Raw genomic sequence first — 72,089 nt, 5'->3', positions numbered from 1 at the left:
ACTAATACAACTTCTGCAAAGGGTAGCTATGGAATAAAAATACCTTCTCACACATGAAAATAATATTTTAATCTGATTTGGACTGGATTGTTACCACAAAATCAAAAGCAAGGGAGGTAAGTGAAATTTTGAGAACCTCAGGGGATGTCAGTGAAAGTGTCAGAAACCTCAGGGGAGGTTTCTGAAATTATCCCTATTTTTTAATAATGGTTTTCATGTAATAAAGATTGGAGAAGTGGACAGCATTTGACTCACTCTTGTAAGCCTCCTCAGTTACATTTTCTAGTTGTGTTTTTTGTTTGTTCATACCTGTTGTACGGTCGAAGAGAGAAACTAGCTTTGGACTGATTTGTTACATGATAAGCCTTAATCAGGAGCATAGATTGTTGGTGGGGATTTTAACGTCATTTCTAGTGCATATGAAAAGCATGGTGGTCGACCTTTCAGTCCAACAGAGGAGATTAGGAGGACAGTCTTTTCTTTCTTTTTATTTTTTTTTTAGGATGAGGACAGTCTTTTCAATGGATAGTGGAAGTGCAGCTGGTCCTGATGGCTATACTGAGGCATTTTTTTACTTTTGCATGGTCAATAGTAGGGGAGGATTTATTGAAGGCGGTGCGGAGTTCTTTTGTGGAGCAGAGTTACCGAAGAGCATTACGTCTGCACTTATTGTCTTAACTCCAAAGGTGGAGCAACCTCAAGATTCTTTTCACAATTCAGTCCTATAAGCCTATGTAACTTTGTTAATAAAATTTTTTCCAAAATTCTAGCTGATCATTTGGCAAAATTCCTCCCAAAGCTAATCTCTTCACAACAAAGTGGCTTTGTTAGGGGAAGGGTCATATTTGATAATTTTCTCTTAGCTCAAGAATTTATTGCTCAAGTTCGAAGGAGGGGTAATGTTGCTTTGATATGGAGAAAGCATATGATCGGGTTTCTTGGTTGTTTTTTATATAGGTTTTAAGGGCATTTGGTTTTGGGGAAAGATGGATTGACATGGTATGGTGGCTGGTGTCTAATTCTTGGTCATCGGTGGTTATTAATGGTAGTTCTGTTGGTTTCTTCAAGTCTTCTAGAGGACTTAGATAAGTGGATCCTCTATCACCTTCGCTTTTCATCATCGAAGCTGAAGTTTTGTCACGGTCTTTAAGCAAGTTGCTAGAGAATCTGAGCTTCAAATTTCAAAGTTCCTAGAGGATATCCATCAATATCTCATTTGAGTTATCAATGATGTCATTATATTCTTGCATACTGATCAGGCTACGTTGAGGCTGGTAATAGAGACCTTTCACAACTATGAGAATGTTTCTGGACAGAAACTTAATGTCAATAAAAGTTATTTCTTAATTCATGATAAGGCTCCTTCATGCTTCTCTTCAAACGTGGAGTGTATTTCTGGTTTTTCACGTAAATTATTTCTAGTAAAATATCTAGGCTGTCCCTTATTTCCTGGTAGGCGGAAAAAGATATTTTTTTAATGAGCTGGTGCAATCTGTAGTGAATAGGGTGGCTTCTTGGAAAAAATCGTCTTCTTTCTCCTAGACGAAAATTGGTGCTTATAAAGCATGTGTTGTCTTCTATTCTGATGCACGTTTTGGCTGCATCTTCTTCACCTAAGGTTGTATTGTCCTCAATTGAAAAGGTGTTTGCTCAGTTTCTGTGGGGGGGAGAATGATTTTGGAAATCGCTGTCATTGGATTAAGTGGGAAAGCTTATGTTTGCCTTGGGAGGAAGAAGATTTGGGAATTCGTTTTTTGCGCGATGTTTATGAGGCTTTTTCTTTTAAACATTGGTGGAAATTTTGTTCAAGCAAAACTCTTTGGGCTCAATTTCTGAGAGCTAAACATTGTGCTAATAGTCATCCCTGTATGGTTGGAGTGCCTAGGTTTAGCTCATATGGTTGGAAGAGGATGCTCGCTATTCGAGATTTGGCTGCGAGGAATGTATGTTGGGTGCTCCGTTCCAGGAATTGTAATTTCTGGTTTGATAATTGGCTTGGTACAGGTCCATTATGTCAGCGGTTGGAGAGTGTATCAGACCACACGGTTAATGATTTTGTAAGGAATGGTAACTGGGATTTCCAGCTACTGTGTTAATGGATTCCAAATGAGGTTTGCAGGGAAGTAATGGAAGTTGTTCCTCCATCTTCTGTAGTGTCTTCAGAACAGGATCTACCAATTTGGAAGCCTTTCTCTTCGAGAGAATTTGAGATAGCTTCTGTATATGGGATTATTCATTAGCACCGAGCTGTCATTTGTGTACAAGAATATTTGGCATTCGGCTTTGCCTTTGAAGATTTCTTGTTTGATGTTGAGATTGTTGAGGGATAGATTGCCTTTGGCTTCTTCGATTAGACGGTTTGCTGTTCAAGGGCCTTCGAAATTTTTTTTTATGTGCACTCAAATGAAGAATTTTTGGATCACAATTTTTCGGATGGTGAATTTGCTGGGATTTTATATGCTGGTGTTGGGATTCGGTCTAGATTATCTAGTTGGTGGTTTTTAAGGCAGTGTCATGCAAGGGTTGATTTTGTTAATAATGTTTTTTCGTGTTTAATTTGCTGGCATTTGTGGAAGGCACGTAACTAGCATTTTTTGAAGGGAAAGTAATTAGTGTGTCGGTTTTGTGTGATAGGATTTTTGGTGATCTTTTGGGATTTTTTCAGCCAGGTTCAAGGTGGATGTTTCAGCTAGTATTGATTGGTATTCTTGTTATACAAATCTTGGTTCTTGGCAGGGGGTTTTTTCCTTTCAGATCGTGAAATGGTTGCGGCCTTCGCAAGGTCTATTTAAACTGAATATGGATGGGTGCTCTCTGGGGAATCCGAGGTTGGGGGGAGGTGGGGGTGTTTTGCGGAATGATGCAGCAGATACGATGTTTGCTTTCTCGATTCCTTTTGGTTGTGTGTCAAACATTCAAGCTGAAGTTAAGGCTTTGTTAGTGGGTGTGCAGTAGTGTCTTGCGAAGGGTTTCACTCAGTTACGTATTGAGATTGATTCTTTTGTTTTGGTTAGCATTCTTTTGGGAAAAAGATCAATTCCCCATGAAGCATCCGCAGAGAGGTTGAAGAATTGCTTAAACTGAAGCATCATTTTGTTGTAGTGTCGCATATTTATAGGGAAGGCAATCAGGTAGCAGATTTCCTGTCGAAGTTGGGTCCTAAATTATCAGAGATCAAGATTTTCTCATCCTCTGCTGCTCTTCCTTGTATGATTCGGGGATCTTGGTTGTTACACAAGTTAGGAATGTCTTTCATTAGGAGGCGTTGTCAAAAATAGTTCTAAATTGTTGTAGGTCCAATTTTCCTTTCATTCATTCTGTCTTGTTTTCCATGTAATGTTGGGGGTTTGGGCCTATATCCCACTCCTTTGTACTTGATTTAATTTATTAATAAAATTTTAGGGTTGCCGGAAAAAAAGTACTGTTTTATTTTTGCTATGATATTTTGATTGTTTCGACACATTATCATTGATTTATTGGATTTTTTATGCAGTTAATGTTGCAAAAGTTATTATTGATTGGATTTTAAATAGAACAAACTTGAAAGTTTAAGGTATAACGTGTCGAAAATTGAGAGTTTAGGGTGCAAAGTGTCTAAAATTAAAATTTAGGGTGCAAAAGTGCAAAGTGGAGTTTATTAGTTATGAGATTGTTGATTGCACTTGTTTTCTCCCCATTTTCTCGGGTTACATATATAACCAGTAGCTAGAATTCAGTTAATAGAGTTCAACTCCCTATGTCTTCAAAATTTTGCTATAACGGACACACAACAATTATATTCATCTCCTTTTTTTTTTTTTCTAAAATGGGAGATTTTTCTTTTTTCTTTTTTTTTATTCCGATGCTTACAAGTAGATTATTGTTTAGAACTCTTGCTAATGTGTTATATTGATACGCACATTATACTGATATGTTAACTCTTGTAATTATTTATGTGTTTGTAAGTACAATATTTATATCTATATATAAAGGGAAAGGTGAGGTTTGGAGTAATCATTTTTTGTCACTTTATATACTTTCAACTTTACCATTATAAAAATTACTTATTACTTTACTACCTAAACATCAATTTCTAAAATAACTGTAACTATTTTTTATAACTATAACTATATAAACATATTTTGACAAAATAATTGCCTCTCAGTATTGTAACTACCGAAATAACCATCATTTGATGGAAAAAACGTTAAAATAACATAGTTTGCTAAAGTGATGAAAAATTTATGTAAAATTAATTGGTAAAAAAACAAAATTTGAATTAGCACTAGTTGCTTATTATTACTATTAGGTGTGTGCCTTTAGCGCTAGTTGTTATTATTACCATTAGTGCGCAAATTACTTTAAGAAGCTAGTTACAGATGATCTCCCACCCCCCCCCCCCCCCCCCCCCAAACACAACAAAAACCAATCCTAGCTTCGAAAAAAAAATGATATTTTCATACGCCATCTTTTTCGGGGAATACTGCTCACAGCAGGTTAAGACAACTTATCAAAAAATTTTCCACCTTCTTTGTTTCGTTTTAGGATTACAAAAATTTTCAGCTTGTGAATTAATGATGATATCGATTGGATTTAATCCTAACATAAAATCATAACATAAATGTACCAGTAATCCAACTGGAATCGCAAACATTAATATATAGTAACTTGTGAAGAGAGAAAAAAAAAAACAAAAAATGGTTAGATCATAGATGTGCACTTAAAATAGAGTGCAAACATGGAAGGCGGGAACATGGTACTCAAAGAATAAGAATTAAAGAAACAAAGAAAGTACTTAACAAAAAAGAATTCAAAAAATGTTAATAATATTCTTACATATATATATTTCAGAATATTATTGTATTCTAAATACTTAACTCCCATACCATTTTTTAAAATGTTTCTATACTATAATGTGATAATACTCATCAAAGTAATTTGCAATGCAGATAAAGGAACGGTAGATTTTGTTTGATATATTTATTAAACTTTTAGAATGATTAGGCACCTCCAATTACATATTTGTTTTCAAATAAAATATAAAAAAATGTAGCAATTTGCCATTATCTCATGAGTGATTTTTCAGTTCCCAGTGAAGTTAATAAATATAACAATATAACAATTAGAAAATCAGACTAGATGAAGTTACTACATATGGATAACCTAAATCCTTTAATTTCATTAACAATGCTAAAATTTATTATGAGAGAGAGAGAGAGAGAGAGAGAGAGAGAGAGAGAGAGAGAGAGAGAAACCAAGAGTAAAATTAGCTGAAAGAAAGTCAAATACTGAAATAAGTAAAATCAAAGTATTTATTTATCTATTGATTTTCTTCAATTAGGCATGTCACCTAGAAAAAGAAAATAATTGATTTTACACACACACACACACACACACATATATAATATAGGAAAAATAACCATTTTAGTCCTTGAACTTTTTACTTATGTCAATTTAGTCCCTTAACTTTGTTTTAGCCTAATATAGTCCTTTAACTTAAATTTTGTATCAATTAAATCCTTTTACGGTGGCAACTCCAATTAAAACAATTCTGGTCCAAAGATCTGAGGGTAGTATAGGAAGTACAAGTGAAGCCCAATATTAAAATGAAGAAAAATAGTTTTTCAGAACTTTCGGGAAGAAAGTAAATTTACTATTGAATTAGGGAGATAAGTAAAAAGTTCTTGCAAAAACAAAACCCAACAACAATTGGGTCATCTTCTTCATAAACTCACAAAAAACTCTAACGGATGAACTAGAAACACCACCCATTTATACTCTTCATCAACTCCTATTAATCATCCATCATTCGAAAACAATTACACATTTTCTTTCCGTTTCTAAATTTAATGAAGTCTTACATACTCTCTAGCTCTACTACCGTTGTCGGGCTTATATTGCTGTAAAGGTTTACCACCACCTCCTCCACCACAGCCGCTCACCTTCACCACCTCCACCTCCAGTGTGGCTGCATGATTTGGAACTATTCGACCCATCATTGAAGCCGTTGGAGATGTTGCAAGTTCTATAACCATCCCTTGTTACTGCAAGTTCTATTACATTTTCATTAAAGTAACTTGATTAAAATAAAAATGTATTGGATAAAGGAAAAATAATAGGGGAAAAGAAAAACTATTTAAATAAGGGAGAAAGATTCTAGTAAGAAATGAAAGTGACGTACAACAATGATCTGGAATCGGGATTGGAAGAATTTTGGGTTCTTCCAGTGACATAATCCCTGTTGTCATTGCATTTGGCTTCATATGAGTAGAGTTACTCCTTGGAGTTTGGAAACTTCATTGTGGGGATTGGCACTGGTGGTAGGAGTGTCCTAGTATTAGTGCTTCGAGAGGACCATGATGTACTAGGAGTTACAGAAAAGGGTGCCATTATATGCAAATTCAATGGAGCTAATGTCACCACAATTGCAGCAGGAATTGTGGTAGCGAGGCAGCAGAGACCGAGGAAGAACTATAGGTGGTTTGAATAGTGAAATAGGGGCTTGCATTGAAGGTTTTGGAGCAGGGATGTGCAAGAGGTGCTAGTCAAGCGGAAATGGGTGCATAATTGGATGCTTCTTTGGACTGGTACTTAATATTAAATCTTCCTTCCTAATTAAATTAAGGGAAAATCGTTCAAAACGTCCCTCATATTTTGTAAAATGACTTTTTTCGTCCCTCACTTTTAAAAATGTACTTTTACGTCCCTTACAAATTCACATTAATCAAATTTGGTCCTTATCTAGGTTTCTGACTAATTTTTTGTCGGAATCCACCACGTGCCTTGCACGTGACCATTTTTGAAGGGCAAAATTGTCACATCAAAATTTACATCATCCAATCCATAGTCTCTCACATTTCACAAAATGAATGTTTTTGTCCCTCACATTTCACAAAATGAATTGTTTCGTCCCTCACATTTCACAAAATGAATTTTTTCTTTCCTCATATTTTACAAAATAAATCTTTTCATCCCTCATTATTCACGTGTATGAATAACTTTTTTTTAAACTAATGTATATATCAATTTGATCTCACATAAATAATACGAATAGCATGTAATATATTTCTATTTGATTTCTCTTGAACTGTTCATATGAAATTAAAATAGATATATACAGGGGTTTAAAAAAAATTATTAGTTTTTCACTCATGTTCATTTCTTTTACTTGAAAATTGAAAAAAAAAGAAGACATTTAATTCTAAACATTATCAAGTGTTTATATCGAATTAAATTTAGACAGAAAAGATAAATAAAGGAAAAGTATGACCAAAAGAAGTAAGTAATTGACACTTTCAAATTTTAAAATAAACATAAGGCAAGAAATTCAACTGTTGCTTTTAAAAGTAGCGAATAAAAATTTCAAATTTAAACTGCAATTTGTAGCATGACTATAGAATTCGAATTAACACCTATTGATTAGATACTCTTATTAAACAACTCAATAAATGAATTATTACTAAAATAGAAAAGACTACAGATATTGAATAGATTCACATGGTGAAATCACACACACACACATATATATATATATAGGTTTAAAACAAAATTATTAGATTTAAACCCATGTATATATCGATCTGTTTAGGTGATATCAAATAGAGATATATTGCATATTATGTGTACTATTTAGATGAAATCAAATAGATATATACATAAATTAAAAAAAATATTCGTACACATGGTCAATGAGAGATAAAAAAATTTATTTTGTGAAATGTGAGGGATGAAAAAATTTATTTTGTGAAATGTAAGGGATGAAACAATTCATTTTGTGAAATGTAAGGGACTATAGATGGATTATGTAAATTTTGATTTGACAATTTTGCCCCTAATAAATAATCACATGCAAGGCATGTGATAAATTCCGGCCAAAAACTAGTCGGAAACATAGATAGGGACAAAATTTGACTAATGTAAATTTGTAAGGGACGTAAAAGTACACTTTTAAAAATAAGGGATGAAAAAAGTTATTTTACAAAATGTGAGGGATGTTTCGAATGATTTTCCCTTAAATTAAAAACCAGTTTTTCTCCTCTAACTGGCCAAATCTTTATTTTCTTCATTTCAGTATTGGCCTTGACTCGTAGTCCCAATATTACCCTTGAGTGGATGGTGACTTTTGTGCCAAAAATGTTTTAATTAGTAGTGCCACCGTAAAAGGATTTAATTGGATACAAAATTTAAGTTAAAGGAATAAATTAGGCTGAAACAAAATTAAGGGACTAAATTGACATAAGTAAAAAGTTGAAGGACTAAAATGACCATTTTCTCATATATATATATGTATGTATAACTTATTGATTCTCTTCAACTAGGTATATCACCTAAAAAAAGAAAATAATTGATTTTACACACACACCAATATATTTCAGAGTCGTTTGTGAGAACCCTAAAATTGTCACATTTTCTTAGCCTTTTGTTTATTCTCACTTTCCCTTGTTAAGTGAAAATGTGTTAACCATTTGTTTTCAACAAAGGAAGGTTTTGATATTACGTGTATTTGGGTGAACGATATGTATTGGAAGTACGGTTGAGCGCGGCAATTGAACTAGGATTATTTTATTTCTTTGCCTACATTTTATACTTTCATATTAAAATTTCTATGCATTTTTACAAGCAAGTACAGTTTTAAATTCATTTTTCTAGTATGAGTTAGTGTACGTTAAATTTGGAATGCATTATCGATGTGGGACCCACTAGTGCGATAAATGTGATTTAAGTGTGCGATTAGAAGTGATGATAATAAGTTAGGAAATTATAAGATAAAACCCTAGTATACGCGATTTAAGAAAAAACGGGTTGAACCGACGGGTACCGTTTGTTACCGGGTAAACACACCATTTGACCCATACTTTATTACCTTAATCTTCTCATTTTATTTCAGCTAATTAACTCTCAAAATATCTCATACATCAGCCACAATATTTGACCAAGAAAACAAGAGAAAAGAAAAAAAAATTGACTTCCAATCACAAGGTGACACTTGTCACATTTGACCCAAATCAATTCCTATCCTTTTAACCTTCTTGAAGCTTCAATTGCACTTTATTTCAGCCTCCATTTTTGCCATATGAACCGTGAGAAAGAGAGGGAAAAGCCAAGAGAAATAACCATAATCCATCTTGAGTTTGATCCACTTAAGTGAGAAAACAAGTAATCTAAACCGATTAATCAATAGTTTGAGAGCTTGGGAAGCTTAAGGAACCAAAAATTTGAAGGAGTAGTGGAGGATCACTCTTGCAAGACCTTGTCTTGAGGTATAATGGCTGATCACCCTTTCTTTTCCATTAATCATGATTGAGTTGGGTATTAATGTTAGAATTGTGCTTGTGATGCTTGTTTGAAATGGTTTTGATGATTGGAGGGATGAATTTTGAGTTAGGGTTTTGATTTATTCACTTATAATTCTTGTTGGTTAGGTGTTATATGGTGTATATATATTGTATATAATCTTGTAAAGGAGAAAGTAGTGGTGGTTTTAAGGTAAAAATGTGAATTATAGCTTGATTTAGCAAAATCCCAGATTTCTGGAAATTGAAGCTTCAGTTCTTCCCGGTTCTAGTTCCCTATGTTAGAGGCCGAATTAAGCTTAGCATAAAACATGAACATTGTAGAGAATGATGTTTTATAGTTGCCTGCAAAATTTCAGCTCAATCGGAGCAACGTAGCCTGAGAAACAACCGAAATACCCCTGACTACCATAGGTTTAGTCCAATGGACAGTTTTGACATTTCATCAATCTGATCGTGTCTTTTTACCTTGATACATACTTAACTAGCATTTAGCCAAAACACAAAAGTTGTAGTGATATGTCTTAGCTTTCCAACACCCCTGGAATCACCTCGTTTGGACTTTGGTAGCCTGAGTTATGGTTGTTTACGCATAGTGCGGTTAACTAGCCCGAATGTGAGATTCTGGTTCTGTTATTTGAGATTTTGACTTAGATACACTACAAACTGGACTGAGTGGTCTTCATCAAAGTTGGAGGCCTTTGTCTTAGTTTCGAAACGGTATAAATTTTACCCCAATCCGATAAGCGTAGCTTTGGTTGTGTCCGTTACGCAAAAGAACATCAAATCTGTCTTTTGTTTCTTGACTCAACCTTCATTTCCGCACATGCTCCTAACTTGATTTTGTACTTGTATGAATTTGGGTTTGATTGAGGAAAAGAATGAAGCTATAAATGGCTGGAAAATAGGTAAATACAAAGGGCGTGCTGCCCAAATTTACGCTCGAAAACTAGGTCGATATACTTGCGACTTGAGTAAGGCTTGAGAGCGAATACCACGTGAACCATCTAGGGTATTTACGTTTTTTTTGCCATTTCGACTCAAATAGCGATTTTTAAAGTTTTACAAGTGAGTCTAAGTTTTACAAATATTTTACTTATGTCCTTTGGTTTCAATATACTCTTTTCACTACCAAAACCATATTTATACTTTGTATTAGTACGTATTCGACTTTTCTTTGACTCACTTACATCTTTGATGGTTGAAACATAATGTGTTCGTTTGATTATGTTAGGATACGTTGGTGATTGAGGGTTTATCCGGAAGGAAACTTTGGACGTTATTTTGCTTAAATAGGTGAGTGTTCTTTGTTGCTATATTTTCCTTGACTTCATGGCTTGTTGTTATTGTTTGGTAATGTGTTAATTGCTCTTAATGATTGCGAAAACGAGTTTTCTAGGCGAGTGTGTACTTTATCGCACTCGACCTAAATGATTGTGAAATTTTCAATGATTGAACGATTATATGCGCATGTATGTAAGTCTTTTGGCTGAACTGGGCCCTACCCTTTGTTACCGATCGACTCGGGCCAGAAGCGGACTCGGTCGGGCGATATGGTGACCCTGGGTGAATTTGGTATACTCGAGTATTACCTTGAATTCTGGTGGAGCCTGGCCAATGTCCAGGAAGGGAGTGAACGAAATGAATGAACGAACGAGGGTTTTACTTACAAAAATACATTTTCAAATGATTGGAAGAATAAGGGGAAATGACAGGAGAACGAATGAACGAACGAATGAATGGCTCCCTGTGAGCCCGTATCCTTTTAATGAATGTGTTTATCGCTTTATATTGGAAATGTTTCTTGAATTATTGGTGATATGTAGCGAATGCATTGGATTTATTGTTTGCCTATGTGTTCGGAACCTCACTGAGCTTTTAGCTCACCCCTTTAGTTTTGTTTTCCTTAACAGGGGAATGCGAGTAAGGACGAGAGCCCAGTGTAGGTTAGCCTAGTCTAGTTTTTTTTTTTTTTTGTAATGGTTCTCGCCCTAGTGCTTGGCATGGGCTGGATGTATGACGAATTGAGAACCTTTGTATATTCGATATTTGTACTTCCTTTTGAGATAGAAATGTATATAAGTTTCGCTTTAAGTTTTGGATTGTTATTTCGTTTGATCTTGTGGTTTTATTTCGGATTTGATTGAGGTTCGACTGAGTCCCGACGAGAGCTGGGCGGGCGGTCCGCCGAACCCTTTGGTTCGCCTTAGGGTGAGGTGGGGCTGTCACAGGTGGTATCAGAGCCTGCTTCGCGTGATCTCTGCGCAGAGTGAGTCTGGACTAAGTGGTAAATAAGTATGAAGGACTAAGTGCTCGTTCGAGCATAAGCTGTGACTTGTGAATGTTATAGGCCTTACATTTTCTTGTGATATTTGAGAACCATAGATAGGTACGACATGTAGGAATTTCGATTGTAGATAGTTTACTCTTGGGACTGGCCAGCTCGAGATGTGAATTGTCTTATTTCGGATTCTCGTGCCCGAGTACTCTAGAGTTGAGGCGATGCTAAGTATGTGAGATTTGCATTTTGGGAACATGAATAGGCTTTGTTTAGCCACAATGAGTACAAGAGGTCAATGGACATCTAGTTTGCATAGTTTGGATAGTAAGGGACGTGAGAGACCGGACGGGACCGGGACGATATCGTCTTTTCTTTTGATTTGCCCTTATATCGTTATGACATGACATTTGTTGGTGTATTTGTGAATATGCTTATCTGTCTAATTTGATATGTATGTGTTCTTGATATGTGGTATGTTATGTGTGTATATGTCTATCTGTGCATTTGGTGCACTAGAATTTAGTTACTACATTTTGGGAAAAAGATAAGAAAAGAGAGGAAATCGAACAAAAGTATCAGCACAGGTTTATGCCATAGACCAGCAACAAGTTCCGGGGTCGTCTGACGCAACGGAAAGTAAAAATTTCAAGCATGAAATTTCTTAAGGGGGAGAGAGTGTGAGAACCCTAAAATTGTCACATTTTCTTAGCCTTTTGTTTATTCTCACTTTCCCTTGTTAAGTGAAAATGTGTTAACCATTTGTTTTCAACAAAGGAAGGTTTTGATATTACGTGTATTTGGGTGAACGATATGTATATACATGTATGTGTTGGAAGTACGGTTGAGCGCGGCAATTGAACTAGGATTATTTTATTTCTTTGCCTACATTTTATACTTTCCTTGGAAATATTAAAATTTCTATGCATTTTTACAAGCAAGTACAGTTTTAAATTTATTTTTCTAGTATGAATTAGTGTACGTTAAATTTGGAATGCATTATCGATGTGGGACCCGCTAGTGCGATAAATGTGGTGATTAAGAGTGAGTTTTAGATGATATTAAGTGTGTAATTAGAAGTGATGATAATAAGTTAGGGAATTATAAGATAAAACTCTAGTATACGCGATTTAAGAAAAAACGGGTTGAACCGACGGGTACCGTTTGTTACCGGGTAAACACACCACTTGACCCATACTTTATTACCTTAATTTTCTTATTTTATTTCAGCTAATTAACTCTCAAAATATCTCATACATCAGCCACAATATTTGACCAAGAAAACAAGAGAAAAGAAAAAAAATTGACTTCCAATTACAAGGTGACACTTGTCACCATTGACCCAATCAATTCCTATCCTTTTAACCTTCTTGAAGCTTCAATTGCACTTTATTTCAGCCTCCATTTCTGCCATATGAACCGTGAGAAAGAGAGGGAAAAGCCAAGAGAAATAAACCATAATCCATCTTGAGTTTGATCCACTTAAGTGAGAAAACAAGAAATCTAAACCGATTAATCAATAGTTTGAGAGTTTGGGAAGCTTAAGGAACCAAAATTTCAAGGAGTAGTGGAGGATCACTCTTGCAAGGCCTTGTCTTGAGGTATAATGGCTGATCACCCTTTCTTTTCCATTAATCATGATTGAGTTGGGTATTAATGTTAGAATTGTGCTTGTGATGCTTGTTTGAAATGGTTTTGATGATTGGAGGGATGAATTTTGAGTTAGGGTTTTGATTTATTCACTTATAATTCTTGTTGGTTAGGTGTTATATGGTGTATATATATTGTATATAATCTTGTAAAGGAGAAAGTAGTGGTGGTTTTAAGGTAAAAATGTGAATTATAGCTTGATTTAGCAAAATCCCAGATTTCTGGAAATTGAAGCTTCAGTTCTTCCCGGTTCTAGTTCCCTATGTTAGAGGCCGAATTAAGCTTAGCATAAAACATGAACATTGTAGAGAATGATGTTTTATAGTTGCCTGCAAAATTTCAGCTCAATCGGAGCAACGTAGCCTGAGAAACAACCGAAATACCCCTGACTACCATAGGTTTAGTCCAATGGACAGTTTTGACATTTCATCAATCTGATCGTGTCTTTTTACCTTGATACATACTTAACTAGCATTTAGCCAAAACACAAAAGTTGTAGTGATATGTCTTAGCTTTCCAACACCCCTGGAATCACCTCGTTTGGACTTTGGTAGCCTGAGTTATGGTTGTTTACGCATAGTGCGGTTAACTAGCCCGAATGTGAGATTCTGGTTCTGTTATTTGAGATTTTGACTTAGATACACTACAAACTGGACTGAGTGGTCTTCATCAAAGTTGGAGGCCTTTGTCTTAGTTTCGAAACGGTATAAATTTTACCCCAATCCGATAAGCGTAGCTTTGGTTGTGTCCGTTACGCAAAAGAACATCAAATCTGTCTTTTGTTTCTTGACTCAACCTTCATTTCCGCACATGCTCCTAACTTGATTTTGTACTTGTATGAATTTGGGTTTGATTGAGGAAAAGAATGAAGCTATAAATGGCTGGAAAATAGGTAAATACAAAGGGCGTGCTGCCCAAATTTACGCTCGAAAACTAGGTCGATATACTTGCGACTTGAGTAAGGCTTGAGAGCGAATACCACGTGAACCATCTAGGGTATTTACGTTTTTTTTGCCATTTCGACTCAAATAGCGATTTTTAAAGTTTTACAAGTGAGTCTAAGTTTTACAAATATTTTACTTATGTCCTTTGGTTTCAATATACTCTTTTCACTACCAAAACCATATTTATACTTTGTATTAGTACGTATTCGACTTTTCTTTGACTCACTTACATCTTTGATGGTTGAAACATAATGTGTTCGTTTGATTATGTTAGGATACGTTGGTGATTGAGGGTTTATCCGGAAGGAAACTTTGGACGTTATTTTGCTTAAATAGGTGAGTGTTCTTTGTTGCTATATTTTCCTTGACTTCATGGCTTGTTGTTATTGTTTGGTAATGTGTTAATTGCTCTTAATGATTGCGAAAACGAGTTTTCTAGGCGAGTGTGTACTTTATCGCACTCGACCTAAATGATTGTGAAATTTTCAATGATTGAACGATTATATGCGCATGTATGTAAGTCTTTTGGCTGAACTGGGCCCTACCCTTTGTTACCGATCGACTCGGGCCAGAAGCGGACTCGGTCGGGCGATATGGTGACCCTGGGTGAATTTGGTATACTCGAGTATTACCTTGAATTCTGGTGGAGCCTGGCCAATGTCCAGGAAGGGAGTGAACGAAATGAATGAACGAACGAGGGTTTTACTTACAAAAATACATTTTCAAATGATTGGAAGAATAAGGGGAAATGACAGGAGAACGAATGAACGAACGAATGAATGGCTCCCTGTGAGCCCGTATCCTTTTAATGAATGTGTTTATCGCTTTATATTGGAAATGTTTCTTGAATTATTGGTGATATGTAGCGAATGCATTGGATTTATTGTTTGCCTATGTGTTCGGAACCTCACTGAGCTTTTAGCTCACCCCTTTAGTTTTGTTTTCCTTAACAGGGGAATGCGAGTAAGGACGAGAGCCCAGTGTAGGTTAGCCTAGTCTAGTTTTTTTTTTTTTTTGTAATGGTTCTCGCCCTAGTGCTTGGCATGGGCTGGATGTATGACGAATTGAGAACCTTTGTATATTCGATATTTGTACTTCCTTTTGAGATAGAAATGTATATAAGTTTCGCTTTAAGTTTTGGATTGTTATTTCGTTTGATCTTGTGGTTTTATTTCGGATTTGATTGAGGTTCGACTGAGTCCCGACGAGAGCTGGGCGGGCGGTCCGCCGAACCCTTTGGTTCGCCTTAGGGTGAGGTGGGGCTGTCACAGGTGGTATCAGAGCCTGCTTCGCGTGATCTCTGCGCAGAGTGAGTCTGGACTAAGTGGTAAATAAGTATGAAGGACTAAGTGCTCGTTCGAGCATAAGCTGTGACTTGTGAATGTTATAGGCCTTACATTTTCTTGTGATATTTGAGAACCATAGATAGGTACGACATGTAGGAATTTCGATTGTAGATAGTTTACTCTTGGGACTGGCCAGCTCGAGATGTGAATTGTCTTATTTCGGATTCTCGTGCCCGAGTACTCTAGAGTTGAGGCGATGCTAAGTATGTGAGATTTGCATTTTGGGAACATGAATAGGCTTTGTTTAGCCACAATGAGTACAAGAGGTCAATGGACATCTAGTTTGCATAGTTTGGATAGTAAGGGACGTGAGAGACCGGACGGGACCGGGACGATATCGTCTTTTCTTTTGATTTGCCCTTATATCGTTATGACATGACATTTGTTGGTGTATTTGTGAATATGCTTATCTGTCTAATTTGATATGTATGTGTTCTTGATATGTGGTATGTTATGTGTGTATATGTCTATCTGTGCATTTGGTGCACTAGAATTTAGTTACTACATTTTGGGAAAAAGATAAGAAAAGAGAGGAAATCGAACAAAAGTATCAGCACAGGTTTATGCCATAGACCAGCAACAAGTTCCGGGGTCGTCTGACGCAACGGAAAGTAAAAATTTCAAGCATGAAATTTCTTAAGGGGGAGAGAGTGTGAGAACCCTAAAATTGTCACATTTTCTTAGCCTTTTGTTTATTCTCACTTTCCCTTGTTAAGTGAAAATGTGTTAACCATTTGTTTTCAACAAAGGAAGGTTTTGATATTACGTGTATTTGGGTGAACGATATGTATATACATGTATGTGTTGGAAGTACGGTTGAGCGCGGCAATTGAACTAGGATTATTTTATTTCTTTGCCTACATTTTATACTTTCCTTGGAAATATTAAAATTTCTATGCATTTTTACAAGCAAGTACAGTTTTAAATTTATTTTTCTAGTATGAATTAGTGTACGTTAAATTTGGAATGCATTATCGATGTGGGACCCGCTAGTGCGATAAATGTGGTGATTAAGAGTGAGTTTTAGATGATATTAAGTGTGTAATTAGAAGTGATGATAATAAGTTAGGGAATTATAAGATAAAACTCTAGTATACGCGATTTAAGAAAAAACGGGTTGAACCGACGGGTACCGTTTGTTACCGGGTAAACACACCACTTGACCCATACTTTATTACCTTAATTTTCTTATTTTATTTCAGCTAATTAACTCTCAAAATATCTCATACATCAGCCACAATATTTGACCAAGAAAACAAGAGAAAAGAAAAAAAATTGACTTCCAATTACAAGGTGACACTTGTCACCATTGACCCAATCAATTCCTATCCTTTTAACCTTCTTGAAGCTTCAATTGCACTTTATTTCAGCCTCCATTTCTGCCATATGAACCGTGAGAAAGAGAGGGAAAAGCCAAGAGAAATAAACCATAATCCATCTTGAGTTTGATCCACTTAAGTGAGAAAACAAGAAATCTAAACCGATTAATCAATAGTTTGAGAGTTTGGGAAGCTTAAGGAACCAAAATTTCAAGGAGTAGTGGAGGATCACTCTTGCAAGGCCTTGTCTTGAGGTATAATGGCTGATCACCCTTTCTTTTCCATTAATCATGATTGAGTTGGGTATTAATGTTAGAATTGTGCTTGTGATGCTTGTTTGAAATGGTTTTGATGATTGGAGGGATGAATTTTGAGTTAGGGTTTTGATTTATTCACTTATAATTCTTGTTGGTTAGGTGTTATATGGTGTATATATATTGTATATAATCTTGTAAAGGAGAAAGTAGTGGTGGTTTTAAGGTAAAAATGTGAATTATAGCTTGATTTAGCAAAATCCCAGATTTCTGGAAATTGAAGCTTCAGTTCTTCCCGGTTCTAGTTCCCTATGTTAGAGGCCGAATTAAGCTTAGCATAAAACATGAACATTGTAGAGAATGATGTTTTATAGTTGCCTGCAAAATTTCAGCTCAATCGGAGCAACGTAGCCTGAGAAACAACCGAAATACCCCTGACTACCATAGGTTTAGTCCAATGGACAGTTTTGACATTTCATCAATCTGATCGTGTCTTTTTACCTTGATACATACTGAACTAGCATTTAGCCAAAACACAAAAGTTGTAGTGATATGTCTTAGCTTTCCAACACCCCTGGAATCACCTCGTTTGGACTTTGGTAGCCTGAGTTATGGTTGTTTACGCATAGTGCGGTTAACTAGCCCGAATGTGAGATTCTGGTTCTGTTATTTGAGATTTTGACTTAGATACACTACAAACTGGACTGAGTGGTCTTCATCAAAGTTGGAGGCCTTTGTCTTAGTTTCGAAACGGTATAAATTTTACCCCAATCCGATAAGCGTAGCTTTGGTTGTGTCCGTTACGCAAAAGAACATCAAATCTGTCTTTTGTTTCTTGACTCAACCTTCATTTCCGCACATGCTCCTAACTTGATTTTGTACTTGTATGAATTTGGGTTTGATTGAGGAAAAGAATGAAGCTATAAATGGCTGGAAAATAGGTAAATACAAAGGGCGTGCTGCCCAAATTTACGCTCGAGAACTAGGTCGATATACTTGCGACTTGAGTAAGGCTTGAGAGCGAATACCACGTGAACCATCTAGGGTATTTACGTTTTCTTTGCCATTTCGACTCAAATAGCGATTTTTAAAGTTTTACAAGTGAGTCTAAGTTTTACAAATATTTTACTTATGTCCTTTGGTTTCAATATACTCTTTTCACTACCAAAACCATATTTATACTTTGTATTAGTACGTATTCGACTTTTCTTTGACTCACTTACATCTTTGATGGTTGAAACATAATGTGTTCGTTTGATTATGTTAGGATACGTTGGTGATTGAGGGTTTATCCGGAAGGAAACTTTGGACGTTATTTTGCTTAAATAGGTGAGTGTTCCTTGTTGCTATATTTTCCTTGACTTCATGGCTTGTTGTTATTGTTTGGTAATGTGTTAATTGCTCTTAATGATTGCGAAAACGAGTTTTCTAGGCGAGTGTGTACTTTATCGCACTCGACCTAAATGATTGTGAAATTTTCAATGATTGAACGATTATATGCGCATGTATATAAGTCTTTTGGCTGAACTGGGCCCTGCCTTTCGTTACCGATCGACTCGGGCCAGAATTGGACTCAGTCGGGCGATATGGTGACCCTGGGTGAATTTGGTATACTCGAGTATTACCTTGAATTCTGGTGGAGCCTGGCCAACGTCCAGGAAGGGGGTGAACGAAATGAATGAATGAACGAGGGTTTTACTTACAAAAATATATTTTCAAATGATTGGAGGAATAAGGGGAAATGATAGGAGAACGAACGAACGAACGAATGAATGGCTCCCTGTGAGCCCGTATCCTTTTAATGAATGTGTTTATCGCTTTATATTGTAAATGTATCTTGAATTATTGGTGATATGTAGCGAATGCATTGGATTTATTGTTTGCCTATGTGTTCGGAACCTCACTGAACTTTTAACTCACCCATTTAGTTTTGTTTTCCTTAACAGGGGGATGCGAGTAAGGACGAGAGCCCAGTGTAGGTTAGCGTAGTCTAGTTTTTTTTTGTTTTGTAATGGTTCTCGCCCTAGTGCTTGGCACGGGCTGGATGTATGACGAATTGAGAACCTTTGTATATTCGATATTTGTACTTCCTTTTGAGATAGAAATGTATATAAGTTTCGCTTTAAGTTTTGGATTGTTATTTCGTTTGATCTTGTGGTTTTATTTCGGATTTGATTGAGGCTCAACTGAGTCCCGGCGAGTGCTGGGCGGGCGGTCCGCCGAACCCTTTGGTTCGCCTTAGGGTGAGGTGGGGCTGTTACATCGTTTGTGGAGACTAATAGGCTGGTTACTATTATGGAAAGTGTGCGTTTGAACATATGTGAGAGGCTTGGAATGGTGTGTATGAGTTGTTTTGTCTGTGAGATGGAAATAATAGCTTTTATATGTGTTTTAATAGAGAAATATTGAATGAAAGTGGGTTTGCCACAACAAGAAAAAGAGTGTTTATTTGTGGGTCTGTGGGTATGTAAGGGCGTGGGTGTATGTGCATGTGTGTGTAAGAGACAAAGGGAGAGCGAGAGCTTATGCGTAAGGAAGAATAAGTGTATGTCTGTTTGTTGGGTGATTAATTGGACAGAAAGTGAGGGTTATGTATGTGTGAAAGGAAGTGTTTTTATATGTGTAGAAGAGTGTGTGAAATAAAGATAAGGGTTGTTATCACTTTTGTGAGAACCCGGAATTTTCTTATTTTCTAGCCATTATTTTATTCATTTGTACACATTTTCTATATTTTCTTTATTAGGAAAAATTAATATTTCCCTTTTGATTTGTAAATATACGAATATGGTATATAAATGTGTTTAGTCATGTTCATGTGTTATTTTGGTTTGTAGATGTCCATTGTAAGGGATTATATGAAGTTACTTGTATTCGATAGGGGTTTGGACAGGTCCGGTCGGATTGTGATATGGCAGTCACTATTCACTTTCCGCTTCGACTTCCGTTTTTCTGTTTCATGATTGTTGGTTTGTTTAAGCGCTTTAATATATTCCGGAACGATTTGAGTTGTGTATAACCGTCTTAGTAGTTCTGACGAGAGTTGGACAGGCAGTTTGCTGACCCCTTTGGTACGCTTTAGGGGAAGGTGAGGCTGTCACAACTTTACCTCCTAAACGTTCGGTGTCACTATCAATTTCTCTCTTAACATTATTTTTTAATCACTTTACCCCCAAAACTAACGGTCAAATTTAACGGATCGGTATATTGCTATCTATTGTGAAAAAGTGTAAAATAATAAATTAATTGGTGCAATTTAGTTCTACTGATCCATAATTTATACAAACCTTTCAGCATACCTTTAGTGAACATGGTTATTCTATGGATATGAAGATTGACTTTTTTTCTTTTCATATTTAAGCACACCTGGTTATTTGTAAACAAGTAGAGCTGACAATTATACCCAAAACTCAACAACCCACCCAACTCACCCACTAATTTGAGAAGTTGGATTGGGTAAGTTGGGTTTTGGGTTAATTTTGGGTTGGGTAATAAAAATCCATATATATTTTGGGCGGTTTGGGTATTTGTGTTGGGTACCCATTACTCAACTTAAGTTGAAAAAACAAATTAACAAATTAAAATCAAGGAGAAAAAAAATGACCAGCCTTGTTGGATCAAGCAAAACATCCGCTGGCCAAGTTGTCCAAAATCTGCCAAATTAGCTATTCCGGACGCTCACAGAACTCCAAAAGCTGTTACGGTCCAAATTCATTACATGGTCGCTGGGCTTCATTTGGCTAATTTGTCCGGAATAACTAATAGTTCATGAATTTGGCAGATTTCTTAGAAATATGTCCGGAATAGCTAATGCTAAATCAAGTAACAAGACTTAGAAAATTGTATTTTGGTATGCCATTTTTCATGCTATATCCAACTTGAACCAAAATTGTTGCTTCGGTCTTTTAGTTTGGACCAAAGCTATACCCAATTTGAAAATCCTTACTTGTATAAAAAATAGTGAGTTCATCGAAGTAGTTTAAATAGTTAGGATGTGTGTGTATTTGTGAAGTATATTAGTGTGTATTGTAATGTGTTTATATGTGTAAAAATAACGTATTTCAAAAGAGTTTAAGAAGTGAGTGTGTGTGTCTATGAGTATTTTAGTGTGTAAAAATATGTCTATCTATGTGAAAATGTGTTTATGAGTGAATTTTTTTTTTTTGTATGTGAAAATGTATTTGAGAGAGTTTATGTATCAAAATCTATTAATTAATATATTGGGTCATATTTGGATCATGGGTTTGAGATGACCCAATATGACCCAATTCAAAATTAATCTAATCTAAAGTTGGGCGGATTGGATGTCACCCATTTAAATAAAAATCCAATATCAATCCGCCCAAAAACTGCCCAACCCGCCCAATTGCCAGGTATATAAATAAGTAATCTGTGCTTTTATGGAAGATTCTAAGTCCAATAATACTAGTTGCACTTTAACCATTGAATGAGAATGTGTGTTCAAAACTATTATGTGAAAACATAAGAATTCAACAATGAGAATTATGTTAATCTATACTTAAAAATTGCCCAATTATGTTAATTGATACCAAAATACCTTTATTAGAGCTTGTGATCATCTATTCATTTGTTTCATGATGGAAACACATTTTAAGCTGAAGCCATATTCCTATATGACCTCGTTATCATTCTTGATGGTTTCTTAAATTTCAGCATTGAGATTAGTGAGATGAGGATTTTTCTAAATATTTACAGCCGCAAGAATGATTATGAACTACTCTTAGATGGATGCTAAACTTCAACATCTTCAAAGGGACTTTCTGAACATCAAACGAGAAAGCAGCAGTACTCACAATCTAACTTGAAGCATGGCAATTGCTGAAGACTGTCGATGTGAAGATGGTTTAATTCTGATAATCGAATTATTTTGTCAATGTGACGGCCCCGCCTCCCCCTAAGGCGAACCAAAGGGTTCGGCAGACCGCCTGCCCAACTCTCGCCGGGACTCAGTCGTTCACTACGGTTCTCAATTAAATTCCAATATAAATCTCAAATATACATCATATATTCCACAAATTCAATTGCGCTACAAACTAAAACCTCAAGAGATACAAGAAATACTAATTTCCCGAATAAGACAAAGGTCCTCAGTTCTCATATAAGTACAAGTACAAGTACCATCTCAAATATTACGCAAATTAAAACTAGAGTTCCAACGGTACAGTAGATCCTCCAACCATTCACACGGAAAACTTTAATACAAATGCTTCCTTCACCTCGAGCCCTGTGGAGGGGAATAAAACGTTTTGGGGTGAGTTAGAAACTCAGCGAGTAACCAGTAAAATCAGTAATCAAATCAGTTTCTCAATAGTTCATTTCAATGATGTCATGATTCAGTTATCAAATGTATTTTTATTGCTCTTGTGAGCCAGGGAGATTATGGTACTCAGACGTCCAATGCTCAAATAGATCCAGTAACAGTGAAACAGTAATAGGGAGCCCTTTGGTGCTCCAAATGAACAGTAAACAGTGGTGGAGATGTTGGTTCTAAGCCCAAGACTTCTCAAGAACTCATTTAAGCCAAATCGTGTCATGAATTCACATGCAAACACACATGATATGCAATCGAGTAAATAATGCAAGAAACAGTTCATAAGTAGCTCTGGAAACAGTTTGGGGTCACTCACCAACCACGGTTCAAGAACCATCCATCATATGTCGTTGCCTTGCTCAACTCCAAGCCCTTCAACTCAAATTCAAAGCAATCAAATGCTTTCAAAGATTGGACAGCATATCCCCTTAATTTCCTTACTTTTCCATCCTACAAGCAACACCAATTCATCTCAAATCAACCACATACACATCATAGACTATCAAATATACCTTTCGGCACAATATCCATAATTGAAGCTACATTTATCGGATTGAAACGAATCTTATAGAGTTTCGAAGCCAAAACATAACCCTACATTTCTTATGAAGACCTCCAAAGCTAAATCATGCATTTTCAGAGTCAAAAAATGGAAAACTCCACAAAAACAGAAATCTGGGCGCGAAACAGGGCTCATGGGCAGTCAAGGGTATTTCGGTCATTTCACATGATACAGTACTCCGATTGAGCTGAAATTTTACAGGTAGCTAGCTAACTCAATTACCAACAACTTTCATGTTTTGGGCAAAGGCTGATTCGGCCTCAATCATGGCCTAACAGGTTCAGGCAGAACAGGGTAGGATGAAACCCTAAACTGGAAATTCCGCATAAACTCTGAAATTTTTCGCAACCAATCATATCCAACATATACTAATCTCCATTTTACATTATAACAGCCCATCAATCCATGACTAAACAATAATTATGATATAAAAATAGAAAAATCACTAATAAATAAAAAATCCATCAAAACTCCACTTTCAACCGTAAAACCTACCACAAATCAACATATTTAGCCACTAAAGCCACTAATTTGACATTAGCAAGAACAAAGAGAAAGTTTGTAAGCAAAGTACCTTAACACCTCAAGAAAGATGATAACTTAGGGTTTTCCTTTCACAAATCTCTCCACTAGAAGCTTTAATCCTCCTTAATAAACAACTTTGATGGAGTAATTTGATAATTCAACGGTTGAAACTCAAGATTTGAGCAAGAATTGAAGTTGAAGTTGAAGAAACTCTCTCTTGTTCTTTCCTCTCCATAAATTTCAGGCAAGCCAATGAAAATGGAAGAAATTGGGTCAAAATTTGGTTTAGTAATGGTTAAGACAAGTCCAAGTTAAAGTCAAGGTCCAATGTTTCAAGGACAAATGGCATCCAAGGGTTAATCCTCATCTTGTTGTCTTCCAATAGTTAATCCCTCTAGGTAACCTCTAATTATTTCCTAGCACCTTGTAAAATAATATTTCTTGATACAAAACTTCAATTAATCGGCAAAAATTTATCGCACTTAACGCACTAGTGGGCCCCACATCCATAATACGCTTCAAAATGACCCGAACTAACTTATACTGGAAAAATGGTTGGAAAACTATATTCATTTATAAAAATCTCTGGAAAATTTTGATAATAAAATAAAGTAAGAGAAATGCACGCGAAAAATAAAATAAATAACGAAAATTTTCCCTTTTCTTTTTCCTTCGGGCGTCACAAACTCCCCCAAAAAAAAAATGTCGTCCTCGACATTCCAACTCATACTAATCAAGTCAAGATATCCCTTCAAAGTCAAACAAGCATTTCCAAGCAAGCCTAATCCCACTAGTCTGATTTTCATTCATACAAGAAATCACTGATATTTCATCAGACCCACAGTCCGGCATCCTAAACTTGAAGCCTAGGATACACTACAGAGATCGGAATCCTAAGCTCTGATACCACCTGTGACGGCCCCGCCTCCCCCTAAGGCGAACCAAAGGGTTCGGCGGACCGCCTGCCCAGCTCTCGTCGGGACTCAGTCGTTCACTACGGTCCTCAATTAAATTTCAATATAAATCTCAAATATACATCAAATATTCCACAAATTCAATTGCGCTACAAACTAAAACCTCAAGAGATACAAGAAATACTAATTTTCCGAATAAGACAAAGGTTCTCAGTTCTCACATAAGTACAAGTACAAGTACCATCTCAAATATTACGCAAATTAAAACTAGAGCTCCAACGGTACAGTAGATCCTCCAACCATTCACACGGAGAACTTTAATACAAATGCTTCCTTCACCTCGAGCCCTGTGGAGGGGAATAAAACGTTTTGGGGTGAGTTAGAAGCTCAGCGAGTAACCAGTAAAATCAGTAATCAAATCAGTTTCTCAATAGTTCATTTCAATGAGGTCATGATTCAGTAATCAAATGTATTTTTATTGCTCTTGTGAGTCAGGGAGATTATGGTACTCAGACGTCCAACGCTCAAATAGATCCAGTAACAGTGAAACAGTAATAGGGAGCCCTTTGGTGCTCCAAATGAGCAGTAAACAGTGGTGGAGACGTTGGTTCTAAGCCCAAAACTTCCCAAGAACTCATTTAAGCCAAATCATGTCATGAACTCACATACAAACACACATGATATGCAATCGAGTAAATAATGCAAGAAACAGTTCATAAGTAGCTCTGTAAACAGTTTTGGGTCACTCGCCAACCACGGCTCAGGAACCATCCATCATATGTCGTTGCCTTGCTCAAGTCTAAGCCCTTCAACTCAAATTCAAAGCAATCAAATGCTTTCAAAGATTGGACAGCATATCCCCTTAATTTCCTTACTTTTCCATCCTACAAGCAACACCAATTCATCTCAAATCAACCACATACACATCATAGACTATCAAATACACCTTTCGACACAATATCCATAACTGAAGCTACATTTATCGGATTGAAACGAATCTTATGGCGTTTCGAAGCCAAGACATAACCCTACATTTCTTATGAAGACCTCCAAGTCAAATCATGCATTTTCAGAGTCAAAAATGGAAAACTCCACAAAAACAGAAATCTAGGTGTGAAACAGGGCTCATGGGCAGTCAAGGGTATTTCGGTCATTTCACATGATACAGTACTCCGATTGAGCTGAAATTTTACAGGTAGCTAGCTAACTCAATTACCAACAACTTTCATGTTTTGGGCAAAGGCTGATTCGGCCTCAATCATGGCCTAACAGGTTCAGGCAGAACAGGGTAGGATGAAACCCTAAACTGGAAATTCCGCATAAACTCTGAAATTTTTCGCAACCAATCATATCCAACATATACTAATCTCCGGGCCTGTTTGGAACCTGAGTTTTTTGGGAGTTTGTCTAAAACTTTACTGTAGTGCACTGTAGAAGTTTTTAAAAAATTTTTGTAGAAGTTTTTATAAGGTAAAAAATTTTTTTATAAAAGTTTTTGTAATGTGAAAAATTTTGTAGAAGTTTTGGTAGGGTGAATTTTTTGTTCCTTTTCTTTTTCTTTCTTTTTCTCTTTCTCTTTCTTTTTCTTTTTCTTTCTTTCATTTTTCTTCTTCTTCTTCTTCTTCCCCTTACCCGTTACCTCTGCCTCCCACCTCCGCTCCTCTGCTAGCACCACCTCTCTTTTTCTTTTTTTTTTCTTTTCTCCTCTCCCCCCCTCCCTCTCCCTCCCCCGCCACCCCTTTCCTCCCCTCTCCTCCACCACCCCCTCCCACTCCCTTCCCCGTTCCTCCCCCCTCTGCCCGCCACTCTCTTGGGCCGCCACCCCTCCTACTCCCTCCCCCGCCACCTCCATATGCCCACCATCCCTTTCCTCCCCTCTCTCCCGCCACTCCCTCAGCCCCTTCCCCCTCTGCCCCGCCACTCCTCTCCCGCCACCCCCTCAGCCCCTTCCCCCTCTGCCCTGCAACTCTTCTCCCTCGCCACCCCCTCAGCCCCTTCCCCCTCTGCCCCCGCCACTCCTCTCCCCCCGGACGACTGTGCCTGCAGTTAGGATGAGGATAAAGCACGAGGCGCGGATGGAGCTATCAAATGGGGTGAAATTGGAAGGGGCGACGTTGGTTGTTGTGAGGCCCATAAATGCTAGTGGATGTGGTGGTCGCGAAGGAGGGAGTGAGACGGAGGAGCAAAGCGGGGATGTGGGATTGGCGATGGGGGCGTTCAGAGGCGATGGAGTTTATGGGGAGGCTGTTGAGAGGTTGCTCAAATGCAGGTGGTGGGTTCGGTGGGGAGGAAGAAGAAAGAAGGAGAAGGGATTTTTTTTTTTTTTTTTGTGTTTTTGATATTTTAAGTGTGTAGATAAAAAACTTTGAGAAGTTTTTTGGGGTTCCTGTAGCAAAAGTTGTTAAAAAACTAGTAGGTAAAAAACTTAGGCAAAAAACTAGCTTCCAAACAGGCCCTCCATTTTACATTATAACAGCCCATCAATCCATGACTAAACAATAATTATGATATAAAAACCGAAAAATCACTAATAAATAAAAAATCCATCAAAACTCCACTTTCAACCATAAAACTTACCACAAATCAACATATTTAGCCACTAAAGCCACTAATTTGACATTAGCAAGAACAAAGAGAAAGTTTGTAAGCAAAGTACCTTAACACCTCAAGAAAGATGATAACTTAGGATTTTCCTTTCATAAATCCCTCCACTAGAAGTTTTAATCCTCCTTAATAAACAACTTTGATGGAGTAATTTGATAATTCAACGGTTGAAACTCAAGATTTGAGCAAGAATTGAAGTTGAAGTTGAAGAAACTCTCTCTTGATCTTTCCTCTCCATAAATTTCGGCCAAGACAATGAAAATGGAAGAAATTGGGTCAAAATTTGGTTTAGTAAAGGTTAAGACAAGTCTAAGTCAAAGTCAAGGTCCAATGTTTCAAGGACAAATGGCATCCAAGGGTTAATCCTCATCTTGTTGTCTTCCAATAGTTAATCCCTCTAGGTAACCTCTAATTATTTCCTAGCACCTTATAAAATAATATTTCTTGATACAAAACTTCAATTAATCGGCAAAAATTTATCGCACTTAACGTACTAGTGGGCCCCACATCTATAATACGCTTCAAAATGACCCGAACTAACTTATACTGGAAAAATGGTTGGAAAACTATATTCATTTATAAAAATCTCTGAAAAATTTTGATAATAAAATAAAGTAAGAGAAATGCACGCGAAAAATAAAATAAATAAGAAAAATTTTCCCTTTTCTTTTTCCTTCGGGCGTCACAGTCAAACTGGCTCTTCTATAACCGGTTGAGAACACATTTTTGAACAGCAAAACTTAGATACAATTATCATAGAAAACATGCAAATGCAAAGAATCTACACTTGTCATATAAAACTTTCTTTGTATCCTAGACAGCTCTGCGAATTGGTCCGTGCACGTCAAGTGAAGGAAGAGCAAAGTAGATGAGCTTTCTAGGATGCGGTAGAAAGTCTCGTATAACAAATATAGATGACTGGCCAGTTCGACCGTTGGATTGAGAATTGTTCAGGCATTCGATCCGAACCTCTTTAAAAATTGTCTGTCAAAAATGGGATTTGACCGGAAATAAAAAAAGAAACCGGATATAAGTTAGAATCTGGTTTTTGCAGTTTTTTTACTTCTTGACTTTTTTTTTAAAAACTCTTTCATTGACTAGGCTAAGCCAATGGTGGACCACATGCTTCCAAGTTCCAACGAGTGAGTTCGTCATTTCATTTTGACTTTTCAATTTTGTCACTCTTTTTTTTTTTTTTTTTCAGTTTTGGATGCCCTACAATATTTAGTAATTTTATTTTAACCCCTCATTGTTTTAACAAAGTGCAAAAGTAACCGAATACATTTTTCAAGTTATATTTCTACCTATAATTTTTTTAATATTATTTAAGTAGTCTTTTTGGACTAAATCTAATCTCCTCTAATAAGTATATAGAGTTGTAAACCATCGATTTAAGGAAAATTTATATATATTTGTAAATTGTAAACCACCAATTTGAGAGAAATTTTTATATATTATTTTGTTTATATATTATTAATATGTATTTATGAAATATTTAGGACGTCAACCGATATTAGCTCGAATGCAACCGGTGAAGTCTTAGTTCATGCGAACATACCTACATAATGCACAAGTTCATGTTTTAGGACAAACATAAAATGGCTCTAATATTTAGCTATTCAGGCCCTAGTTGGTCCTATGACAATTACCAAAAACGTATCACCCAGGCGATTCAAACTACTTTAACCAAGAACTACCTGTGAAACGTAACAGAACTTAATCAACAATTTTGTTCTTGTGTGTTCTCTTATACTTCAGAATCATGAAGTCTACTTACATCAAATTTACAATAGCCGCCTTCTTCTAAAACGAATACTGTCAACAATTAGCCAAAGTAAAAATGGACATCTCCACCGCAGTTAAAGGGACGGCAAAAGCAATGATGTCAACTACCTTCGAATGATCTACTTATCCTCTTGAAAGCAAAACTGAGGTCCAAACAGGAACTTCTCTATGGTATCTTTGTTTCATCTTCATTTCTAATTGTATTTTTTTCACCCTAAAATGAAGCTTCCTCATTTTCAATATCCATTGTTTGTTGGGAGAGAGTCGAAGGGCTTGGCGCAGACTGACTCTCACCATCTGCTGAATCAGCTATGGATCCCTCAGGTTTGCCGCTGTCTTCAGTAGGTGTTGACTCAGACTCTCCAGACTTCTTCTGCAGGCTCCAGTACATGATGCTTGCTGTAAGAATTAGAATCATTTTCTGATTCACCTGCAAAAAGAGGGAAAACATTGAACAAAAACTAGAAACATAAAAATCAAGATATAACCTATCAGAAACGCAGTGAAATAAGTTCATCATAATATATAATTTTTTTTCCTTTTGGGCTTCATACAGCTCCAATGCAGTTGTCAAAAGTGACATACAAGTGGAAAATAATTTCATGCTGTTATGGTAGTTACATTTGTTCTGTCAAGAACAGAAGCTGGAGTATAAACCCTTTCCCTTAGTGATGCAAAGCAGTACATCATCATGAAGGAATCTTTTCCCAGATAATAATTTAAAAAACTCAATGAAGAGCTCCATGTAGCTCAGGCGTTGACTTAATCGAGAATCTGCCTTTAGTGAAAACAAAAAAGATGGTGCTGTAACACAGCAAAGCAGAGACTATTCAAATAAGCTTCTAAACATGCATAAGAATAGCAGCATGGTAGTTGCAATCTTACCTCCATAATATCCTCGGGCAATAAGAAGATGGAACAGCCAATCTTACGAGCAACGCTTATTATATATGTTGCATTTAGTTTCTTGTCTTCTTCTGCACTTGCCAAAATAATTATCATGGTTTAGCACAAGGATAAAAAGGAAATTTTAGTCAAGTTATTTTCTTCTAGTTATACCCTACAAGAAGTAGAAACACACAAACTATGTACAATTTACCTCCTATGCTTTCAGCCAAAAAAAAAACTTTAGATGTAGTAGACCATATACTCATAAAAATAAGATAATAAATGCTTTGAGGATCAGTACCCGTTTCCCCCTTCGTGACAAGGCTCCAATTGACAACTCTTGGCTCCACAACACTAAGAAGTTCCAGGAAAAACTTCCCATTTGAGAGGCTTTTATCCTAGCAATAGCATAAAAAACCGCGTAACATTTGTTTTAACTCGGGTCACTCAATATCACAAAATACAGGGTCAACAATATTGCTGATTACCTTGAAACTCTCCATTTTGGATTTCCTACGTGCCATCTTTACTTTGTTGTTTGCCCAATTTAAAATGTCAGCATCTGTTATCTCCTTCCCTTGGGAGTGCGAGCGCAAGTTTCTCAACAGTTGGAGCATACTAAATCTCATCAATTGCCAAAGAAATGCTGCATAGGCAAAAGAAGAGTGGTATTGGAAGGAAAAAAGAATAAAAGAATTGGTTTTACTTTCCCAACATAATTAAGATGATACTTCAAACTCATTGAGATAGAATAACACAAAGATAAATGAAAGCTAATGAAGCAAAGGTGAACAACTAAAAGAATTGGTAACTGAAAAATTCTAATTGTGTTACCTACAAGAACCCTCTAAAAAATGAATAAAAACAATTGATGGTTTCAAGAAATCCTTCTGTTCCTACTTTCGGATATAGTCTGCTTTAAAACTGATGCATGCAACTTTATCTTCAATTCAAGTTGCAGAAATTACTAAACTCAAGTTGTTGCTTTATCTTACAGAATCACGAAACCAAAACCTGGAGCAAAACATTCAACATTCAAAGATATGCTGAAAGCTTTTAAATAATCTTGACCCTACAAATTTTTAAGCTATTGTGCTTGTTTTTGTACACCCACGTTCATGGCTTTACACATAATGTATCAAACTTATAACTTGATGCGCGGATGAGTACAAGCTCACCCTTTCTCATGTCAGTAAGATGGTATAGCAAAAACTTAATATCAATTGTCTAAATTCATGCCATTGTGCGGTTAAAAAAGGTTGTATTCACAATAGTCATATTTCCAACATCAAGGGGTTGCATGTCAAGCCCAGAAAAAATAGAATAAACTGATTTGTTTAAGTTCTGTATTACTTCACAATCTATTGATTCTCTTACTAACAATTACAATGTTTAGTAGATTTGAGAATGATAGCTGGTTCATTTAGAAAAGCAATTCTTTTGATGAATATACCAGTTGTCATGCGTGTTATTACATATTTGACTTTATTAATGTTGCTTTAGTTAGTCTTTTACCTCCATTCGTAGTAATTTAGCAATCTAATTGCTTGATTATTTGGTTGAAGTAACATTATAATCACCTAGTAAATTCACCTTTCAACTTTACTTGATGCAAAGAAAACCAACAAAAGGGGGATATCAACGAATTATTGGTGTTTAAAAGCTAATGATGTTCACATATCAGAATGTGGCAATACTATCTATACACAAGAAATTGTCATGTGTTGACTACTTATTGGTTATACATTGAAAAGTTAATTATTCAATAGTATCCCTTAAAAGATCTCCAACAATGTGGTTTACTATTAATAACATATCTCTGGTACTAATGTCATACTAATGTCAGAAGGGTTTAGAGAAAATTTCAACCAAATGAAGCAAGATTGGAAGCCTAAGGGTCATGATACTAGTTTCAGTTCGTTATCCGCAATGTACCTATGCAACTAGTTGAAATATAGGATTTGCTGTACTTTCAGTCTTAAAATCAAATTTCGGACCCCATGCTCTCCAAAATGCAGAGTTTCAGAGAAAGATTAAATCCAAAGTTCGGACACAATTAACATTCGGTCTTTTCCAACCTAACAGAGACCTGTAGGTAAAGACTAGCTCTTTTATTGCATTGCATAAATTCCATAATAGTTTGTAACCATTGAGCATATACGAATTTCTACTCTGTTCTTTATTGACAAATTGTTTTAGACAGTTAATATTGTCTAAGTCATATAGGTTAAAATCTAGCATGCCATTAAGCCAACAACTTGAAGACCTACAAATTTTTCATTTACAATTCATTTAAAGAGTATAACCCAAAATTTATTTCTAACAGCGTTACCTAGACAATTTTTTTTGTTAAACAATGTAAAGCTAACTCTCTCTAGCACTAAAATTATTTTTGTTAATAACTTTAGCTCCTGATTCTAAAACTCACCATTGATCCAGGAAAATTTTTTGAACTTTGTGCTAGATATATACAATTTCTAAAATATCATAAGTTTGTATTTACAGTGGTGGGACTACATTCGGCAAAGCAATCTAGAGGAATTCAACTCACTTTTATTAGCTTCTCTCGTTAGGATGTATTTAGTTTACATGCTTAATATCATCAATATAACCACAATACTAAAAATCATATATTTTATTTATTTAAATGAGGCAAATCTTGCGTTCTGACCTATTTTTCATACATCCTATATAGGTAAATCATGAAGAACCCAAGTTCATTAGAACCCAAGTTCATTTGACCAGAACCTGATCCCACAATCATGGGTGAGAATCACTTTCAGTCATTATGTTTGTTACAGGAACTCAGCCAAATGTTTGCTCATATCATTCCATGTTCACTTCCGTGTTCACTTGGTTGAGATTAATACACAATATAAAAAGCAAAGAGAAATCCAGTCTATGTAACTGCACAATGTCCACAGATTCCACAGCAAAGGGTTCCTTTCACATTCTCTGAACCAATAGATGTGTACTAGCCTGATTTAGTTGGGTGAATTAAGTTCTTTGACTTAACTAACACTCAACATAAATCTCCTGTGACAATACTGTCTGAGAAAGGCCGGATCTGGTAATTTTTTCTAGCAACTGAAAGAAGTCCTTTTGTTTATTATTTGTTGACTTCCTCATTTACTCCATATTTTAGCAGCTTCAGTACTTCACCAAGGCTCACAGACTGATTAACTTAGTGACATAGAGCCATGCCCTGCATGACTCCCAAAAAACTAGATTCACACAGTTCTTGACAAGCATAAACTAAGATTACTACCGCATAAAGAAGAGGAGGTTTTGTTGTAACACTTTTTTGTCACGTTAAGTTGCCAAAATCATTCTCTCTTTTTTTATTATGCAACTGAAGATTAATGTAATTAAAAATTTGACCTTTTCCATATAAAACAGGAATTAGTCACCTGCTGTACATAGCCCAGGAGAGTTGGACTGCATTGTAGCCACTATCAATTTACTAAGTTTTCATACACTAAATTTTCTAATAAAAACACAGGTTATGCATCAAGTGATAGTGATACATTAACTGCTTATTGTTTACGTTGCCAAATTTGGACCAGTTCACTCACATTAATCGGAAAGAAGGATGTTTAGATCACAAAATTTTTAATATGCCTTCATTTCATAAGGTATAGAATTATATTAAGTGTGGCTTAATTGCCGGCTGAAATGATAAGATTTCAATGATGTCATATACATCATCACACAGAATTTCTCTTAAATGAAGCAAACAAACCTTACAAAAAGTCTTGCAGTCAAGAAATGAAAAAAAAGAAAGGAAAAAGAGAAAAGGATTACCTAATATAAGCTTCTTGTTTCCCTGTACAATGTCATTTCCAGCTACATTCACAAGTGAGAAGTTTAAATCTTTTCCAATGCGTATAACTTGATTGCAGTTTTCAACCTTTCTGAAGGGCATCTTAATCGGAGGTTTGGTCGCTTGCTTCCAATTGACTGATCCAGGGGAAACTTTGTCAAGAACTTCTAAAATAACCCATCTGCATTCAAGAGCGTTGACAATCAAGAAAACATCAAGGAAGCCATCATACTTCAGTAAAGAAGCATTCGCCTCACCCTGTTCTGACATCCTCAAAAACATTATTAACATATGTATCAATTCCAAGGCTGTTAATCCACAATCGAAAGCATCTTTCTTCTCGAGAAGTTTGAGTATCGTCTGTCATCATCTCAGCAAAGGGAAGTTTTTTGCTGTCCATTGATAAGCCATTCCTGTAATAGAGCATACAAATTTCTTATATAATGTTCTTTAAGACTAATCAAATTCTCAGTTTCACCTCTGCTGGATAGACGTCGGGGTGGGTACAGGAGATGGGAGCCAGAGGAAAGACAAGAGGAAAATTGTGAAAATTTTTACCATGCATTTCAGGCATTGGAAAAAGATTCTTCAGGTAAATTTAGATTAAAGTTTACAGCATGAAATCCGAATTAGCATCCAAGGGTGTGAAAACGCAAAATAAGAATCTTATAAGGAGAAGTTGGAATCAGTTTCCTGGACGGTTGAACCATGCAAAAATCCAAGCATTCATAGATTTAACTTTAAAAATAGATCCAAAAAAAAGAGCAAGAGAAATCCTACAATAAAAAGTAGTGAAAGATTAACAAAAACAAGGAATAAATCGTAAATCCTTTTCACTGTTCAATATCACCAATCAAAAGTGACAAAGTAAAATAAAAAAAAGTTGACATGAAACAAACAGATGCATTAGAAAACTTCCTTTACAAAGTCAATCATGAAGCGACATGCTTTGACCAAAAAAAGATATAGCACAGGGAAACTGAAACATAAGTATGTTTTCATCTAAGCTGAGGCATACCGAAACATAGTTGCAACAAACACTTTCGTAATCAAATCTTTCTTATACATGAGTTATAACTAATTCATTATATTCTTCATTTGTCGTTGCTTTGATTTCAAGAAGAAGCATGCAGCCAAATATGTGTTGTGCCATGGAGGCATTTAACGCTTATATATGGATAGTAGACCAGCTGAATAAACATAAAAACATATTCCATATCAAGACAAGACTATGTCATGGAATAAGAGTTTCCAACTGATGTCCAAGACACGGTGAAAACATGTTCCATATCAAGATAAGTCTGGAGCTTTATCATACTAGAAAAGCAGCAGAAATATTTCGAACACCGTACTTTACCTGTGTTGAAATATTTGTGCAACAAATGCCAGATTCAGGTTTGTAGAGCCCTCAACAATATCTTTGGGAGTAACATATCTCTTGCAATCCAATTTGTCTGCTTGCTCAATAATCAAATTTGCTCTTTCAGTAGGATCTTTTGCATCTAATGTGGTAGTGGTACCATGTTCTGGTGCCAGAGCATTAAGCAAGTGAGCATAGGCCTCCCCATCCTGTAAATGAGCAAGCCATTACTAATACGTCAAAGGCTTAGAGAGCCATTGATCAATAACCCACTTAATAAGTTTTGCAGTATAGTGAAAAGATTCAACATGTTAGAGATAAATGCTTAGACCTTGCAGAATTGTATACCCAAGAAATTTAATCATACAGAAAGACCTCAAGTAGAAACCACATATCAAGCTCAGTAGATCTCTTCTAGTCTTAAGTTATTCTTCTTGCAAGTCATCTAACAGAGTATCGGGACCAATAACCGAACTTGTTTTTTCTTGTGCAGCTATCTAAAACTTGACCAAAAAGGCAGAGAAAGTACTAAGCTTAGAAAAGTAGAAGAAAATGTTAGTCTTAAACAAATCTGTAGCATGACAGGATGTCATTGTTACTGCCATTATCTTAACTGTTATAATCATTACTGCATAAGATATAGTTTAAATATGCATATGAGATCGCTTAGAGTTGGTCGCATTTCACTTTACCTTTGTTTTCCACACTTTAAACTCTAAAACATATAATTTTTGTTAAGAATCTGGTTTTTATTAAGTAGTCTTCCTATTTATTGAAGCTTTCTTAATAGTTCTATGCAGCAATTGTATACATTGTTTAGCTACCATGACTTATTTACAACAATACAGTGTAAAAGTGATATCTGAGTTTTTCTTGGCAATATCTGATCTGTTTAGCTTGTTTGTTATGCTGGTTATATTGCTATATTTTATCTAACCAGCATCTTTCTCTCTCTTCTTATCATGTTTCTTTCAAACTTGCTTCTACATTGTCAGCTTAAACTACTCAAGACACTATACCAAAAAATTTTTGTTTACATATTCAGAATAAAAAACCTAACCATCAATGCTTTAAAGGAAGTTCCTAATAGACTTCTTCAGAGGAATTTGTTGGGTTTGGGTTTAATCCCACCAACCGCACAAAATAACGGTTGATGGGATAAAACCCAAGCCCAACAAAATAAAGGTTGGTGGGATAAAACCCAAGCCCAACAGAATTCATTTAAAGTAAACTGATCATTCCCTCTTTCTTGAGTCAAGTGAGATATGGCTTAACATTCACAACACTAAAAAATCAATGATCAACCACTATTGCACAATGAGATGTTCAACCTTAACGAGTTCAGCTACTAAATGAAATCTACTTTCTAATCTATAGTAGCTTAAACACTCTTTCAGATCCTTAGAGATTTGCTAATAAAAATTGGGAGCTCTTCATCATTTTCCTACAGCATTTAGATTCAAATAATAAGTTTATGGCAGCATGAAAATGACATTGACATCTATTAAACAAGGATAAAAAGTTTGAAGTAATTAAGTAAAGCACTAGATTGGGACAAGAACAAGAAGCTGACTTTAAAACTTGGAATCCATGTAGAAGTACAAGGATTCCTCTTTGTAAAACTAAACTTGCATATAGATTTACTGCAGTTAAATAGAACATTGCACACATTTTTTTAAAAAAACTACACATTAACATGCATTGAGATTGTCCTAAAATTTTACACCATGAACAGAAGTTGTATTTTTAACATAAATCATTTCTTCTTTCTTTACTAGTAGAACTACTACTAGAATAAGAGTTGCATAAGGTAACCATTAACAGAAGAACATGCCATTGCCCCAACTTTGAGGTTGTTAGAATACAGGGACTTGGACCAGACTCTCAAAAAGAACAAATACGATTTTGCTCGGGGGCAATAGTGGCATGAAAATCATACAAATTAAAATCCTCAGTGCAGCTAGAAAATTCATACATTGACAAATCATTAACATGTGTAGAGCTTTCATTACCTTTAGATCAGATGAAAAATTTGTAACTTGCTTTTTATACCCTGATTTTTTCAGATGAAAATTCATCCATTTGAGTAAAAGCTTCTCTGGTGGTAAGCCCATGAGTTCTTCCACATCCTGCAATATTTAGAGTTCTTATTTATCTTGTTGTAATTTCAAAACGTGCATAGAATTAAATGTGTTATATATGTAAAAATATACCAAGCAAACAGAAATGAATTAATAATTGTAACCTTACTGTCTTCCACCAATTCAACAAGTTGGGGAGTTTTCTTCAGGTTCAGATCAGCTAAAAGTTGTATCTGTTGTCAGCTCAACATGTAAATCGACAAACATTAAGAATTTCAATGATCACACATTCGATCCTATAATACTGTTAACAACAGCCCTGAAAACTTTAACATACCTTAATTATTTGAGAAATCAAACCAACAACCAGGTGGGGCTGCATACCAAACATATCTAAGTAAATATCACAAATTTTAATGCAGATAAAGCAAACTACAAAATGAAAAAATGTGTGCTTTTTATAGGTTGAATTACTCTTGCTTCGACTAGATCCTGCGTGCCAATATTGACCACAGTGCACCCAATTGCCTTGGCAGAGTTGAGACATAGTGTGTGGTTTTCATTTCTCTCCCATGGATTTAGGACTTTCTTTGTGTTAATAGCTCGCTCATCTATGGTACCAGGGACAGCCACATTAATCAGCTTACTGCACCAAATGGTGAAATGAACGATGAAACCAAGAAAGGAGATAAAAATATCATTGTAACACACATCGTAAGGTTGTTTGAGATAGAGTACCATAGTAGAACACCATCCTTCGCAAGATCAAAGAGTGCATTTGTAGATGGATCAATTGGAAGGAACTCTTTCAAGAATGGATCATTCCCAAGAAAGCTGTTTATATGGGCAACATAAGAGGCCTTCTCTGATTCACTAATGGTGTGACGAAGTGTTGTAGTAGCAGTTTTCACAAATGATGAAGTTGGTTTTGAATCGCCGAGTTTTGCTGTAGCTCTTGCTTGTAGGTTCAAGAATGCCTTGACATGATAATAGAAATTGATATCTTGTTTCTTCTATAATTATTATGTAAAAGCCATACCACGTCTGCAACACCTTAAGCTTCAAAACATGTAGTAATTCAAAGGTTTCCACCACACAAAAAATCTTAATTTTAGCTACACCAAAAGTAGCACGTACTGAGAGATACATCTCAGTACTTCACTTACCATTGATAAGTAATGTTTGAGTTTCATTATTGGACTTCATATAACTATCATTAGATGTCACTCAGATGAAGAGAAAACGGATGCAACAGAGAACTTGTACAATTGACTCTGATTAAGAGGAAAAAAAATGAGACTAAAAGAGCACAGAAATTCACACATAGACCAAAATTGGAAGGTAAATACTTACCCGAAGGAATGATTCAAACTCAATTTCTTCACTCAAGTCAGCAGATGATTCGGACAAGATGAATTTGACCTCATCTTCTGTTAACATTTCACTAAAAGGATTCATTTTGGACATTACAGGTGGCAAATCTCCCAGTTTGACCTTGCCAGATTTATTCATCGCGGAAAGAAACTACAAAGAATCTTGAATTAATATGTATATAGATCCTAAATCCTAAAAATTCCATCTATAATAAGAAGACATAACCAAAATATCATAATAGTCAAGAAAACTTCATAACACAGAAGATAAAATGACGTACTTTTGATTGGAGCCCACGGAGTTCAACTTGAGTGAATTGGCTCTGAAGCCATGGATCAGACACAAAAACTCCCACATAACCAGACATTTTTTTCTCCTATATTCCAGAAATCAACCCCCTTATCAGTAGAATAAAAGCTAAGAATCCAAAAACAATTAAAAAATAAAAACTATATAAGAACTTGTCTGCTAATTGCACTGGGACAAACTTAAAAAATGCTTTCAACAGCACATAAACATTTTGAAATATCAACGATTTATAATCACATCATAAGCAATCATAAGATTACAATGAAAGGGCGCTACATATGGTTTTAAAATGCATGCAAGATTTCATATTCATAATAAACGAAAGAAAAATCTACAAAGCAAAAAAAAAAAAAAAAAGATTGATTCCAATCTTTACACAGTTATCACCAAAATAAAACAAGAAATTGTACAAGTCTTTTATGAAATATTTTTTGCATGGTGCAAGAATCCCAGTTCAATGTTGTCAAAATCCAATGATCCTTTGAACACATTAAAGAAAATAACGAACCTTCTCAAATCAGAAACTCATTGGGGCAATGATCAAAGAACTCTTATTCCTTTTGTTGGTTCTTTTGTGGTGCAGTTCTTGCAAGGAAGGAAAAAAGGCAAGGAAGAGAGAGAATGAAAATCAAAGCAAGAGAAAAAACCGTTTTGCCTTTCGGACCCGCGAATACTAAGGGGGAAAATGTACCTTTATGCTTGAGAGAGATTAAATTTCACTTGAACCCCTTTAACTTTGGAGAATAACAGTTTAAGGAATTTAAGTTTGGAAGGATTAACGTTTGGACCCTTCTAATCTATTTTTCCATGAAAAGTTATTTAAAAAGACTTAACTATATTACCAACAGATGCTGGTGCCACTGGAAGGGGCTTGAATCCCTTAACTATAAGGTCTCAAGTATGAAACCCATGGGCATAGAAAGGATAATACTAGGAAAGCTTCTCCTTGCAAGGGGTCCACATGAACCAAACAAAATTAATCACAAACCGTAAAATGGATGTAAATACCTATAATTTATGCCAAAACCATATTAGCGTACCCCATTTTAATTGTTTTGGTTTGCTTAAATTCTAGGCTAATTGTTAAGGTCATTTATCAAATATATTATACTCAATCACATTATTTTTGAATGATATTAGACATAATTTATACCTTATTTTTTATTTACACTTTATCCAACACGTGTTACACATGTAGATTATTGAAAGAATATTGTTCAAATTATATCAACTAGTTGTTAAGGTACACTTACTGTTCTGTACAACTTTTAAAAAAATATAATCAGTTATTACAAACAATGGTAGAGTGAAGAGGGCACTAGGGGAGCAATTGCCCCTTTCCTCTGCAAAAAAATATCTGAACTCATAGATACAAAATGCTCTCAAAGTTAACTCTCTCTCTCTCTCTCTCTCTCAACTTTTGTGAAACTCTCTAGTAGTAATGGGAAAAGCCCAATCATAGTCCCAACCAAAGTGCAAGTCAACTAGCAGTTAGACTCCACCATGCTAATTATTCTGATTTTCAATGTACTTATCTATTCCAATTTAATTATTCAATCCCATAACTCAATGCCCAAGTCACACAATCATAAAACCCACTGTGCACCATCGCATTATTGCCCATTGTCTTATTTCTATTAAGAAGATGACCAAATCATGGGCTCCATGTGAATTAACCGTTTTTGGAGATATTTTTGAAAAATTTTACTATAACAATGTATATAAAAATCTTTACTGTAGATGTTTTTTGTGGTGATTTTAGAGGTGCTTTTGGGGGATAATTGAGTTGTATTATGGGGTAATTTTATAATTTAAAGTTTTTGGGTATTTCGTAAAAAATTTACACCACTCACTGCCACCACCGCCATTACCCCCTCCCTTCTGCTCTCTCTCTCTCTCCCTCCCTCCCTCCTTTTCTCCATCCTTATGGGGTAATTTTATAATTTAAAGTTTTTGGGTATTTCATAAAAAATTTACACCACTCACCGCCACCACCGCCATCAGCCTCTCCCTTCTGCTCCCTCTCTCTCTCCCTCTCCTTCTCTTTCCCCCTCCTCTCGTCTCCCTAATTTTCTCCATCCTCTTCTCTTTCTCCTTTCTCCCCAACCCCTAGACCCATTCAAAGATTGCTGGCGTGATCTTCTCGATCGCAACCAGAAAGGTCACATTACTATTGGCGTGACTAGAAAGGTTGTGGCTAGAGTGAGTTGTGGCTGGAGTTGAAGATGGATTTGGTAAGGGGGAGAGGAGGTAGGAAGGGAGAAAGTGTGACACCCCGGATTTTTGTGTAAGAGGAAGAGAATGTGACGACCTAAATTCTTGCTATTTTTACTTTATTTTAAGATAGTTGCACCTCATTTGTTTGATTAATTAATGACTTGAAATGATTTTTACATTTGCATAAATTTATTATATTTTTGTATTTTGTATTTTGTTTCTTCGAATACATTTTCTTTACTTTAATTCATTGCTTTAATTACTTAGATATTTTTATAAGTGAATCAAGTTTTTAAAATATTTTTCTTGTATAAGTTAGTACATGATAAGTTTGAAGTGCATTAAGGTGCTGGGACCCACTAAGGTATGATGCGCGTTAAATTTTCGAAGTATGGTGGAAGTGTTGTGCTAAGGGATATTATTTATGATGTGCTAAGGATTAATTTGGAACTTGTTGCTTAAGTATGCAATTAGGAGACAAAAGGATATATATTAGCTTAGATGATACCACTTGTCGCTGTAGTATTAAGTCTTGTTTAAGACTTTGACCAAAGACTTTGACTAGACCAATTTAAACTTATCTCTTAAGCCTCTGTTTTGTCTTCATTTCTTCCATTTTCCTCCATGGTTGGCCGAATGTGAGAGAGAGAAAAGAAGAGAGAAAAGCTTCACTTTTTACTTCCATTTTTGCTTGGATCTTGAAGTTGTACCATAAAACTAACAATCTACTCCATAAAAAGTGGTACTCAAGGAAGATTGAAGGTCTTGATAGAGAGATTTTGGAGTGTTAAGCTAGGATTTGCTATCTTCAAGAAGGTGATCAAGGTATGGATTTCAAGAAGCTATATTTACCTTAGATACATGTTTATAAGTGATTTTTAGGTTTGATTATGGTGATTTTCATGACTTGTTAGTTGGTTTGAGTGGTGAAATGAAATTTTCAACTTTGGTAATGAGATTTCAGCTTTATATTGTTGCTTTAAGTTGAATCTTGCTTTATTAGCTTTGCTAAGTGGATATACTAGTTTGTATACGTTGATTTGGCTAAAATATGCAAAATTCCAGCATTTGGTGGTGAATTTCAGTCAATTTCCTGAGCTTTCTAGTAGTTGTAGGAGATGAACTAGAACCTGATTTTTATAGCATTGAAAACCTCTATGAATCTAATTTTAAACACCGCTGACGGAGCTCAATTTCGATTTTTCTACACCAAGTTATAGTCATTTTACCAAAACTATTCAGTTATCCTGTTTTGGCTCCGATAGAATTTTTATGTCTCTGTTTTTGCCAATTTCGACATTGATAATGTTTGAATTGGGGTTTGATACTTTCATCAAAGTTGTAGGCCTCTATCTTAGCTTCGAAACGCCATCAAATTTACCTCTATCCGATATACCTAGCTACAGTTATGATCAAAACACCGAAGGATGACAAATTTGCCACTTATAATTTCTTCTTTAAACTGGTTTCCAGCTTTGATATCCATGGTGATAAGTTTATTATTAGGTTAGTTTGGTTGGTTTTGAGGCCTTGAATAGATGTATGTTGTTGGTTATCACTTGTGGTTGGATTGGAGGTTTGTTAGCTTGTGAATCCAAGTTGTACTTGGATGGAAAAAGTAAGAAAATAGGGAAAATGCTGCCCAAATTTCTATTACTTGCTCTTATGTATATTAGTGAGCTATAAGGTTTGATTTTGGGTTAGTTGGATCTTAAGTTACATATGTATCCTTGAATGCACTTCAATAGTAGTATATGAGTTATTTTTGACCAAGATTTGGTAGCAACTAAGATGAAAAGTGTTAGTTTTATCTTGAAAACTTTGAATTACATTTGCTCACTTCAATTTGGGATTGGTTGTTCTTTCAACTACTGATTTCTGGAATTTTCTTTGGTTATGTTTGAATTTGAGAAATGACTCAAGATTTTTCATGACTTGAAAGTTCAAATGTTATTATTCACTCTAAAACTGTATTTTCATATTTGCACTAGTACTTTCTGGATTTTTGATGGATCATCTAGATTTTGATTAGTTGAACCATAATACCTTATTTTGACTGATCTAGGTTTCTTTGGTGATCCGGAGTACAACTCGGAAGGAAACTTTTGACATATCTCTTGCTCATACTGGTGAGTGTTTCCAAGTGCATGATTGAACTTGATATTTAAAAGAAATACTTGACTTGTTTGAACGGGTAAGGGTGTACTTTATCGCACTTATCCTAATGTGATTTATTACTGTTTACTGGCTATTATTGACTTGATATACATGTGTACAACTTGAATACTACCTGAAATCTTATACTTGACTTGTAAGTGCTGAGCGGTAGCATGTACCACTCTCCATCCGAGTGGAAGGTGCCTCTCATCTTGTCTCACTACTTAGATCCACACCCTATTTGTTAGTTAGTCGAATCGAGCCAGTAAGGGCTTGGTCGAGGAGACTGGCGAACCATAGGTACTATTGTTTATTGTTTATTGTATAATCCTTTGGATTAGATCCACTGGATTCGGTATACTCGAGTATTACCATCACAATTGGAATTGGATTTGGTTTAACACTGATGGTATAGAGTAACTAGTTAGGGGGAGTCAGTCTCAGGGGGAGTTGAGTTGGATCAGCACTGATGATGTGGATTGCGTTTCTTCCTGTATACTACTCATGCACTTCGTTAGGGGGAGCTGTTATATTTTTTGCTCTATCCAATTGTTTTGTCATCATCAAAAAGGGGGAGATTGTTTATCTCAACTCATATCTTTTAATGATTACAAAACAATTGGATGTTTCTAATACCTTTTGTAGAGATCCTTTTTCAGAAATGAACCAAACAGGTCTGTGGATTTAAAGCAGAAAAAGAAGATCAAAAAGAATGAAGTCTGCTGAGGATGATGTCGGACGCACAAAAGGAGAGTATCAGACGTCCAACATTCTTTGAGTATCTTCGGACGAGTAAAGAACTCAGACTCGGACGTCCGAAGAAGACAAGCCAGGAGTTACTTGATTACTGATCAGGATCGGACGCTCAACACCTGTGTATCGGACGTCCGACAGCACCAACGGCTAGTTGACTCTTCAGTTGCCTTCTACCCGTTGACAGCATTAATTGAACAACCTTCTGCTCTCCTATAAGTAGAACAAAGTCAACCACCTAAAGGGAATTTTGCACATCAAGCCTACATCAGATTGTGAGTGATTCTAGTGCTAGAATACTCAAAAGGAACATTTGTACTCTTTACTTGTGTAATCTTCGTGTAGTTTTTCAAGTGTGACACAGCTTCTTCAATAGTGTAGCATAGTGAGGGTTGCGAGTGTTTGTAAAACTTCCTTGCTTGACCAAGTGTGGTTTGGGGCAAGAAGGAAGTGATCCCTTCCTTGTACACAAAAGATTGGTTGCAAGTTTGTTCAACTTGAAGTAATTTGGTATATAAAAGTGGTGTTCAAACCTCAGTTGTGTTTGAAGCCTGGTTTGTTTCTTTACTTTCATTTACTGCTTTTCTACATAAACTGTTCTTCTCTTCATCTCACGAATACTTGTGCTCTTGTGTTATCTCGTTCATTGGGAGGTATTTGAGAAAAGAAAGGTAGTCTGTGAAAAAGTGGACTATATCTTAGCAGGTTTTTTGAAAGCCTAATTCACCCCCTCTTAGGTTGTCTTCGATCCTTACAACTCTTATTTTGGATTTCGGGCCCGGTAGGAGGTTGATTAATGGATGGAAATTGGTGTAAAGTGGAGATCTATGGTCATGGTTTGCTTCTTCAAACGTTGACGGGGTGTCAACGGGTTCAGATCAAATAATGCAACGGGAATTTGGCTCTTGAGAGCCATCCGTATCCTTTTACCTCGAATTTGTTGGATAACTAATGATTTGCTAATTTGAATTGTGATTGCCCTCTTTTATGTACTCTTATGCTCGCTACTTTGATATTTCAAATTTTACATAATGAGTAACGTGCTGCTTGGGTCTGCATGAAGTTTTGGAACCTCACTGAGGTTTGGCTCACTCTATTCCGTTAAATTTGTTTTCCTTATAGGGGTTACGAGTGAGGGCGTGAGACTGGTACATGCTAGCATAGTCTAGTTTTTTTGAATTTTTGGCAATTGTACGCGCACTAGTGCTCGATTAGGGTTGAATGTATGTGGAACTCAAATCTTTTGTTATATTTGGGGATTGTATAAATGTTTGAGATAGAAATGAATGTAATTGTACGTTCCAAGCTTGGGAACTGTTGTTTCATTTACTTTTGAGGTTGTAACTTATTTGATTGAAATAAGTGAGCGAATCCTGGCGAGAGTTGGGCAGGCGGTCCGCTAAACCCTGGGGTACACCCTAAGGGGAGGTGGGGTCGTCACAGAAAGAAGGAGGGAGAGGAGAGAGAAAGAGAGGAACAGCTGTGGAGGTGGCCGTGACGGTGGAGGAGAGAAGAGGGAGTGGTAGGTAATGGTAGTAGGTGGTGGTGATTGGACGAAGAAGAATAGGTAATAGGATTTATTTCTATTCATTTTTATTTTTTATTTTTTATAAGTTGTATTTGAGATATAAGGAGTGTTTTTGGAGTGTGTTACTATATGTTTGTAAATGAAAAACAAGTATTTCAAAACTCTCAAATCCAAACGGCCCATCTTTGCTTTCTAGTTTCATCTTGCAAATTTCTCCTAACTTTTACCCAAGAATAATTCTACTCATGCTAAAACTCTAGGATTCAATGTAGCTATTAGGTATTTATTTATTTTCTTTTTAATGTAAGAGAGGAATTGATTATTAGGAATTTGGCGGTTATGTTTTTTATATATTTTCTTTCAATGATGTATCTTTAATTTTGTGCATTTCTTATTTTTAATTTAGGCAGATTGTGATATTATTGAGTGTTTTTAGTTCATAATTCAAAAACTAATTCCTTTATGTCGAGTCAAAAGTTATTTATCCTTTCCTCATTAGTCAAATAAATTCAAATGAATTGTCATTTTATATGACAAATTTACAATTACCTTCTCTTTTTCAATTAAATAAATTTTAATATTTTTAATTGTGCTATTAAATATAGTAATTTTAATTTGTTCTATTGCAATGATTGGGAAAAAATTAAAAGAATGATTTCATAGTAGATAATATAATAAACTTGTCAACAGAATAAACTTTTGAACCTTTTAAATAAGTATACTTATTTTAGATTTAAAAACTTTTGAACCTTTTAAACATACTATTTAAATTAATTATTTTAAATAAGAAAATTCATTCATTTTGTCAAGAAAAGAGCTATTGAAACAAGTGTTAAGTCCAGTAACTTTGAAGCTTCTATGTTAAAAGTGTCTAGATTCTTATAGGTGATGATTATTTCAAATAGTTAACATTACCAAAATGTTATTTACTCTCTCGAAAATCAATCAAGGAAAAAATCCTAAAGCCAAAAATCAATCAAAATATTATCAATAATTTTTATTTGAATGATTTAAAATTTATTTGCTTGTTTAATTTTGATATGTTTCATGTTTAAATTAATGTTTATATTCATGCTTAGTTCGCCTCTTACATCAAATTAGTGGCTTTACCATTAGTTGTGAAATACTTCATAAATTTTTACATGCTTAGAACAAATTAATTAGATTTTAGAAGTTATGGCATATAAGTAAATATATGAAGTTAAATGTAAGTATATGAAAAAACCATTTGACCAAGTGTATTTACAACTTTTGATGAAGCATAATGTTCATGTAGTGTATATACTAAAAATATGAAATTTGGCTGTGTCTAGTGTTTCTTTTAATTTTTTATCCTTGTACTCTCTTAGCTCATATTAATTTTTCACTTATAATTTTATAATTATAGCAATAAAAAATTAGCAAAAATACTCAATTGTTAAAACCATATCAAAATTTGGCCATATAATCAGGCTGCAACTATTTGTTCTCTCATTTCTTGATAGGACATGAAAAGTAAATTGCTAAGTTTATATTATGCTAGAAAATCATGACTCATTACTTATCTTAAATAGCATTTAGTGAAGGAAATATTTAGGATAAAATACATAATATCCCTTGTGGTTTAGCGTTTATACATTTTATCCCCCCTTCCCTTTCTCTTGCCCCTCCTATTCCCTAGTATTTTAAAACCTACATCTTAACACTTCGTAGTTTGATGTTTTATGGTTTCAAGTTTGGATTTCCATGTTTTACGATGGCAAGGAGAGCAAGAAAATAGGAGTAGTAACTATGTTAATTTTTAATTATTGAACATTAAATAACCAAGGTTACTAGATGTGGTTAACTCAAAATGACCTTTTTAGTTATTTAACATCAAACAACCATCAGCTTCCTGGCGTCGTTTAGCTGAGATAAGGAAAATTGCTGAAAGTAATATCCGTTGGTGTTTGGGGGAGGCTCTAGTGGATTTTTGGATGGATAGGAGGTGTACAGAGATTCCTCTCTGAAACTATTGGCCATACCAACTGCGCCCCACATGCTGATTGGCAATGTTTTCAGATCTAATGGCTTGGATGTGCACCATCTTCCACAAGAGAATTCTCTGTCGCTTCGGCGTGGGAGGTGATTCGTGTGAAAAGGAATTTGTCGGTTGTTAATACATTGATATGGAGTTCAGTGGTTCCATTGAAAGTCTCTTTTTTCGTCTAGAGATTGTTGAGAAAATGGATTCTTTTAGACTGCCAGCTTTAACGCAAGGGACTACCATTAGTGTCTAAATGTTGTTGCTGTGGCAGTGCAGTGGAGACAGTCACTCATTTGTTTGTTATAGGCCCTCTTGCCTTTGAAGTTTGGGGGCACTTTGCTAGACTCTTCAATATTGTGGACCAGGTGGCCACGGGTGTACATGCTAGAATTGCCTCTTGGTTTTTGTCCCGTCAATTCGTGACCTGTAACCATATTTTGATGCTTGTCCCTATGTTAGTGCTGTGGTTTATTTGGAAGGCAATGAATTTGGCTCGTTTCGAGGGTTCAACAATGTCGGCGAATCAAATTCTTTCTTAGGAGTACAACTTTATTGACCAAATGGGGAAGGCCAAGTTGCTAAAGCATCATTTCTTTAGGGGAGGTAGAAATTGTGTTTGGATAGGGGGTGCCATTGGCAAAGATAAGGTAAGTCGACCCCTTATCATCAAGCAAAATCATCAAGATAGGGGGTGCCACTAGCAGATTTGGGAGTTTCTTTATCACATACTTATCACCAATCAAACTCAGCTACAAATGTGTTAGCCTCGTTAAGATTGATATCGGACACCGTTTTCTCATCTGAGGCATCTCTCCCGCCTACGGCCATGTCAGCGATTTTTTTAGACAGGCAGTTCGTCCTTTTTGTTAGGCATTCTGTTGTAAGGGAGTAGTACTCCTTATTTCTTTCATTATTTTTATTTCCATGGTGGATCTTGTTACTCTTTTTGCCCTAACTCACTATTCTACGGTGATTTACCTAATAAAATAGGGGTTGGTGCCCCTCTCGGGTGTACGGGGTTAGCAAAAAAAAAAATGCCAGGGTTACTAGTTGTGGTTAACTCAAAATGACCTTTTTAGTTATTTAACATCAAACAACCAGGGTTACTAGATGTGGTTAACTCAATATGACCCTGGCCCTTCCTCATAAGTGTGACATGTGTCGCACATCTAGGAGTGTATCAAGGAAAATGGAGAGAAGCCGTACCGAAATTTATATTATGCTAGAAAACTGCGAATCATTACTTATCTTAAATAGCATTTAGTGATGGAACCAATCATAGTAAAATACATAATACTTCCTGTGGTTTAGCGCTCGTGTGCTTTATCCCCCCTTCCCTTTCTCCTTCCCTCCGAATTCCTAGTATTTTTAAAACCTACATCTTAACACCTCGTAGTTTTTAAGCATAATAAAAAATTGAAAAAGCTCGTTAGAAGTTACCCTAGTACTTAGCTTTGTCCAACTTTGCCTTTTGAGGTAAGACATATATGATATGCCAAAAGCTACCTCTGCACTCAAGAAAATGTTTAGAGCACAAAATGATAGTCAATGTGTGTCAAAACTATTGTGAAGAGGTGTCCAAAGGAGTAAGGAAAATTGGGCGATAGTAGTAGAAGAGAGTTACCTATGTCAATTTTTAATATTTATACTGAATTTTGTTTTAAGTAGATTTTTCCAGTTGATATACTAGTGGATAGCTCTTACTCATTTTTGTAAATTATTGAGAATAACAATTATCTGGATAATGGTAATAATAATGATAAGATTCATATTCGATGTTTGTATTTGAAAGAAAGAATTAGCACTTAGTAGAGACATCTATAAGAGTTGACTTTGGCTTCTAATAACTGAATCTTCATTAATAATTCCAATTAAGATAAATATCCCAATATTATGTCATTGAGACTGTCATTTTATTAACTCCCAAATCAGGGGATAGTTATGCCTTTTCATATTTGACCCTCTGCACACCTTTCCAACCCCTAATTGCTTGGATTCGAATCTTGAATCCGATAATGGAAAAGACTCTAATAAGGGAAAAATCCACTTTTCGTCCCTAAACTTTGAGTTGGGGACACATTTCATCCCCAAACTTTTAGACACACCACATTTAGTACATGAATTATTTATTTTTTGCCACATTTAGTCCAAAAACGGTAAATTCCTTAATTTGGATGGAGAAAGTAACGTGTTTGGCATGTGGCCATTAAGTAAAAAAAATTTCTCAGTCAAAATCAACGGCCACATCAGCCTTTTCCATCCAAATTGAATATTTTACCATTTTTGGACTAAATGTGATCCAAAATAATTAATTCATGTACTAAATGTGGTGCGTCTAAAAGTTTGAGGACGAAATGTGTCCCTAACTCAAAGTTTAAGGATGAAAAGTGTGAGGACCCGCAAAATTTCCCTTATTTTATTTTATTTTCCGCGTGCATTTTCCTTACTTTATTTTATTATATTAATTTTTCAGAGATTTTTATAAGTGAGTATCGTTTTTAAATCATTTTACTAATATAAGTTAGTTCATGTGACGTTAGTAGTGTATAATGGACGTGGGACCTGCTAGTGCGGTAAGTGTGATAACTTTTGACGACTAGATGGAGTTTTACATAAAAGGGTTTTGTTTTACAAGGTGCTAGGAGATAATTAGAGGGTAACTAACATTGGAAGGCAAGAAGATTAGATCAAACCCTAAAGGCACCACGTGTCGCGGCACTATTCGAAGTTGGACTTTGACCAACCTTTCTGACCTTTACTAAAAACTAATTTTGACCAAAATTTCTTCTCATTTTTCATTTCCTTGGCCGAAACTTGTGAGGAGAAAAACAAGAGTGACAGTTCCTCTTCCACTTCAATTTCTTACTCAAATCTTGAGTTCTAACCGTTAAAATTACAAACCACTCCATAAAAGTAGCTCACAAGGGAAGATTCAAGGTATTAGTGGAGGGATTTTGGAGGACAAGGCACTAAGCTACCATTTTCTTAAGGTTATAAGGTACTTTGGCAAGATTATATGAGGAAATTTCATGGTTTGAAGTAGTGTTATGGTAAATTTCAGTTTTATGGTGAAAATTCTGCTCATATGTGAAGCTTAAGGGTTGGCCATGGGTTGATAACTTTACCATGTGTAATATTGAGGTTTTATGTGGTAGTTTAACTTGATTAAAGGAATTTTCAGCTTATGTGCCTAAATTTCAGCTTTAGGGTTTCTAATTTGAGCATGATTAGGGTTAGTTTTGGAGCTACCAATTGGTTGTATTTGAAGGGTTTTGTGACCTTAATTAAGTGTGTTTAATAGCTCATGAATTGTATGTGCAATTGGGGCTGTTTTGGATGAACTTTGATGTTGATTGTAGGTTGGAAAAAGTAAGGAATTTAAGGGGAAATGCTGTCCAATTTTTAGGGCTACTTGATTCCTTTAAGTTTGGGTTGATTTTGACTCGAAAGGAAGGGCTTTGGGGTTGTTCATGTTTTAGAACCAACCGTTACCTTTTTCACCCTGAAGCCACACTTTTGTATCCTTGCATTCGTAGTTCATTCGGATAGGCTTACGACTTGTAGTCGAGCTTCATCTATGCATTCCGTTTACTGGGTTTGTGGATGTGGGAACCATAATTGTTTTACCTTGGTTATTTTAGGGTTTCTCGGTGATCAAAGCCATACTTTGGGTGAAAACTTTTGAAGTTATCCTTGCTTGAATTGGTAAGTGTACTACTCCCCTGATTTGTTGCTTAACTGGTTTACTTGTACTTAAAATTTGTGACTTGAATGACTGTGAACTCTGTTTATTCTGAATGAGATGAGGGTGTACTTTATCACACTCGTTCTCTTGCCCGTGTGACTGTTTACTATATAAACTGGAATCTGTTACTGTGCCTGATCTGATGTCATTTGAAGGTGTATCCAACGACCTTCCTGTTAAACCTGAGCTCAACCTCATGGGGAGTCAATTGAATCGAGCCAGCAAGGGCTTGATCGAGGAAAATTGACAAACCATAGGGACTGTTCCTGAGGAATCTTTGGGTATTGGAGACTCTGGATTTCCGGTATACTCGAGTATTACTACCAATGTTCCTGTTGAGGCGTTCGGGCCCGGTAATGGGTATGTTTGGTGGACGGAATTTGGTGTAAAGTGGTGCTCTACTGGACTGGTTACTGTACTTGAAAGTTGACGGAGTGTCAACTACTACTTGATCAAGCTCTGGTGAAGAAAAGGGAATTTGGCTCTTGAGAGCCACCTGTATCCTTTCTATTTGAAGTGTTTGTTCATTTCTTTATTTAGTGTGTATATTTGCCTGATTAAAAGTGAAGTTCCATGATTCTTGACTGCTTATACTTGTGGTACCTCATTGAGCGTAAGCTCACCCCTTCCCGTTATTTTTGTTTTCCTTACAGGGTTCAAAATGTTGGGAACCATGATTTCGAAAGAAAGAGTAGAGCTAGTTATAGCCATTCTTTTGATTAAATTCTTCTGTAACCGAAACCCTAATTTGTATTTTGTATAAATATGGATGTGATAACTTGTACTTCAAGTTCATTTGTTGAAGGCTCCAATGTACGTGTATAAATGTTTTATCATGTATCTTAAGTGTGTTTATTTGAGATTGTATATCTCTATGGCTTTGGTGAACCTTACTTGTGTTCGTTGGTAACCGGGCGAGTGCAGAACTTGAACAAGGCAAGAAAAGAAATCTGGCAGGGAAAACTGCAGGGAATCCGGCTGTATATCTGGCCAGATCTTGGCCGGATTGTCGGGGGATGTTGAAAAATTTTCAGTTGCTCAATGCCTTGAATCCGGTCAGTAATCTGGCCGGAAATCCGGCCAACTTTTGGCCGGATTCTGACGTGGCATTTGTTCTTTTCATTTTCATTTGGAGCGTTTATTCAAAGTCTTATTACACTGTATGGTTTGGTAATCATGTTTAGATCAGTTTCTGATTGTTCGTTTTCTTGGGGTTCTATCGCGCGTTATGTAGGGTTTTCGAGTGATTTGACTCCGTAGTCCTGATGAGAACTGGGCAGGCAGTTCGTTAACCCTTGGGGTATGCCCTAGGGGAAGGTGGGGCTGTCACAGGTGGTATCAGAGCCACTTCGCATGGTCTCTGCGCGGACTGAGCTTGGGCCAAGTGGTGTTGTTATTCTTGGTTTTGATGATCACAAAAGTTCGTTGAAATGTTTATACAGACCAAGAAAGTGAACACTTTGATCAGGCCTGATGGAACAAAGTAAGCATATGTTCGATTAACTCCAGACTACGATGCTTTGGATGTGGCAAACAAGATTGGAATAATATAAACAAATTTAGTCATTGTTTTGTTCCGATCAAAGATACTGTCTTTTAAGTATGACAATTTTGTTAGTCTTGGTTCCTTGAAATGTTTTATCTAACTTTCTTCAAATATAAGTGTTGTTGCCTATCAAAAAATCAGGTACGAATATGTCGTGAGCAAAAACAGGACACTCATGTCGGACGGCCGAAAGGAATCTGTCGGACGTCCGAAGGGATGAAGAACATCAGGAAGGAGTTTCTGTCGGACGCACATCGATCGTGTCGGACGTCCTAAAAATTCCACAAAGCTTTGATGACTCTCTGCCAAGACACTGTCGGACGCTCGCAAGGAAGCATCGGACGTCCTGAAGGATCGGACGCATGCTTCGGACGAACATCAAGATCATCGGACGTCCTAAAAATTCCTCGAAGATTTGATAACTCTCTGGAGGACGTTCGGACACTGAAGCTCGTACGATAAAATTCCATCGGACGTCCGAACTTCAATTTGGCTGTTTTTCGGACGATTGGTTCGGACGGTAATTTGATCGTCGGACGTCCGAAAGCCCCAACGGCTAGCTGACTCTTCATCTGCCTTCTATCCGTTGGAAGCTTTAATGAAGCCCATTTCTGTTCCCCTTTAAAAACAAACTGTTCTGAACGAAGTAAGAACTTTTGCACACTTGGTCTACAAGATCTCAAGAGATATTTTAGCTAGAAAATAGTCTCCAAAGTTAGATTTGTTCTCTAAGTGGTGTGAACTTCTGGTGAGCTTTTCTCTTGTGGTTGAAAGTTTCATTAGTGTAGCTTTGTTGAGGGTTATCTGAGTGTTTGTAAAACTTCTTAGCTTGACTAAGTGAGGTTTAGGGCAAGGAGGAAGTGCTCCCTCCATTGTACATCTAGTTGATCATATTTCATCAAAGAGAAGTTGCTCAACCTTGTGATTGGTCTTCAAGTTTGAGGAAAGCTTGGTAGACAATTGGTTTGATTTCCTATTTTACTTTTTGTTCAATAAGATTCTCATTGCTTATATAAACTTGTTTTTCTGATCAATATTGCTATTGTCTTCTAATCTACTTGGTTGACCTTTACTAGAAAAGAAGGTAAATTTTTTATTAAAGAAAAAGTGCATAAATTTGGTTAAGATTTTAATCAACCCAATTCACCCCCCCTCTTGGTTGTCTTTGGGACTTACAATTGGTATCAGAGCTTGGTCTCCTTGAGATTAAGCTCTAACGGCTTGGAGTAAAGATGACAACCAGTCATGCTATGTTTGTTGAGGGGCAATCTGTTACTAGGCCTCCCATGTTCAGTGGCTCCAACTATGTTAGCTGGAAAGAACGGATGATTATCTTTTTGCAATCTATTGATATTGAACTATGGTTTATTGTGAGTGAAGGACCGCATGAAACTAAATTTCTTGATGCAGATACAGGGTTGCTTCGGCCAAAAATGAGAGCTGAAATGAATGCTCAAGATAGGACTAACCTCACATTGAATGCCAAGGCCATGAATGTTCTTTATAGTGCCCTAGATTCAAATGAATCAATTCAAGTAAAAGGCTGCAAATCGGCCAAAGAAATGTGGGATAAACTAAGAGAAATCCATGAGGGTGGTGACAACGTTAAAGAACAGAAAAAGACTATCTTGGTCACAAAATATGAATCATTTAGAATTGAACCTCTTGAGGATATTGACAAAATGTATTGCAGGTTCACTGACTTGATCAAAGATCTCGAGGTGTTGGGCAAAGAGTACACCTTGGGAGAGAAGAACAGGAAAATTCTCAATGCGTTGGGCAAAGAATGGGAAAATAAAGTGACTGCAATAGAGGAGGCTAAGGATTTAAGTTCTGTGCCTATTGAATCTATCATTAACTCACTAACCTCTTATGAGTTGAAACTGAAATCTAAAGTGCAGGAGGAAGAGGAAGCTAGAGCAAAGAGAAACATTGCTCTAAAGACTACTCAAGGTGAAGATGATACAGCTCACTTGGATGATGAAGACTCGGATGGTGATGATAATGATCTTGCTCTCATCACCAGAGGCTTCAAGAGAATCTTGAATAAAAGAAAGTTTAGAAGGGGAGGACCTAGCAATCAATTCCAGAATCAGCCATCTATCGCAAAGTACAAAGGAAAACAGGATTTCAACAAGAAACAGTTGGACAAATGCTTCGAATGTGGACAGCTTGGACACTATGCAAACGAATGCCTCATGAAGAAGATGAAAGATGGAAAAGCTGATCGGAAGCCAAGATTCAACAACTTTCAGATTACTTGGAATGAATGCAACTCCGAAGGGGAAGTAGAAGAAGAAAAAGAATCAGCTCAAATGGCCTTCATGGCTATTGGAAATAATGAGGTAACTTCCACACACTCTCAATCTGAAAGTGATGATGATGAAGATGATGATCTTGAATCCTTTGTTGAAAAACTGCATAATGCCTTGAAGGAATCTTATGATAAAAACAAGCAGTTAAAACAGAAAATGGTTTTTCTTATTCAAGAAAATGCAAGTCTTTTTCAACAAAATAAACAACTAAAGACTGACAATGAAAGTCTTGTAAGAGCCGGATGTAATGTTCAAAATGAGCTTGATAGAAAGACAAATATTTGTGAAATGCTGAAGGAAAGACATGGTGATTTGAAAAAAAGAATGGACAACTTGGATGAGACTTTGAAAGCAAGAAAGCAGGAGTTTATCAAAAGGAACATGTCATCTACACATCCTACTACTTTTCAAAGAACATTTGCACACAACAAAAATGCACATGGTTTCACAACATATAGAAGAGGTGGATTGAGATATGTCAAACCAGTACATGTTAAGGACTCTTCCATTATGTGTGGTTTTTGTTGTCAAAGAGGGCATTTGAAAGGTGATTGCTATGTGAAAAGAAATCTGAACAAAGGGATGAAATGCATGTGGTTAGTTAGATACAATGCTAACTATTGCGGACCCAAAAATTAAAATGGGTACCAAACACTTTCTCTTTTCAGGAAAAATGCTCAAACAAGTCCAAATGGTTTATTGATAGCGGTTGCTCAAGGCATATGACCGGTGATCCCTCTTTGTTCATAAAGCTGAAATCAAAGTCAAGTGAAAAAGTGACATTTGGTGATGATGTGAAAGCTAAGACAATTGGAATAGGTGATGTTGGTAAGGATGGTGATACTTTTGTCCATAATGTGCTCTTAGTTGATAACTTAAGTTATAACTTGCTTAGTGTTAGTCAATTGTGTGATAAAGACTTGAATGTGTTGTTTAAAAAACATGAATGCATTGTGCTTGATTCCAAATATAATATTGTGTTCAAAGGTAAGAGGTTCAATGACATATATATTGTGGTTCTTGATAAAATTGATTCTTCTAGCTTAAAATGTCTTAAAGCTTCAAATGAAGATCCTTGGTTGTGGCATAGAAGACTTTGTCATTTTAACATGGATTTACTAAAGGAAATTTCGAAAAAGGAGTCGGTTAGAGGCTTGCCAAAAATCAGTTTTGATAAGGACAAAATATGTGATGCATGTCAATTTGGGAAGCAAACAAAAAATTCCTTTAAACCTAAGATGTGTGTATCTACTTCTAAACCTTTGGAACTCTTGCATCTTGATTTATTTGGTCCCACTCAAATTACTAGCTTGGGAGGTAAAAGATATTGTTTTGTAATTGTTGATGATTATTCTAGATACACTTGGGTGATATTTCTTGCTCATAAAGATGATGCCTTCAAGAATTTTACTTCATTGTTTGCTAAAGTGCAAAATCTGCTTGGGTTAAAAATTGTTAGGATTAGAAGTGATAATGGGACGGAATTCAAGTATTGTGGTTTTCCAGAATTTTGTGATCATAATGGTACAACACATGAGTTTTCTATTGCAAGGACTCCACAGCAAAATGGTGTTGTAGAAAGGAAAAACAGGACTCTCCAAGAGGCTGCTAGAACTATGTTGAATGAATGTAGGTTGCCTAAATATCTTTGGGCTGAAGCGGTAAACACTGCATGTTATGTGATGAATAGAATACTCTTGAGACCTATTTTAAAGAAAACTCCTTATGAGCTGATTTTTGATAAGAAACCTACGGTTGGTTATTTCAAAGTATTTGGTTGTAAATGCTTTATTTTGAATCTAAAGGAACATCTTGGTAAGTTTGATAAAAAATCTGATGTAGGAATATTTTTGGGGTATTGTGAGAATAAAAGAGGATATAGAGTTTTTAATAGAAGGACTCTTGTGATTGAAGAAGCTATACATATAACATTTGATGAAACCAATGATGATAATTCCAAAAGTTCGTGTGAGGATGATGATGTAGGTGTTCGAGAAGGAATGGAAAAGCTATCAATTGGAAATGAAGGAAGCTCTAAACCAGCAGCAACTGAAATGAAAAATAAAGTTCATAATGATCAAGAAGAGGAAGATGAAGACAGAAATGATGATCCACTCAAAGATCTTCCCAAGGCTTGGAAATTCAGCCAAAATCATCCAAAAGAGCTTATAATTGGTGATCCATCCGAGAAGATAAACACTCGTTCCTCATCTAGAAAATTGATTGACAATTTTGCTTTAGTTTCTCTTTTTGAACCCAAAAATATCAATGATACTTTAAAGGATGAAAACTGGATTTTGGCAATGCAAGAGGAACTTAATCAATTTGAGAGAAATGAAGTTTGGACACTTGTTAATAGACCTCAAAATCAACCTATCATTGGCACAAAATGGATTTTTAGAAATAAGTTGGATGATAAAGGTGTTGTTGTAAGAAATAAAGCCAAATTAGTTGCTAAAGGATATGCACAAGAAGAAGGAATTGATTTTGATGAAACATTTGCTCCCGTAGCAAGATTAGAATCTATTAGAATGCTTCTTGTTTTTGCATGCTTTAAAGGTTTCAAATTGTTTCAAATGGATGTTAAAAGTGCTTTTTTAAATGGTTTTATTGATCAAGAAGTATATGTGGATCAACCCCCCGGTTTTGAAAATACAAAATTTCCAAGTCATGTGTTTAAACTATCTAAAGCTTTATATGGTCTAAAACAGGCTCCAAGAGCTTGGTATGAAAGACTAAGTGGTTTTTTGATTGAAAATGGTTTCAAAAGGGGTGTTGTGGACACCACACTTTTTACTAAGCAAGTGTTGAATGACCTTCTTATTGTGCAAATATATGTTGATGATATTATTTTTGGTGCTACTAATGATTATCTATGTAAGGAGTTTTCCACCACTATGCAAAGTGAATTTAAAATGAGTATGATGGGAGAATTAAATTTCTTCCTTGGACTTCAAATACATCAAGCTCTTGAGGAAATTTTTATAAATCAAGCAAAATATACCAAGGAATTGCTGAAAAGGTTTGGCATGGAGGACTCAAAGCAAGTTGGAACTCCAATGTGCACTTCTACAAAGCTTGACAAAGATGAAGAAGGTAATCATGTGGATGAAAAGCATTATAGAGGTATGATCGGAAGCCTACTCTATTTAACCGCAAGTAGACCTGATATTATGTTTGCTGTTTGCTTGTGTGCTAGATTTCAATCTTGTCCAAAAGAATCACATTTGAATGCTGTAAAAAGGATTTTTAGGTATTTGAAAGGTACATTAGACTATGGTCTTTGGTATGCTAGATCTAATGAGTTTGCACTATATGGTTATTCGGATGCTGATTTTGGAGGTTGTCGTGTGGATAGAAAGAGTACTAGTGGAACTTGTCATTTTCTTGGAAATTGTTTAGTCTCTTGGTTTAGCAAGAAACAATGTGCAATCTCTCTGTCTACAACCGAAGCGGAATATATTGCCGCTAGTGCATGTTGTGCTCAACTTTTATGGATGAAGCACACCTTGAATGATTTTGGATTGTTGTATGACTGCATGCCTGTATTCTGTGATAATACTAGTGCTATAAATTTGACCAAAAATCCTATTCATCATTCTAGGACAAAGCACATAGATATAAAGCATCACTTTATTCGTGATCTTGTTCAAAAAGGTGAAATATGTGTAAATTATGTTTGTTCTAAAGATCAATTTGCGGATATTTTTACAAAAGCTTTGCCATTAGATCAGTTCATTCATCTAAGATCAAAATTAGGAATAATCGAAAAATCATCTTAATTTTTGGGTCTTCGGACGTCCGAAAGAAGATGAACGGATGTCCGATGATGTTCTTCAGCCATTTTCCAGATTGCGCTTGTTCGGACGCAGCTGTCGGACGCACAACGTCGTTCGGCCGTCCGACAGTGCAACGGATCAATTTTTTAAATAACCTTCTTTCTCATTTGCTTCAGACTCTTCCTATTCTATTTCTTCTCGGACGAAAACTCTCTCTTCCCTCACTCTCAAATTTGCACCATTTTGAAGCACTCATTCTCAAATTGACTCAAACAAAACTTTTTCTGACTGATTGCGATTCATTTCTCCTGATCATTTCCCCGAATCGCATAACATTTCACAAATTCCCAAATTTCCTTCAAAACCCTACTTTCTCATAACCGCTCTGCCAAATCTTGTTTAAGGCCTTTTTGTCCCAAAATTTCTGTGCAAATCACTTCCCTACCACTGTGTGCATCATTTGCATTCTTCATTCCACACATTTCACACAATGGTGAATCTGAGAGGAGGAAAGGTTACTGCCGGACGCAAGCATCCACTCAGGGATGAGGATGAGGATCTTCCTACGGTCAAACGTTCATCCAAACGCTTCAAGAGAGGAGCCATAAAGGGTCAAATGTCACGGCCTACTCCACAACCCACCTCTCAGCCTGAATCTGGACAGGGAACCTCTGCTCAATCGCCTCCAAAATCAGCCCCACTCCCTACATTCTTTGATGATACAGCAAGAGACAAACACTCCTTGATATCTCAGAAAGGTGTCATCCCTCAACGTACTGTAAACCCTTCTGAATTTCGTCTCATAGGTTTAGAAACCATTCTGAAGTTGTTTGCTTTTCAGAAATGGTCGCATATCATTTCTATGCCAAATGTTTACTATCCTGAAATGTTGCATCAATTTTTTGCTAATCTTAGGAAAGGCTCTGACCAAACTGAAATCTTTTCCAGGGTTAATGGGGTAGACTTAATCTTTGACTCTGAAATTGTGAATTCTATTTTAAATACTACCATTGAACGTGGGTGCAAGGATAAAATTGCAAATTTCTTTTCCTATGAAGAGCACCCTAATGCTGATAATCATTTTGATGGGGCTAAAATGATGACCTATTTTAAAAGAAGTTTTTCCTCCCCTGCTGATGCTAAACTGAATGATCTTGCCCCTGTGAATTTAATTGCTTTTTCTATCATTTCAAACCTGCTTGTGCCTACTGATGGCCATAGAACTGATGCAAACAAAATGGAGTTGTACCTCTTTTATTGTTTTCGAGAAAAAATTCGGATTGATTTTGGTTTTGTCATGTGCAAGTTTTTATTTCGCTATACCACTGACTCTCGCAGAAAACTATCCTATGGAAAGTTTCTTCAAAAGATTTTTGAGTTTTTCAAAGTTCCAATTTTAGGTGTTTGTCCCAAAGAATCATCTGCTTATGCCTTTACCAAAGGATACTTTGAAAGGAAAAATCTTATTTTTAAAGATAATATGTGGTCTTATAAAGAGGCATCGTCCAGTGAACGTAGGTCTAAGGCTGCACATGATCCTTCATCTATTCCACTCACTCCCATTCATCCTAGGAAATCTGCCACTAAGGCATCTTCCTCCTCCAATGATGGAGTGATTGAGCTTCTTCATGAACTCAAACAGCATGTTCTTCTTCTAGAACATGGCCTAATGCTCACCATGTCCTCTGAGCAACAAACTGCCTTTCTAGACAAAAAGAACCTTCTCTTTCCCCCACCTGTGGTTGAGGAAGTGTCCCATGACAAAGAGCCACACCCCACTGATCCAAACTCATCAATTCCAGACCCTGGTTCATCAACTCCTGTGACTCCTCATGGTCCTTCCACAACAAATAAAGGCAAGGAACCAGTTGAAGTGGATGCTGAAGCTGATGAAGAAACTGAAGAGGAGGACCTCTCCCAATATCAGCTCTCTCGAAGAACTCCTGGATCCACATAGTTCACTACTTAGGACATTTGCATTCTGTTTGTCTATTTTATGTGTTTGTAATGGTCAACATTTGTAACCTTCTTTTAATGTTTCTCTTGTTGGTACTGTATGTTTATGTTAAGTATTTTGAATGATGACTGTGTTTATGGATGTTTAAGTATTTTGGTGCAATGAATTTGGCTTTCATTGATGAATGTGTTTGTGGATGTGTTGATGTGATTGGTTGCCCTTTTGTGATGACAAAAAGGGGGAGAGGACTGGATTGATTGATGATTGATGATTGGTATTGATTGATGATTGATGATTGGTGATGTTGGATATGTTGGATTGATTGTTTAAATTTGGATTGGCTGATATGCTTAATTGTCATATTTTTGGAAAATTGTTTAACTCGGATGGGCAGCCAAGTGAGGGGGAGCTTTTTCAAAATTTTCAAAATTTTATGATTCACTAAGTAAGGGGGAGTTCGTGAGAAAGGGGGAGCTTATAATGCAATCATCAAATTTCATTTCAAACTTTTGTTTTGTCATCATCAAAAAGGGGGAGAATGTTATTCTTGGTTTTGATGATCACAAAAGTTCGTTGAAATGTTTATACAGACCAAGAAAGTGAACACTTTGATCAGGCCTGATGGAACAAAGTAAGCATATGTTCGATTAACTCCAGACTACGATGCTTTGGATGTGGCAAACAAGATTGGAATAATATAAACAAATTTAGTCATTGTTTTGTTCCGATCAAAGATACTGTCTTTTAAGTATGACAATTTTGTTAGTCTTGGTTCCTTGAAATGTTTTATCTAACTTTCTTCAAATATAAGTGTTGTTGCCTATCAAAGAATCAGGTACGAATATGTCGTGAGCAAAAACAGGACACTCATGTCGGACGGCCGAAAGGAATCTGTCGGACGTCCGAAGGGATGAAGAACATCAGGAAGGAGTTTCTGTCGGACGCACATCGATCGTGTCGGACGTCCTAAAAATTCCACAAAGCTTTGATGACTCTCTGCCAAGACACTGTCGGACGCTCGCAAGGAAGCATCGAATGTCCTGAAGGATCGGACGCATGCTTCGGACGAACATCAAGATCATCGGACGTCCTAAAAATTTCTCGAAGATTTGATAACTCTCTGGACGACGTTCGGACACTGAAGCTCGGACGATAAAATTCCATCGGACGTCCGAACTTCAATTTGGCTGTTTTTCGGACGATTGGTTCGGACGATAATTTGATCGTCGGACGTCCGAAAGCCCCAACGGCTAGCTGACTCTTCATCTGCCTTCTATCCGTTGGAAGTTTTAATGAAGCCCATTTCTGTTCCCCTTTAAAAACAAACTGTTCTGAACGAAGTAAGAACTTTTGCACACTTGGTCTACAAGATCTCAAGAGATATTTTAGCTAGAAAATAGTCTTCAAAGTTAGATTTGTTCTCTAAGTGGTGTGAACTTCTGGTGAGCTTTTCTCTTGTGGTTGAAAGTTTCATTAGTGTAGCTTTGTTGAGGGTTATCTGAGTGTTTGTAAAACTTCTTAGCTTGACTAAGTGAGGCTTAGGGCAAGGAGGAAGTGCTCCCTCCATTGTACATCTAGTTGATCATATTTCATCAAAGAGAAGTTGCTCAACCTTGTGATTGGTCTTCAAGTTTGAGGAAAGCTTGGTAGACAATTGGTTTGATTTCCTATTTTACTTTTTGTTCAATAAGATTCTCATTGCTTATATAAACTTGTTTTTCTGATCAATATTGCTATTGTCTTCTAATCTACTTGGTTGACCTTTACTAGAAAAGAAGGTAAATTTTTTATTAAAGAAAAAGTGCATAAATTTGGTTAAGATTTTAATCAACCCAATTCACCCCCCCTCTTGGTTGTCTTTGGGACTTACAGGTGTTATGGTCCCGATTATGTGAATAAGTGTAAAGGACTAATTGCACTTCTTGGGCGTAAGTTATGAATCGTGCTTGTTATAAGTGTTAATCCCTTATTATGGTACTTGAGGAAGATAGATATGTATGTCGGGTAGGAATCTCTAATATGGATGATTTACTTTTGGGATCGGCCGGCTCGAGTTGTGAATTATCTTATTGTGGATTCTTGTACTTGAGTACCAAATAGTGGAGAGCATTAGAATAAGGGTCTGTATCTTGATTGTACTTGAGGTGAGTTTTGATGTTAAAGGTCAAGGTGCAGAAGATTCTAACATTTGACCTAGTAAATTGGACTGATCGGAGAGATTGAAGATAGAAGGGTTACCATGGATTAATCTAGTAATAGCCTGATTAGGGTTTCTACAGGCAGTGACCAGATTTATAATGTACGTCGAGGAATTTGTATCGAAGACCTATTCTCTTTCTCCTATGCCCGTGAGGGTTTGATAAGTGTTTACTTGCCTTTGAAACAGTTTAATTGCAATTATATAGGTATTTTAAACCCTTTTATGATATCTGATACTTGTAGCTTGGTCCTTGATGAACTACCCTTGCCTATACTTCCTTGCTACCTATCCACTAATGTCAAAGTATGGACCTGGCTTGATTATTATCGTGCCGAGATCGGGAGTCTAGAATTAGGTATGGAGTTTTTTAGAAAAATGATTTGGCTTCTATACCTGTATGAACAAACTTGAGATAGGGTGTGAAACTGTTGATATATGAAGCATGTTTTAGGGTTTCGTTATGTACATAAGTGATAAATGGCATTTTATATTAAGATATTGCCCTAACTATGTTTTACTTTTTCGTCTATTTCATTTGGAAATATCGAAGTGTAATTTTTCTGTGGTTGGATTGGGAGTGAGGGAACTTAACAGTTATATGGTTTGAGTCCCAAGTGTACTTAGTTACTTATTGTTATTCATTAATTTGCTTGGCAGGCTATCATTTGAGTTCTAGCGAATCGGTGAGATGACACATTTGGCTGATATGTATAAGGAAATAGAGATTCTTCGAAAGGAAGTAGAGTTCCAAAAGAAGTTAGCTGAGCACTGGGAAGGGCGATGGAAACAGGAGTACACGAAGAAAATTGCGCTACTGCACAAGAACATAGAATTGAAAAGGAAATACGAAGGAATCCCGAAAGAGATACGAAGGAAGTTTGAGTTAGTGCCTTCATCTAGTCAAATAGCATCTCAGGACATTCCTAGTAAAAAAGATAAAATGGATGAAGGAAGTTCTCGCGATATCAAAGGGAAACGTAAAAAGATGAATGAAGATGGATTTGCTATGAAGGATAAGGGGAGGAAGAAGAAAAAGAATGGACACTTCAAGAAGAGATGTGTAGCTGCTAAGTGTGAAACATGTAACAAAATTCATACGGGAATATGTTATTTAAAAATTGGTGCATGTTTTAGATGCGGCCAACTGGGACACCAAGTGAGGAACTGCCCAAGACAAATGAATTTTGGGAGGGTGAAGTTGCTGTAATAGTTAAAGTCAGCAATCAGTGATGTGTTGGCTGAAATAATTGTATTTATGGACCTATGTGTATGCAAACTTTATGTAGTAAGTGTATTCCCGATAGAAGTAGTGGACCTAGTACCTGATCTTTTGATGAGTAATATTAAATATTGATGATTGGACACTATTGAATCCTGATTCATGAATCTTTTATTATAGTTTAGTCTTTAAGTTAAGTGCGAATTTCTCATTTGTGGTTTGAAAAAAAAATTTTTGATTAGAAAGAGTGATTCGGATCTAGTGGTACAATTGTAAAGGAAAGGTGTCTTACGTGTGGACGATTTGTCAACGGATAGTGTATAAGTTTTAGAGTTAGCAAGAATAGTAGCCAAAATTTTAAACTCTTCTTCGCATCAAAGTTTGAAGTTTGTATTACTTTTCGCCTTAGCATAGTGTTTTAGCCATTACAACATTACGATTTTCTCTCTAGGTTTGATTGTGGTAACCGCATGAGTGAGGAGAAACTCTTGAGAAGTAGAAGGAAATACTATAGAATTGAGTTTTGTGAGCAAACGAGGAGAATTTCGAGGACGAAATTCTTTTAAGGGAGAGAGAGTGTGAGCACCTGCAAAATTTCCCTTATTTTATTTTATTTTCCGCGTGCATTTTCCATACTTTATTTTATTATATTAATTTTTCAGAGATTTTTATAAGTGAGTATCGTTTTTAAATTTTTTTCCTAGTATAAGTTAGTTCATGTGACGTTAGTAGTGTATAATAGACGTGGGACCCGCTAGTACGGTAAGTGCGATAACTTTTGACGACTAAATGGAGTTTTGCATAAAAGGGTTTTATTTTACAAGGTGCTAGGAGATAATTAGAGGGTAACTAGATAGATTAACCATTGGAAAGGAAGAAGATTAGATCAAACCCTAAAGGCGCCACGTGTCGCGGCACTATTCGAAGTTGGACTTTGACCGACCTTTCTTACCTTTACTAAAAACTAATTTTGACCAAAATTTCTACTCATTTTTCATTGCCTTGGCCGAAACTTGTGAGGAGAAAAACAAGAGTGAGAGTTCCTCTTCAACTTCAATTTCTTGCTCAAATCTCATGTTCCAATCGTTAAAATTACAAACCACTCCGTAAAAGTTGCTCACTAGGGAAGATTCAAGGTATTAGTGGAGGGGTTTTGGAGGACAAGGCACTAAGCTACCATTTTCTTGAGGTTATAAGGTACTTTGGCAAGAAACTACCTTATCTTTCATATATGTGTAAATGAGTGGCTTAAGGTTGTTTTGGTGATTATATGAGGAAATTTCATGGTTTGAAGTAGTGTTATGGTAAATTTCAGTTTTATGGTGAAAATTCTTCTCATATGTGAAGCTTAAGGGTTGGCCATGGGTTGATAACTTTACCATGTGTAATATTGAGGTTTTATGTGGTAGTTTAACTTGATTAAAGGAATTTCCAGCTTATGTGCCTAAATTTCAGCTTTAGGGTTTCTAATTTGAGCATGATTAGGGTTAGTTTTGGAGCTACCAATTGGTTGTATTTGAAGGGTTTTGTGACCTTAATTAAGTGTGTTTAATAGCTCATGAATTGTATGTGCAATTGGGGCTGTTTTGGATGAACTTTTTTCACCCCGAAGCCGCACTTTTGTATCCTTGCATTCGTAGTTCATTCGGATAGGCTTACGAGTTGTAGTCGAGCTTCATCTATGCATTTCGTTTACTGGGTTTGTGGATGTGGGAACCATAATTGTTTTACCTTGGTTATTTTAGGATTTCTCGGTGATCAAAGCCATACTTTGGGTGAAAACTTTTGAAGTTATCTTTGCTTGAATTGGTGAGTGTACCACTCCCCTGATTTGTTACTTAACTGGTTTACTTGTACTTGAAATCTGTGACTTGAATGACTGTGAACTCTATTTATTCTGAATGAGATGAGGGTGTACTTTATCACACTCGTTCTCTTGCCTGTGTGATTGTTTACTGTATAAACTAGAATCTGTTACTGTGCCTGATCTGATATCGTTTGGAGCCGTATCCAATAACCTTCCTGTTAAACCTGAGCTCAACCTCTGGGGAGTCAATTGAATCGAGCCAGCAAGGGCTTGGTCGAAGAAAATTGACAAACCATAGGGACTGTTCTTAGGGAATCTTTGGGTATTGGAGACTCTGGATTTCCGGTATACTCGAGTATTACCACAACTATTCCTGTTGAGGCGTTCGGGCCAGGTAAGGGGTATGTTTGGTGGACGGAATTTGGTGTAAAGTGATGCTCTACTGGATTGGTTACTGTACTTGAAAGTTGATGGAGTGTCAACTACTACTTGATCAAGCTCTGGTGAAGAAAAGGGAATTTGGCTCTTGAGAGCCACCTGTATGCTTTCTATTTGAAGTGTTTGTTCATTTCTTTATTTAGTGTGTATATTTGCCTGATTAAAAGTGAAGTTCCATGATTCTTGATTGCTTGTACTTGTGGTTCCTCATTGAGCGTAAGCTCACCCCTTCCCATTATTTTTGTTTTCCTTATAGGGTTCAAAATGTTGGGAACCATAATTTAGGAAGAAAGAGTAGAGCTAGTTATAGCCATTCTTTTGATTAAACTCTTCTGTAACTGAAACCCTAATTTGTATTTTGTATAAATATGGATTTGATAACTTGTACTTCAAGTTCGTTTGTTGAAGTCTCCAATGTACGTGTATAAATGTTTTATCATGTATCTTAAGTGTGTTTGTTTGAGATTGTATGTCTCTATGGCTTTGGTGAACCTTACTTGTGTTCGTTGGAAACGGGGCGAGTGTAGAACTTGAACAAGGCAAGAAAAGAAATCTGGAAGGAAAACTACAGGGAATCCGACAGTATATCCGGCCAGATCTTAGCCGGATACTTGGCCAGGTTGTTAGGGGAAGTTGAAAAATTTTTAGTTGCTCACTGCCTTGAATCCGGTCAGTAATCCGGCCGGATTCTAACGTGGCATTTGTTCTTTTCGTTTTCATTTGGAGCGTTTATTCGAAGTCTTATTGCACTATATGGTTTGGTAATCATGTTTAGATCAGTTTCCGATCGTTCATTTTCTTGGGGTTCTATCGCGCGTTATGTAGGGTTTTCGAGTGATTTGACTCTGTAGTCCTGGCGAGAGATGGGCAGATAGTTTGTTAACCCTTGGGGTACACCCTAGGGGAAGGTGGGGCTGTCACAAAAAGTGGATTTTTCCTACTCTAATAATCCTCTCTAGGGGATAATTATACCTAATGATAACAATTACTCCCTCCATCCTACTGATAAAATCATACTTTCTTTTTTGGTCTGTCCTAAAATTAATGTTACATACTAAATTTGACAAACAAGTTTTCCCACCATTCTTTCTCTGTGCTTGCATTTAATTGTCACTTTAAATCATCATTGTGGGCCTTATAGTTATCATTCAAATGTCTACTAGTTGCAAAAAGTATATGTTGTTGACACTCATGTTTATTTCACTGAAGTATGAAAACCATGCACTTGGCATTTGGGAAACATAACAAACTATTGCCAGCCCAAGTTTGCTTTTCATCACCTAATTTCACTAAAAAAGTTCTAAAAACTAGTATCAAATAAGGGTAGAATTGGTAAACAAATCATTATTCATCCATTCAGCTACTCTATTCTTAAGAAACACAAGTTCTGAAAACTAATAAACTTTTCGGGACAGAGGGAATTGTAGCAAAAATTAGTATTACTTAAGATAGATTTAAGAGTCAACTCTAAACTCTTTAAATTGTTGCTTTTCTACTTTTTTTGTTACTTTTTTACTCATCTATACTTGACATACACAATGAGTTTGAATTAAGAATCTTCACTTTTATCTCTTGATCATGCCAAAGAAAGCTAGCATAGGTCATAAAAAGACTGAAATTGCAAGAATCAAGATCGTGATTAATCTCCAAATTATATTCTCAAAACATCATTAGGAACTCTACTAAAAGGTACATGAGCTCAGCATTTTTTGTGGTGTTAAATTAGCCATCGAAATCTATTTTCCAATTGGAAAAATGTTTTCTTTCAAGCACCATTTGGATTGAAGAAAGGAGAAGGAAAGGAAAGGAAAGAACTTGAGTAAAAAAGAAAAGAAAGGAGAGTACAAAAAACCAAAATCATCCATCTTGTTTGGATTATGCAAGGAAATGAAAGGAAACTATCATGAGTTAGTTACATTTTCATAAATGTTGATGTCCTTTGCCTCTATTTTTGCCCACTTTTGGATGGAAAGCAGGTTGACAAAAAATAACTAGGTCTTATCCCTCCCTTCCCCCTCCCTATCCTTTCCTTTCCCTCCTATTCCCTCAAAACAAATAGAGCCTCACGCATTCTAATGTTGATTACACTATTGATGAATTCTTCATCCAAAGTAGAATTTCCTAACAAAAAATTTGATTGCAATTAACCTAGTTGCAACTCACTCAAATTTTCTCAGTGAATTATAAGTTGAGAAGAAAGAGTTGTGGAATTTAACCTCATAAGAAAACCAAGCCAAAATCAGCATTGGTGGGAGTCACTTATGAATGAACATTCCTTACATTAACAAATGCAGGATGTTTAATCACTATTACAACAAACCATCCAGAGTCTCTCTGGTTTTTGTGAATCTTAATATCTTCAACCATGGATGCTACAATGGAGGGTTCTGAAGGTCATTCGATCACTAATCGACAGCATTTTCACTAGTTGATTGTGAGGAAATAGCAATTATGATGATTCAGTGAACTTTTACGTTTGCATTTTTTTTTTAATGTATTTTACTACCATTAGTGTTTCTTTTAATGAATGACATTCTCATTTATCCATACAAATTATATATATACACATATATATGTGTGTGTATGTACGTATGTATATGTATATTTGGTCTCATGATTCCATTTTGGTGAATCAAATTGGTGCCTCATTGGCTTGGACTATCAATAATTGCATCATTTCTCTGTTATGAAATTTGAATCTTTCATCAATCTACTAGATGTAAATTTTGTCTTATAAAAGTAATAGCTCTTGACAATGAAGTGTAGTTTAGCATGTAAGATGATTAACTTGTGACCAATAGATCTTGAGAAATTATTAGGAAGATGTTTGGAATCCCACTATTGATCTTTTTAAAATTTTAAAAAAATAAAGAGTAATGAATTTAATTAAATCGATAGAGCCTGAGTCATTAAGAGGATAGGTGAAATTCCATTATTAATCCTCTTTAAATTTAAGAAAATCTTTAAAAAATAAAAAATGATTGCTTTAATAAAATGTCTCAAAGCCTCATGGAAAAAACAAAAGCAACTGGAATAAAAACATGACATAGAAAAGATAAAATAGCATCTTAAATTGTGATTCTTGGACACATGATGGATCAGAACAAAATAGGAGATCTTCAATCGGGCATAAGGTAAGGAAAACTTAACAATATAGTAAAAATATAATTAACAAATATTATTCCATTCTTTTTGTGTAGATAAGGGATGAAAGTGTGATATACTTGAAGTACAGACTTAACCCATTCCTAACCATCAAAGTTACATGAATCTAATAGTTTCTCAATCTTTATTGATTATCCTACTTGGTCTTTCAACTTTTAAAAGTATCTCTCAACAAATAAATTTGGTTCCAAATAATGATCCCTCCAAATCAAATCTAAATATAATAAATTTTTACTTTGTTAATCTTAGTCCCTATCTTTTGATATTTACAAAATATATGGATGATACTAATATCTCTTCAAGATATAATTTCAGCTATGAAGCAAATCAAATTCAAAGATCAAGTGCTATTGAAAGGGACAAAGATTGCAGAAAGCTGTCGGACGCTTGTAAAGACAGGATCAGACGTAGTTTTAGTGAGAAAACACTCTCCAAGGAAGATTTGTAGTCTTAGTGGTATGAGGTTCATTGTAAACTTTTCATTTGTGAGTGAATACTTCATGAGTGTAGCTCTGTGAGGGTTGTCTTGAGGGATAGTAAAACTTCCTAACTTGACCGAGTGGAGTTTGGGGCAAGGAGGAGGTGAACCTTCCTTTGCACACAAGAGTGATTGTAATTCATCAACTTGAAGAAACTTATTCGAATTAATCTACAAGCTCAAGAGGAGTTGGGTAGTTAACTGGTTTGCAATTCTTTCCTTTTTATTTACTTATTGTTACGTTTGTGATCTTTACATTGCTTATGTGATACCCCGAATTTTAGGACAATGTTTTTCCCCCGTTCTTTTAAAATTTCGGATTATTTCTTTTGTTTTGTTTTAAAAACATTGTTTTAAAAACTGGACACTTTAAATTTAGATCAAAACCCTAGTTTTACTTGTGACTAAAAGGTTATTATGTAATTGAGTTTAGGTATGACGAGGCATATTTTATTATTGGTAATTATAATGGTTGGGTGGTTAGTAGATTAATGAGGTGTAATTAAGCTTGTGGATTTTATTAAGTTAGTGATCTATGGAGTTAATTGCAAAGATTAAAAGTTGTTGGGGTCATAGTGTGAGGATTAGCAAAGGAAGTGTATTAGTAACCTTGAAGCTTCTAAGGTCTTCCTAAACTTAAATTTGATTGGTGGAGGAAAAGTAACCTTTGACCTTAGCTTAAATATCTAAGTTGTTAGTAAATGAGAAGGAAAACAAAGCAAAAACTAAGAGAAAATAGAGAGAGAGGGCCGAGAGCTTCATGGAGAGAAGAAGAGAAAAGCCTCAACTTTGGGGTCTTGATTTCTTGCTCAATCTTGCAAACTAATCAAAATATTCACCAAATAATTCATAAAAATTGCTTAGGAAGGTGGAGTGCTATCTTGGAGTGGAGAGTTTTGGTGGTTCAAGCTTCCTTGGGGTTGTTGTGCTTCTCCAGTTCTAGGTAAAGTTGGTCTTAGTTCATGGTTGTGCTTATTAGTTTACAAGTGAAAGTTATGGCTTGTTTAGATAGATTTCATGATTTTAGTAGTGGTTATAGTAAATTCCAGACATCTAGTTTAATTTTCAACTTTGGTTGTTGAAATGGATGGTTGTTCTTGGTGTTTATGTTGTAGTAATGCTTACGCTTAGTGTATGGAAGTGAATTCATGGTTAAAAATTGTTGGGTTGTAGCATATAAAATTTCGGTCAGCAAGAAAGGTGATTTGTAAGAATTGATTTCCAGTTTTAATGCTGCAATTGTCCTGTTTCTGACCGTGTCTTTTAGTCCATGTTAGAGGCTGAATCAGACCTAGGTTAAAACATAAAAGTTATAGGAAATGATATTTTATAGCTGCCTGTAAAATTTCAGCTCAATCCAAGGACTGTATCACATGAAATGACAAAAATACCCTTGACTGCCATAGGTATAGTTTTGCGGACAGTTTTGACATTTCACCATTCTGGCTTCATTTTTCCACCTTGATCCATATCAAATTAGTATTTGACTAAAACACGAAAGTTGTATTTCATTGTCTTAGCTTTCCAACGCATCTAAAAACACCCCAATCGGATTTTTGTAACCTAAGTTATTATCATTTGAATTCAGTGATGACAACTAGACTGACAATGAGATTCTGGTTCTATAATCCACAAATTCGACCAAGATTAGTTGTGAACTGGTCAAGTTGTCTTCATAAAAGTTGTAACCCTTTGTTTTATCTTCGAAACAGTATAAAGTTTACCCCAATCCAATAAACGTAGCTCTAGTTGTGACCAAAATGCTATAAGATGTCGAATCTGCCATTTAGCCTTTTGGCTTCAAAACTTGATTTCCGATTGTATTATTAAACTTGTGTTGTACTTGGATGATTTTGGAGTCTCTTGAATGGCTATTGTGATGAGATTATTTCTATGTGTTTTGGGGCTGAATTGAGAAAAATAATGAAGTCATAAATGGCTGGAAAATAGATAAACACAAAGGGCGTGCTGCTCAAATTTACACTCGAGGGTCAGGTAAAGGTACTCGCGACTTGAGTACGAATTCGGGAACGAATATCATTTGAATCGCCTAGAATATTCAAGTTTTCTCTCATAGAGGTATATAAGTTAGAATTCGGCTGAAACTTGTACCCTTGGAAAATGAAAGTAATAATCAATAGAAATACGTTTTCCTCGTCCTTT

General features: G+C 36.0%; 1 protein-coding gene and 1 long non-coding RNA gene across 2 annotated transcripts; one reads left to right on the top strand and one right to left on the bottom strand.

Moving 5' to 3' along the window:
- Window positions 1-28,734: 28,734 nt before the first annotated feature.
- Window positions 28,735-39,267, bottom strand: LOC113687233 (fimbrin-5). Its single transcript, XM_027204895.2, has 15 exons — window positions 39,126-39,267; window positions 38,589-38,684; window positions 38,288-38,458; window positions 37,673-37,911; window positions 37,409-37,580; window positions 37,272-37,310; window positions 37,099-37,167; window positions 36,866-36,982; window positions 34,851-35,062; window positions 33,751-33,906; window positions 33,475-33,674; window positions 30,159-30,316; window positions 29,972-30,068; window positions 29,668-29,759; window positions 28,735-29,212 (listed from the first exon to the last, which is right to left on the bottom strand). Exons 2-15 carry the CDS (start codon window positions 38,673-38,675, stop codon window positions 28,997-28,999), a joined length of 2,025 nt encoding a protein of 674 aa, XP_027060696.2. The 5' UTR covers window positions 38,676-38,684; window positions 39,126-39,267; the 3' UTR covers window positions 28,735-28,996.
- A 1,252-nt stretch (window positions 39,268-40,519) lies between these two features.
- Window positions 40,520-44,317, top strand: LOC140006256 (uncharacterized). Its single transcript, XR_011813891.1, has 2 exons — window positions 40,520-41,659; window positions 42,900-44,317. It is a non-coding gene; the product is annotated as an uncharacterized lncRNA (long non-coding RNA).
- The last annotated feature ends 27,772 nt before the right edge of the window (window positions 44,318-72,089 follow it).

Source organism: Coffea arabica, chromosome 5e (assembly GCF_036785885.1).
Source record: "Coffea arabica cultivar ET-39 chromosome 5e, Coffea Arabica ET-39 HiFi, whole genome shotgun sequence".
NCBI classification, from domain to species: Eukaryota; Viridiplantae; Streptophyta; class Magnoliopsida; order Gentianales; family Rubiaceae; genus Coffea; species Coffea arabica.
This window is presented reverse-complemented; position numbering and strand designations above follow the sequence as displayed.

Coding starts and splice junctions, on each gene's coding strand:
- LOC113687233 (XM_027204895.2), bottom strand. CDS start 38,675: ATGTCTGGTTATGTGGGAGTTTTTGTGTCTGATCCATGGCTTCAGAGC. Junction 35,063..36,865: donor ATTTTTCATCTGATCTAAAG/GTAATGAAAGCT, acceptor GCTCATTTACAG/GATGGGGAGGCCTATGCTCA. Junction 33,907..34,850: donor GCACAAATATTTCAACACAG/GTAAAGTACGGT, acceptor GCTCTATTACAG/GAATGGCTTATCAATGGACA.